Source organism: Pantherophis guttatus, chromosome 6 (assembly GCF_059756535.1).
Source record: "Pantherophis guttatus breed Tessera chromosome 6, ASM5975653v1, whole genome shotgun sequence".
NCBI classification, from domain to species: domain Eukaryota; kingdom Metazoa; phylum Chordata; class Lepidosauria; order Squamata; family Colubridae; genus Pantherophis; species Pantherophis guttatus.
The window spans coordinates 39,254,526-39,326,614 of record NC_142068.1 but is presented as its reverse complement, the minus strand read 5'-3'; the positions used below and the strand labels follow the sequence as shown (position 1 = coordinate 39,326,614).

At 38.0% G+C, this 72,089-nt stretch overlaps 1 protein-coding gene and 2 long non-coding RNA genes across 5 annotated transcripts; 1 reads left to right on the top strand and 2 right to left on the bottom strand.

The window, feature by feature from the left end:
- Window positions 1-12,738: 12,738 nt before the first annotated feature.
- LOC132709448 (uncharacterized) lies at window positions 12,739-25,879 on the bottom strand. The gene is made up of 2 exons (XR_009620465.2): window positions 25,792-25,879; window positions 12,739-16,992 (listed from the first exon to the last, which is right to left on the bottom strand). It is a non-coding gene; the product is annotated as an uncharacterized LOC132709448 (long non-coding RNA).
- On the top strand, window positions 25,659-44,376 carry AMOTL2 (angiomotin like 2). 3 transcript variants are annotated; one of them, XM_034439587.2, is made up of 10 exons: window positions 25,659-25,937; window positions 28,393-29,237; window positions 31,317-31,581; window positions 35,074-35,218; window positions 36,069-36,161; window positions 37,724-38,019; window positions 39,135-39,427; window positions 39,742-39,950; window positions 40,776-40,943; window positions 42,329-44,376. In XM_034439587.2, the coding sequence occupies exons 2-10, from the start codon at window positions 28,489-28,491 to the stop codon at window positions 42,385-42,387; spliced, it is 2,277 nt and encodes a 758-aa protein (XP_034295478.2). In that variant the 5' UTR covers window positions 25,659-25,937; window positions 28,393-28,488; the 3' UTR covers window positions 42,388-44,376. The 3 variants fall into 3 exon arrangements, with proteins under 3 accessions (XP_034295478.2, XP_034295479.2, XP_087728840.1); XM_034439588.3 differs by lacking the exon at window positions 25,659-25,937 and adding an exon at window positions 26,464-26,908; XM_087872714.1 differs by lacking the exon at window positions 25,659-25,937 and adding an exon at window positions 27,604-27,651.
- Window positions 44,377-46,278: 1,902 nt separating this feature from the next.
- On the bottom strand, window positions 46,279-48,680 carry LOC148113095 (uncharacterized). Its single transcript, XR_015728458.1, has 2 exons — window positions 48,611-48,680; window positions 46,279-47,528 (listed from the first exon to the last, which is right to left on the bottom strand). It is a non-coding gene; the product is annotated as an uncharacterized LOC148113095 (long non-coding RNA).
- Window positions 48,681-72,089: the final 23,409 nt, after the last annotated feature.

Below are 72,089 nucleotides of genomic sequence, written 5' to 3'. Positions count from 1 at the left end.
TTTCAATAACTCTTCACCCTTGGGGGCAATATTATTAAGAAGGCGATTCACATCTTTTTAACTGGTGGATCCCCGCTTCTTTAACCCTCCTAATCATGCTTGGACAACAAGCATCTTTCTCTGGGTGAATCTTTGAAGATGTATGATTTCCACTGATAGACGTTTTCTATAAGCCTCCTCCATTCCTCCACTTAGACAGTTGGAGAAACTCCAAATATCACTATGTTCTCTGAGAAGTGAGGTCATGGAAGATATGTTGGGCATTGCCTTCGTAACAGGATAAAATAGGATTAAATTAAGAACATGTCTGGAATGAAATAAGACTCTTCTGCAGGGTCACAGAAGGGAGGAGTACTCTGGAGAGTACTGCTGATATACATAGGCTGGATCCCTGAGCTCCAGGTATACACCTGGCCTGTATAGGTGTGCTTTCTTTGTCTATACCTCCTGCTTATAATCACTAAAACTTGAATAATGAGATGGATTACATAGAGCACCTCAGAAAATAAAATTCTATGACATGAACAATATTAATAGTAATGTATGTTCAAAATTTGCTCTGATTTCCAATTCCTTAATCCATCTGGCATATGATTTTAAGATGTGAAAGCCACATTTGAGCCTTAAGCGACAGGTAGGGCAAGACGGGGCAAAAACTAAATTTGGTTTACTATTGTTTATAGCTACATTTAACACAATTAAGTTTAAACTTAATACAATGATATCAAATATTTATCTTTCTCTTCCCATCGCATTAAATATTACATTTTGTTAACAACATTTGGAAGGCTTTGGGATAACACCCATTTCTCAGGTTGTACATCTCTGTTTTAATTCCTTACCATTCTTTTTCTTCATCTTTAATTTTTGGAGGGAGGAACCTCATTAATGTTCTTGTGAATCCCTATTTCGAACAGCAAAACTGGACATTGCTGCAGAACCACAAACTGTAGCATTGGAAAGAAACAGAAGTTCAGCTAAATTTCAATTTTCAAGTTCCAGTCATACTTTTATGCCTGACTTCCATGATGATGGAGCTATATTTGGAGTCATAAATAACACTACCTCATTGTATATGTGAAACTTAAAGTATCCCACAAAGTAATCATTCTGCTGTGGCTACATTCCTGCATCTGAAAAGAAAAAAAAAATATTATACTGTAATGTTACACCAAGAACAATTAAGAACTTGTCTCTGTTGGTCTCTGTCTCATCTTGCAGCTATGTAAGTAGTGCGGTTTTGCAGAAGTGGCATTTTTGGCGAGAAGAGAATGTTACTTATATTGCCAGCTTTACAATTGGAATGTGCAGTTGGCTCTGTGAAAAAATTCAGAGAGTTCATGTCTATCATTTGGCAAAGGGATTACAAAACATATCTGATACAGCACATGAAATAAGGGTAGAATAGCATTTTGAATGGAAAGTGTCTTTTAAATGAGATATAAATGTATTAATAAAACATACCCTTCTTATCTGGAGACATAAGAAAGATCTTAAATTGGAAGATTAATTTTACAACTGCATGTGTGCTGGAGAAAGAAAAGTATAGACTTCTTCAATTATGTTATTGGCTTCCCTATGGATGTACAAATAGACCTCTTTGGGGACTGGGGACCATACTTAACTCTTACACAAAATACCTCTCACAGAAGCAAGACTAAGATTTTTTTGAGATTTGGGTGAGTGGAAGTGTTATGAGGGTTTACATGATAATTTTCCATATTTCCAATCTGAAAATAGTAGAAAAGTAAGTTATTATTATAGCAATTTTAGGTTACTTTTATCAAGCTGTTGGAAAATTTAAATTACTTTTAAATTATTTAAAAGTAATTTAAAAAATTAAAGATAAAATTAGCCTTGTATATTTTGACTCCTGGCTTCATTCACTTCTAGGGTCTCTTTTTACACAATAGCAGGTTCAACTATTACGCTGATGGAGTTGTACATTCTTATCATAAACCGAAATCTACAGAGCACAACAGCTGGATTCAAATATGGTGCTAAGCCAAACCCAAACAAACCACAGGGATTGTAAAAATGCTTAAAGCACAGTGACTTGACTGTAACTAGGAGTTCTGATAAGTATGATCAAAGGTTATCAGAACTGTCTGTAGTAAACACATTCTGGGCCAGTCTACATGTTGCATTAAATGATAATGCCTCCATTGTCTCTACCCATGGTTCCCAAATCTATAATTTAGTTAGCCAAGTTTTATCTCATGGGCAAACAGAAATTTGGCTCTATCCACTTGGTAAAAAAACCCAAAAAGGCCATTAGCTGGTGTGTAGTAGTAGATAAATTATTTTGTTCTCTAATTTATCCAGATAAATGAAGCAGAACCTTCTATTTACATATCACAAAATGGCAGATAATTTATATCATATATTGATGCACAATCACAATCATACTGTAAATAAAGTTGGCTGCATTATTTATAAAGCACAACACATATACTAGAAAGAATCCAGTTTATTTAATGTGGAATGACTGTGGATATAAGTTTTAACAATTCAAATTCTGATTAGACATAACTTTGACATTCCAAGTCTAATCTTCCCAAAGGATTGCTTTAAAATAGGATAACTGAGTTCCCTAGAAAAAAAATATCAGAATTAAATAGTAACAGCAACTGCACCTTTTGAGTACTTTCAATCATCCAAGTAAAAATGCTGGCTAGATACTATTGGCCATGTGATAATCAGCCTTTAAAGAGGTCCAGATGAAGCAAGTTTTGCGGTATTAAAGCAATGAATGAAATGCATTTTTTCAGATGACAAGAAAATATATTAACCTGATCATAAAAGATTTGCCTTACTTTTGCTGGAGAGAAACTTTCAAATTCCATAAGTACAATATTTAAAAACAGAAGTACAAAAGTCAGAGGCGGGAAACCATAAAGCAGAAGACCAGCTTCCCTTAATTTTCCTATCCCAGACTGAATATTAGAATTGGACACTTAAATCACACAATCCTAACCTACATCTTCAATTACAGCTGTAGTCATGTTGAGACACATAACTTATTTCTCTTTCCCCCTTCTTGGGGCTCCATGCACACATCTAGAAATGTTGCCAGTATTGTCTGGCTTTTCTTTACTGCATTAGAATTATCAGACTTCTGACATGCTACCATTTGATGTGGTCTCTGATGAAATATGTTGAAGGTAGACCCAAGCACAAAGAAAAAAAAACTTGCCTATGTATTATATCCTACATCATAAACCTTCTGAAAAACATCTGCTTTTGTGGGTTCTGGCACAAGATCAAGATTCAGATGAAAAACTAAACTTATAATGGACTCCATAATGGACTCCATAGTTTCAACAACAATCACTTTCTTTATCTCATCTTTCTACTTTGTTTATTATCAAAGAATTTTTGAAAGCTTCTACGTGCTAAATTCATTGGTAATGCTATGTCAGGTTTTCTTTTTAAGTGTAACTCAGAGGCTGCAATTTAGTGCTCATGGATAAAAGCGCTTCGAACACACGAGACCTGTTCGTAGCGTTTTCCTTTCTTCTCGAGCCGGACCCGCAGCTGAAGACCTGATATGAAATCTGCTGGGACCCCAGATGGGTGTCTGTAGCTTCCCTACAAATATTATGACGGTAATTAATATAAATATATCCAAAATCTCCTACAACAGCACACAAAAATACTAAAATCTCGCCAGACAGTTGATATTTCTACACAATATATTATGAAATTGCTGTCCTTCATTGTATTTTTGCTTTTGATTCTGCATACGTTTTTCCTAAGACTTTTTAACTTCTATGTGAAACTCATGGGGAAAGTTTTCCAGGGATTTAGGCTGAAATGTCACCAATATGCAAATACTCCTCCTCTTTAGCTTTCCTTTCCATCTACTATGGAACCGGGTCTAGAGGACGTCACTGGGCAAATGAATTAAGACCAACCAGACAAGTCTGGTTGTGATGGGTGTCTCTGTTCAGCTATTGTGAGTAGTGCTCACTCAATTCTGAAGTGGTTGCATTCCCTTAAGCAGAAGTGAGAAATCTTTAGTGAGCTGGAGATGCACTTAACATGTTTGGAAGACTATAGCCTTGTTCTTTAAGCCAGGAATAGACAGCTAATAATCAGATATGGCTCCCAATCATCCATCATTTTTGAACTCCAAAATTCCTCCAATTACAGTAAATGTTGGTAGTATTCTGTATCAGCCTTTAGATTACACCAGGTCAAGACATACACATGACAGGGATTACAGGAATGTTCCTTACTATAGCAAGGTACCTAAAATAACAGAATCTTGAAAGACTATCCAGGTTTCTCTCTATCCCATTTTATATTAAACAAAATCAAGGCAGAGTTATTTTGAATGTCTTTCTTGTGCTTTCTTTTTTATCAAGACTGTATAATCTTTTTTTCAAGTCCTTCTTAACAGTTCCTTCATTCCTTCCCCTTTTAATGGCCCCTTAATAGCTTCTCCAAGGTCTGCTTTATATTCCTTTACATAGTATAATTGCCAAAAAGGAAGGACATTTTCATTGTTTTTTGGGACCAATAGAAAATCCTAGCCATTTCTATGTATGTGATGTGGTCCTTCATCATGTTAACCCTAAAATATCAGGTTCCCTCTTTGGGACTACTCTTGGATTCATCATTATCATTATAAGCACTGTACCTTTGAGTAAGTGTTGCGTCTCAGTGACTACCTGGGCAAGTCCCTGCAGTTTTCTTAGCAACATTTAAGGTGTGATTTAGCATTATCTTTTTCCTAGGGCTAAGAGAAAATTCAAGCCAAAGGTCACTCAGCTGTTTTTGCACTTAAAGTGGGATTAGAACTCAAATTCTCAAATTCTCTTCTTATAACCTCTAAGTTGTGACATTACACATATGTACAACTGCCTTTGAAAACATGTTGGAAATTTCAATCAGTGCATAACTAAGCGGAGAAACTATTCCTTGACTAATTGATAAAATCATACAGTACTGGTTCCTTATAATCAATTCAAAATATTGATTTAAAAAGAGTTTGGAAAACTTTAGTTAGCTTTTTTCGTAGCAACATATTAATCTATCATATTCAAATACCATTTTATAGATTTACCTTCTCAAAATAAGAACTAAATCAAGAGTGGGAGTCCTACCTAAATTTGGGGTGAATCTGCCTGCGTTCAATATATTTTTGCTGGTATTAATATTTTAAATTATTTTGCACTGGTTTTATCACTGTTTTATCTTTTAGTTTAATTCTATATTGCCCAGGAAATTGTAGCTAATTAACCAACTGAAAAGTTCAATAAACATATCACTATATTAAATTATTGAAATTAAAGCTTACAATCAAGACAGTATGGTTAACTACCAGAAAATATGTTCCATGGCAGAGTTTGGATCTTTCTGAGTGATAGTTTACATTCTGGAAGAGTCTGGGAGTAGAAATACAACACATTTAAAGGCATTATTTTGGTGGAAAATAATGAATAGAAATAGGCAATACAAGCATATAATCACATACTTTGGCTTAAATGGACCAGAATATAAATTTACACCAGATGCATTTTAAGTCTTACATTTTTTGTAATACTGTAATATGCCAAAGCTTGTAGGAAAAATTAAATCATGGAATGAATCTGCTATAAAAACTCCTTCTGAAAGCCCCTTATGATTTCATCAACTTCTGGTATCTTTTTTACAGGATAACATCACTGAATTGTTCCTAAAGCACAAATAATGTTTATTACAGTCTTAAAGTCAAACACCAATTCTACCTCTCCAACAAGCTGCAGTTTAAAAGTGTGGTTTATGCAAGAAGAAGAAGAGGAGGAGGAGGAGGAGGAGGAGGAGGAGGAGGGGGAGGAGGAGGAGGAGGAGGAAGAGAAGGAGGAGGAGGAAGAGAAGGAGGAGGAGGAAGAGGAGGAGGAGGAGGAAGAGGAGGAGGAGGAGAGAGAGGGGGGAGGGAGGGGGAGAGAGAGAGATGACTTGGCACATAATCAAATAAAATAAATACAATTATAGATATAGCTCCATTTTATTTTAGGGTGTGACTATGTGTAAGGGAAAGTTGACATTTAAGCAGAACCTTTTGAGAAAACATTTAAGATTAAGTTCACTTGCTGATTGCTCATTTCATCTTTGTCCCAAAGTCTAGCCAGACCAAAGCTGACAAGGAAAACTGACTTGAATGGCTAAGCTGTGTGTCACAAAAATAGGTCATGAGTTCCATATTTTGCAATCTGCTTTGGTTTCTGTTCTGACAAACTAATTCCTTAAATGGTTTGACATCTGACTAGTTTAAAATCTATAAAGCAACTATTATTCTCCCTTTTTTTTAAAAAAATCCCAAACTCAAGTATTATGTTAATTAAATTACACTCCAAGGAATTCTAATTCTCCCTGGATATTCTCCTGTATTTTCCAGCTAAGGAGATGATCACAAACTTTCTGATTCTTCTGTTCTAGATAGGAAAATAACTTGTAGTAACCCTGTGGCATAGAAGTCACGTTAAACCTCTAGTGAAATGATACTCTAAAAGTATCATAGCAGGTGACAGCATTAGAAGTTCAAGTTGAAATAGAAGATGATTGGACATTAAATAGAAAAAGAAGTTTCCTACTGATATGCATAGATACTAGGTCATATATTCCTACCTGTCCCATAGATATCTTGGACTTGCCTTTCAGCCCCATACAGGATGAACTTCCTCAGATTATTCAACGTGCTGAATACCAGACTGGTTTCACTTGAAAACCAAAAGGGGTTTTGAAGATTCCCTCTTCATCAAACCATGCCCATTACCAGGAAAAACAAACACATCTTGATTTATAGGTTTCAGCTATAGTAAGATAGGAATCTTCTCTCAAGGTTTATTAGATTGTGTCAGTGATCAGAGGGGAAGCTACAATCTTGTTAAAGTAATGTCTACTTTGCTGCTTTGTTCCTTCCTTCATTTCCCAAGGATTCTACCATAAAAGCAGATGAAGACTTTTGCATTAAAAAAAAATCCTTGTCTAGGAGAAAGTGAACAAGATTTTTTAATTTTTCTGTCCTATTTTATCTTACTCAATCCAGTCTGATCTCTTTTTAGTTACATCTCCATTCCATAAATAGACCTGAATTTCCAGGACTTCACTGTCCATGTTGATAACAATTTTGTTCGTTTGTTTTTTTGCCAAATATTTATTCCAATGTGGATTATCTGTAATCTTGCTACATTTTAGATAGAATAGATAGAATTCTTTATTGGCCAATTGTGGTTGGACACACAAGTCTTCGATGCATACGATCTCAGTGTACATAAACAATACATTCATTAAGAATCATAAGATACAACACTTAGTGATAGTCATAAGCAATCAAAATCATACTAGGAAACTAAATAAAACAATATAATCAAAAGGTTATAGTCATAAGTAGAAGGAGATAGGTAATAGGAAGGATGAGAAGAATAATAGCAATACAGTCTTAGTAAATAGTTTGAATGTTGTTGGAACTAGTTGTTTTAGCACAGTGATGGCATGCAGGGAGGAGGGGGAACTGTCCTTGTGTCTAGTTGTTCTTGTATGCAATGCTCTATAACATCGTTTTGAGGGTAGAAGTTGAAACAATTTATGTTGAGGATGTGAGGTCTGTAGATATTTTCACAGCCCTCTTTTTGACTCGTGCAGAATACAGGTCCTCAATGGAAGGCAGGTTGGTAGCCGTTGTTTTTTCTGCAGTTTTGGAACTTGTTTTGAAATATCCTTCTTCTAGACAATCAGCACACTTCGCAAGCCAAGTCAGCATACTTTTGTTTTGGTCTATCATAAGAGACACTGACCATCAGAATTCTTATTTTTTATTTCTTTTATTTTTGTAGATGCAGCTGCATCCTCTCTGCTCTTCACAGATGCCTCATCCAATTTCCTGTTCCCCATGATCTTTTTTAAGTCTCCTGAAAGCTTGGAGCTTATTTCTTGTGCAAGGGCCTAAAAGCTCTTTCCCAGTTCCAGTACTGCAAAATATCTTCTGAATTTTTACTTCTGATTATCTTTTGTTGGCTGGCCATCTTCATAATATCACAAAATATTAGTTATATACAGTCAGGTCCAGAAATATTGGGACATTGACACAATTCTAACATCTTTGGCTCTATACACCACCATAATGGAGTTGGAATGAAAGAAACACAATGTGCGTTAACTGCAGACTGTCAGCTTTAATTTGAGGGTATGTACATCCAACTCAGGTGAATGGTGTAGGACTTACAGCAGTTTGTATATGTGCCTCCCATTTGTTAAGGGACCAAAAGTAATGGGACAATTGGCTTCTCAGCTGTTCCATGGCCAGGTGTGTGATATTCCCTCATTACCCCAATTACAATGTGCAGATAAAAGGCCCAGAGTTCATTTCAAGTGTGCTATTTGCATTTGGAATCTGTTGCTGTCAACTCTCAAGATGAGATCCAAAGAGCTGTCACTATCAGTGAAGCAAGCCATCATTAGGCTGAAGAAACAAAGCAAACCCATCAGAGAGATAGCAAGAACATTAGGCATGGCCAAAACAACTGTTTGAAACAGTCTCAAAAGAAGGAATGCACCGGTGAGCTCAGCAACACCAAAAGACCTGGGAGACCATGGAAAACAAGTGTGGTGGATGACCGAAGAATTCTTTCCCTGGTGAAGAAAACACCCTTCACAACAGTTGGCCAGATCAAGAACACTCCAGGAGGTAGGTGTATGTGTGTCAAAGTCAACAATCAAGAGAAGAATTCACCAGAGTGAATACAGAGGGTTCACCACAAGATGTAAACCATTGGTGAGCTTCAAAAACAGGAAGGCCAGATTAGAGTTTGCCAAACAACATCTAACAAAGCCTTCACAGTTCTGGAACAAGATCCTATGGACAGATGAGACCAAGATCAACTTGTACCAGAGTGATGGGAAGAGAAGAGTATGGAGAAGGAAAGGAATTGCTCATGATCCTAAGCATACCACCTCATCAGTGAAGCATGGTGGTGGTAGTGTCATGGCGTGGGCATGTATGGCTGCCAATGGAACTGGTTCTCTTGTATTTATTGATGATGTGACTGCTGACAAAAGCAGCAGGATGAATTCTGAAGTGTTTTGGGCAATATTATCTGCTCACATTCAGCCAAATGCTGCAGAACTCATTGGACGGCACTTCATAGTGCAGATGGACAATGACCCAAAGCATACTGCAAAAGCAACCAAAGAGTTTTTGAAGGGACAGAAGTGGAATGTTATGCAATGGCCAAGCCAATCACCTGACCTGAATCCCATTGAGCATGCATTTCACTTGCTGAAGACAAAACTGAAGGGAAAATGCCCCAAGACCAAGCAGGAACTGAAGACAGTTGCAGTAGAGGCCTGGCAGAGCATCACCAGGGATGAAACCCAGCGTCTGGTGATGTCTATGCGTTCCAGACTTCAGGCTGTGATTGACTGCAAAGGATTTGCAACCAAGTATTGAGAAGGGAAAGTTTGATTTATGATTATTATTCTGTCCCATTACTTTTGGTCCCTTAACAAGTGGGAGGCACATATGCAAACTGCTGTAAGTCCTACACCGTTCACCTGAGTTGGATGTACATACCCTCAAATTAAAGCTGACAGTCTGCAGTTAACGCACATTGTGTTTGTTTCATTCCAACTCCATTGTGGTGGTGTATAGAGCCAAAGATGTTAGAATTGTGTCGATGTCCCAATATTTCTGGACCTGACTGTAAATATGACTGCACAGTTTTTGTATACAATTATGCATCAAATTGCAAAGTTTTTAGTTATATAATTATATATAGAATTGTAACTGTTTGCTGTTGTATGATATATTGTACCCTATATAGTTATTATATTTGTCCTGTTGTATTTTTTCTGTTGTATTTTTTCTCTTATTGTTTAAGCATTTGTCATGTATTCTGTTTATAATGTATCTTTGTGTTTGTTTATGTACATTTGATTCTTTTTCTATTATTTTAAAAGCAATAGAATTACTTTAAAAATCCAAAATATTACAGGTTGAAGTTGCAGATTCCTATTTATTTAACTTCCCTCCTTTCAGAAACCAATTTTTGCAATCCGTCTTCTGTCTTCCTTGCCTCTTCTTCCTGGATTCAACTGGCGAACTTATTGACTTAATTCGCTTAGTTAGGAATGGAGACAAAATTGCTTTAGACTATTGGGGTTGTTCATTTGGTAGTTTTTGTTTTTGAAGCAGGTTACTTTTCCTAAACTAACTACAGTTGATTGGAAGAAGATCAATAGCAACTTGGCTAAGACTTCAACATTGTCCCCCAAATAAATCCAATAAAAGAAATAGAAGTGTGAAGTTCCTCACTCCTTCTAAGTAGCAAATGGAAGATGGACAACAGAGGTGAAAAAACAGCAGGCAGTGTGGGAAATGCAATTTCAAACCTAGGTGGTTGTTTTCAAAACCAAAACATTTTTATTCAGAGGGAAAAGAAAAAAGTAGTTTGCATTAATGGTGACACATACTTATACAGACAGGCAGGCAGACAGAAATGCATACACTACACACACAAACACACAGCCAAGCTGTTAAATTTCTTCCCATTTGCTACCTTAGAAGCTAGTGTAGAAACTGCAGGGAGGGAAACAGAGATGAGCCATGTTATCTGCCTTTGGAAAAAAACAAAGCTAAAATAGTAACAGTACCAGTATAACAGAGTTGGAAGGGACCATGGAGGTCTTCTAGTACAACTCTCTGCTCAAGCAGGAGACCATACACCATTCTGGACAAGTAGCTGTCCAGTTTCTTCTTAAGAACCTCTGATGATGGAGCAACCACATCTGGAGACAGGCTGTTCCACTGTTTAATGGTTCCCACTGTCAAGAAATATCTTCTTAGTTCTAGGTCGGATCTCTTCTTGATAAGTTTCTTATCATTACTTCTTATTATATAATGTTTTCTTGATTGTATGGATGACTAAAATATCTGTATAGATTTATATTTGTAAGAAATATCTACATTAAATATATCTACAATGTAGATATCTAACCAATTTAGAAGTATTGGACAAAATACATTTTTTTTATTTTTATTTTTTAATATGAAGTGATTACATTTACAACTACTTTATTTTCCTATAAATCTGTAATTAAATGTGTTATTTTCTCTAGCTCTTATCAAACATATGATTTGTCCACAATTTCTCATACATGGAAATGTAGCAGTACACTATAACTGATTGCACAGAAGTGATTGCCTCAAAACCTAAATCATGCTAATGCACAATAGAAAGCTGTAGATTTTCCTTTACTTCTTCCTTCAACTCACATGAATGTGTTGAAACCTCCCCTTGTTATGTAGCCGTACTTGTTAATCATTAACATGCTTTCTATAAAACAAGCCAGCTTCAAACAATATGAAGACTGTTTGAAATAACTATAGTTAATGTTGACCAGAATTCTAAGTTCAGATAATTCAGCAAACTGTAGTGAATTAAAAGTAGCACTGAAAGCTTCTGAACTCCATCTTGCTATGAAATATGGAGTTGCTATCATGAGTCACCAAAAATTCCACCAAAAAATACAGCTTAAATATTTTAATGAAGCAAGTTTTACAAATGCTGAAGGGGATCAGCACAAAAAGTAGGGCTATCAGACACTTTCTCTTCAAATACTCAAACCTAATCATTGGCTTTCCCTCAGCTATTAATCAAGTACACTGTTGCAACAAAAGCCCAACAAATAACTGGGAGAGATATTTTCCTTCTGATTACTTTCCTTCTGAAAGTTTTTTTTTTTTTATAGCTCAAAAAGAAAAGAAATCAGGCTGGTTTGTTGATGATAAAACTTCTCAATGCTTCCCCCCCCCAACCCCCACTGCCCAAACAAATGTTTCTGCCCCTTGCTTTGGGATCCTTTAGTCTTTTCAGGAGAATTTGGTTTATTGTGGAGCTGCCAGAAAATCCCAAGATTGCTGCGGGTGTTTGCTCTATTTTTTTTTAAAAGGTACTGAATACCAGCTTTATAGAACGCATGTTTAATGTTCCATGCCTAATTAGCAATTTTGTCTGCACCTGCCCTGTCTCTCTCTTCCACTGCCACACATTGGACATCCTTCTGGCCATCTGCTGTCTCAAAGCCATGCAGACAGCAGCAGCTCTGCATCTGGGCAGGAGCTCTATGGATACATGTGTCTCTGGGAGAACAGTTAGAATACAAGAAGGGGTTTCTTTCAGCTTCTGCTGTCAGTGTCCTTGAAAACAGCGGGAAGGTTGAGTGCCAGCCACATTCTTCTATGCTGTGCCCAGGGGCTTTTAATGTCCTGAGAAGTAATCTGAGCTGTTTCTTGGCTGCTATTGTTAGGTGATAACTATTCACAACATACAGGAGCTTTTGTTAGTCCTGGGCCATTTTGCCAATCCCCTTCCTTCAAAAACAAGGAAGCAACTTTATAGAATTAAAAGCCTGATTCTCAGACTGTTATGGAGGCAAATCAGATTGAAACTGTTTGGGTTTTACTCCAACTAATATTTCATTGGTTTTAAAAAATAGCCTTCAACCAAAAATATAAATGAGATATTTATCTTTGTTTATATTTGGACAATAGTATTAATTCCAATACTGTACATTCCATTATATTTTTCTTCAGAAAATGCATTAAGAAGTATACTGAAGATTCAATTTCATCAGAGTCCCTACGAAGAGTGCAGTCAAGACTGGGTTTATTGCATGTGGATTGGACTAAACTAAATTTCCCTCTTTCACTCAATTGAAAGGGGAAAAAAACAATCTCCATGCTAGCTATTATTTTAGACCTGTATCTTTAATTATACTAATCAAAACAACAGACCAGATGGCCTTATATGAATCTACTGCTCCCATTTTATTGATATGACTAGGTCAATAAATCCAAAACTGCTTTATCTGATTAATGTGAATCATTGGAATCTGTAGCAATACATGAGAATGTGGAATGTATGACACACATGCAGTGACATCATCAAACCAACCCTGCCCTTCCTTACTTGCATCCAAATATCTGTTACAAGTACAAGCATTGTGGAATTTGCATGATGATATAATGATAAATAAGTCCCTGTTTACATATTATCATGGCTCATTGCAGTCACCATTAATTCATAACCCAGTATAGTGATTTAACTGATAATCTATTCGTGGGAATATAAAAGTATGGAAGTAGCAGATACATAGGTGAACTAGACATTCATTTGCAAATATGCTTTTATATAATAAAGACAATTCTAACGTAGTAATAAATTAAAATTATTGGCTTGTCCCCTATTACATGAAGGTTAAAACACTGTTTTACTCCCAATCTCTGTGACTTTTCATTGGAATTGATGCCTTTTCTGTGCTTAAGCATGGCAGGCACATATGACTCTGCAAACAATTTTGATTCGTGTTAACTAGTTTAAACTGATTCACTTCGTAAACATATTATATAATGATAGATAATCACCACTTCCTATAGCTATTCCCACAGGTGCTTTTTGGATCAATAAACACTGTCATGCATGATCAAATGCAGCATCAGATCCAACTGGGCAATTCTATTCAAGGAAAGTCACGTGTAATAGCTTCCCCTTTTCTTGGAGTTTGTCCATGAGTGAGCTGTGAAGATAGCATCAGTATTAGAACCTTTGATAAAACCGCATTGATTAGTACTGATTTTCACGATGTCATGTAGGCGTTGGTTGAGGATCTGCTCAAAGATTTTCATTGTGTATGATAAGAGGCAAATTCAAATTCAAATTGGTTGATAGAGAAATCTGGTGGGTCACCTTTCTTGAAAAGGGGAGCTGTGGGGCTTGTAGCTCAGTCAGCAGGCACGTATCCAAAGTCCACAATGGTGTGGAAGAAGTACATTAGCCAATTGGCTGCTTTGCTGCTAAATTCCTCCAGCTTCCAAATGTTTGCTGGTAGGTCATCAAGGCCTCGTGCTTTTAAATTCTTCATGCCATGGGTAGTTTTGGTAACCTCTTCCAGCAAGATGTGTGGAACTGGGCCAGCATTGGGCAAGCTATCAGGCAAGTATGCAAATTTGATATTAGTCATTGAATTGCTGCTGCCAGCATTCCAGAATTTTGTCTTTGTCCCGCAGTCGCCTGTCATCTTTATCTTTCACACATACATAGTGCTCGATGCCTTGTCTGTCCTTGACATGTTTTGCTTGCATTTCTTCATGTCCAGTTGTTTCTCTAAGTTGCAATAGTGTTCAGCTCTGACCTGAATAATTTTCTTTGCCATTCTTCTCACACTGAGGTAATTTTGCCAGTTTGGGCAAAATTGATCTTATGTGTATACCAGTTCTTATATGTCACCTTCTTTTCCTGTACTTTTTGCTGCCCTTTTTCAGTCCAAAGCCATGGTTTCTTGTCAGTGCGATGAAGGCCTGGTCTCATAGTGCCCAGGGTCATTCTCGAGGCAGTCTCCAAGAGCAGCAGTCCATGTGGCATCAATCAAGCTTTCAGTGATTGGAGGAGATGTAATATGGTTGATGAAAGCTGCCTTGTGGCTGCATAGTTTCCACCACTTAGTTTTGTCTGGACCCCTTGTCCTGCCACTACCATTTCTGTGTACGCTAATCTTCATATCAGCAACAAGTATCTTATGTTGTGAGGCTAGGCAATCAGGTAGTATGATCTTTATAATGATAGATAATAAAGTTATTATACTGTCCCTTGTTCACATATCAAGGTCTGTTATACTGCAAAATAAATCCATTTTAAAACACTAATAACTTACGAATGAAGGCAAATATACATATCTCCGAGAATGCTGCAGAATGTGCTAGACAGAAGTTCCCTAAGGATGGGGTCCAGCACAAGTCCAAAAGCTCAGAAGACTAAACTCTGATCTCGGTGACCAACCCAGATTGGATCCTGCACTAATAACTTATATTACCTATACATTTGGTAAAATAATTATCCAGATAAGCTTTGAAGATCATTTTCCACCAAACACATGTAAAATTTAAGGTTCCTTCCCATTTTTCTCACATGCAATCAAATTTAATTATGAAAAAGTCTGAGGCTATTTCACCAGCCATATGTCAGAAAATCAAGCATCAGCTTTTCAAGGCTCCAAGTGTTGTCCATCAGTAACGGTCTCGTCACACCAGTTTTACTCTATTGAAAGACAAGACACCGAAGACCGGAAGATATGTGGGTCTCTGTGTTAAGATTTTTCCTTTCCAGTGGTGCTGATGTAGGAGCAGGCCTCCTGAAGGGAAGGCATGGGGCTCTCTAACCCCTGCTGAGATAATGGGTTAGTGAGAAGGAATATACAGCAGGGATTCCTGGTGTTCAAGGAAAGGCAAAGGAGCTAGTCTTTGACCCGAGGTGAGCAAATTGCTGGCTTTTGTCCCTTTGCATTGTATTGGGAACAGAAGAGGAAATAGCTGCATTCCAGACATTACCATGTCAATGTAAACAGAGGAGAGAAAGGAGAGAAAAGGGGGGTTGGGGTATGTGTGACTTTATACAAAGGAATCCTTGTCTCCCTGCCCAAGAATCCCACCTCCAGCATTAAAAAGGGATTTCTTAATGAAGCTACAAAATTAAGCTGCATATACATAGAACCAGATTTTGCATTAATGTAAAAATTACAATGAATTTAAATTATACTTTCTAAAGGAAATTCATCATATTTTTAACAGCAAAAGCAGCACAGTGGCTGGTGGATCTTTCAGAAGCCAGCAGATCTGCTGTGGTGCAAATTTGTATCTCATTTATCAGAGAGCATAGCAACGTGGAATGTTTTAGGCTCGAAGTAGTAGTGGCTCAAAATTATTGAAACCCAGGGGGATTTAAACTGAGAATCTTTTCCCCCTTCTACTTAAAAGGTAAGGGTGCTCATTGCCGAGGAAGCCAGCGTTAACCCAAAGATATTTTCCATGGTCATGTGAACAGTATAGCTATATGCCAAAGGCACATAAAACGCTGTTACCTTCCCACCGAAGTGGTACTTATTAATCTACTCGCATTTGCATGCTTTTGAACTGCTAGGTGGGCAGGAGCTGGGATAGGAACGGAAGCTCACCCCATTGCGTGGTACTTGGGTCTTGAACCCTCGCCGTTAGCTAACAAACTCAACACCTCTAACTGCTGAACCATCATGCTATCTTTCTACTTAACCACATCATAAATATGTTCCAGCAAAATCTCTCTCCCCCCCCCTTCTCTCTCTCTCTCCTTCCTATGTCCTCATGACATTTCCTTCTTCGTGGCCCAGCATATATAAATGAAACAAAGCTAGGCAATAACTTGCTGTATATGAGTTAAAGTAATTTTTTTCCCTTTATTTCAACATAATTCAGGGCAACTACTTTAAGGTATCTAAAATCTGTTAGATTTGGTCATTCATTACTTTGGAGGGATGTCTATTTCTACTTATTTATTTACGTATATTTATGTATATTTTATTATTTTTTATAAATAACTCTAGGTGGTGAACATGTCTACTACTCTTTCCTCTTCCTGTTTTCCCCACAATAATTCTTTGAGGTGAATTGGGCTGAGAGAGAGCGACTGGCCCAAAGTCACCCTTAGGCTTTCATGCCTAAGCCAGATCTAGAACTCACAGTCTTCTGGTTTCTAGCCTGGTGCCTTAAAAATCATACCAGTGACTGCCATTGTAAATAGAGATGACAGAGATGATATAGTAATTTTAAGTGGAAGATAGTTGATTTCATACCAAGATGGATGGATATTGGTTGGATGGATGGCACTAAAACTCAGTAGCAGGCAAAAACTCTTTTAAGAAATTTGTTAGGCACGAAGTTTCATAAACTAAATTTCTCTTCATTAGATGCTTGAAGTAGGATTGTGAGAAAAGATACTCCTATGTTTGAATGAAATCAATTTTTGACAACAGCTGAGAAAACAATGTTTTAAGAAATCAAGTTGGTATACTGTAGCCACGAAACTAGCCATGGTAGCACCCTTAATCTGAAGATAGATGTTCTCATCAAAGCTGACCAATTGTGAATTTGAAGCTAGGTCATCACACAATGAGTAGTGATGGTCCTTGTAGTATAGCCTGAAATATAAAGGAAACAAATAGACTTAAGAGCAGATAATTTCATTAGTAAATTAAAAAGAAAAAAAAATGGAACCTGGGTATCTCACCCAGAAGAGAGTGATTCCTTATCTTTTGCACTGCAAGGGTGAGAACAAGAGGTACAATAATTTGAACACTGGTTTCACTAGAAACAGAGCTTGCATTTAACACATGGCAGTCACTGGAATTCTTTCATACTGGCTTCAAAGCTTTTCTATAATAAAACTTACTTAAAAGAGCATTTGTGTTCTTGAAATATTGGTTTGTCAGCCAAGGAAAGCCTGGCAGATTATCAACTAATTGTAGTTTCCTCAGAAAGTGCATAGCATTTCATATGCTTTGGCTGGTCCATGAAATAAGACCATAATTGTGAGATATAAATGCTTGAAAAAAGTAGGACAATTAATATACAGCACTCAATTAAGAATTTTGGCAAAGTGATACAAGGATGCATCCCAGGATTCTGCATGATATGTCTGCAGACTTAGTCCTACAAAACAACATGCAGTTATTATCTGAGGGAGATTAACAAGTGATGGCAAGATACAGAATTATTCTTCTTGATATCATTTGTGTGCATTGTTTTCAGCATTTGTAATAACACCATTGCAGATTCCTTTTTACGGAATGCACCATTCCATTATGTCTTTTCCAATTTTTGTCCTTGGTTCTTCAATTGGTTGATATTCTGTGCTCAATATACTTCTTTTTCCATTTCCTTCTGCATAGCATGTACAATGGCCCGGTGCACCTCTTACCCCTTGGCGGTGTCTCCATGCTGCACTCTCCTCCAGCCCTCCTGGTGCAACTTGCCTCCCCAATGGCAGCTCCTCCTCCTTTTCCTCCTGGCTGTTCCAGCATCCCAGCCAGAAGTGGCAGCAAAAAAACCATCACCGCCCCCTCACCCCTCGCGGCAGCAGGAGCAGCAGGCCACTCAGCCAGCAAATTCTACCCCATTGCCCCATGTGCCTCAGCTGGCCAGGCACTCCAGACCACAGACAGGCATCGGTGCTGCAGGCCAGAGGGCTGGGGCCATGCAAGAAGGCCGCTCAGGCAGGGAGGGAGGGAAACCCAGCCTTTACAAAACAATCAGCTGGTACATATACAATTAACATTGCCCCAAAGTGCACCCCCCTCCTCCCTCCTTTCTTCCTTCTTAGGTATGTGTATAACTTTTATAGCTATTGCTTATATTGTTTTTTTCCAAAAGAACCTGGAGAATCCTGGGAGTTAAAGTTCACACATCTTAAAGTTGCCATGGTTGAAACCTATCCTCTTTAGAAAGCCCTTCCTAGGCAGATTCACATGATAGACTTTCCAAGCTAAAGCTTTTTTATACAGTTCTTTTATATTATGATTACAGCAGGGGTGGGTTCTACTTACCTTTACTACCGGTTTGCAGTGGGGCCGCACGCAAGCGCAGAAGCTTCTGTGCATGCGCAGAAGCATTTTGATGATGTCGGGGTCGGTGGGCAGAGCCTCCGGTCAGTTTTACTACCGGTTCTATAGAACCGGTGTGAACCGGGGGCAACCCACCACTGGGTTACAGGTAATAATTTTTAATGTCTTTGAACCAAACTACTGAATGCATAAATAATTATACTGTATTTGGAATGTGACTTCTTGAAAATATCTAAACAAAATTAATCTTTGAGGTTTGATTTTATTTTGAGTTACTTCTGTGGCTTTAACAGTTATCATTACGCCAGTTCCTGTAATTCTCTTTTATGCTGTCACTATATTTGATTTTCATTGTATTGTATTTATATCACTTGAAACATTTTATATAGATGAATTTGTTTAGATATAGAATCTAATTATTTCAAAAAAAAAATTAAAAACCACTTATAGATACAAATATCCTTAGGATCTCTAAACTTCCCTCCATATATCAGATTAGAAGGGTGAAAGACACATTTTGCTTTTGCTTCCCAATTGTTCACTTCTATCCCTATTTAAATCTGCCAAGTATCATGCTTAGGCATTTTCCAGACATTATGCAAGATTAAAAACATGCAATTTTTCAATAATTAGAATGAGGATATTATTATGAGGATACTTTTAGAGTTGGATCCAGACTTTTTTATGCTTAGATCAGGCCTATTAAAATCAATGAATCCACATAAGGTACAACTAATCCAGGGGTGAAATGCTCCCAGTTCGGACTGGATTGCCTGATCCGGTACCGATGGAGGCTGGTGTTCGGAGAACCAGTAGCAAAAGTCCTGCGCCCCCCCCCCCCATGCCCAGCTGAGCTGCATGATTATCAGAGGCTTTTTTTTTTTTACTTTTAAAAGCATTTTTTCTACAACCTCTTCGGCCGAAAAAATGCTTTTAAACAGAGGGAAAAAGCCTCTGATCGCGCAGCTCAGCTGGGATCGTCAGAGGCTTTTAAAAGCATTTTTTTCTGCAACCTCTTTGGCCGAAGAGGTTGCAGAAAAAAATGCCTTTAAAAGCCTCTGACGATCCCAGCTGAGTTGTCTGATCGTCAGAGGCTTTTAAAAGCATTTTTTCTGCAATCTCTTCGGCTGAAGAGGTTGTAGAAAAAATGCTTTTAACAGTAAAAAAAAAAAAGTTGGCCACACCCACCCAGTCACATTACCCCCCACCAAGCCATGCCCACAGAACTGGTAGTAACAAATTTTACTTTTCACCACTGAACTAATCCAACCCATTGTTTGTTTCTTGTATCTCTAGGTTAATTAGTCCTTCTTTTTAATATTCCAAGCCTTGAATAAGCATATGAATTCATCTGCATAGTCATCTTTCTATGCCATAAATACACTTTCATTTTCCGTTGTTGCAGCTAGTCCTCATAATTTTTCTTATATTTGTTGACTGATTTACTTCATTGCACCCAATTCTTCATACCTACCATATTTTATATGTGCAAAAGTACAGGACTTTCTTTTTATGCAACAATGAAGCTATTATGAAAAACAATACATTTTTATAAATATCCTTTCATTTCTTCTTTGCTAATTGAAATATGGTTCTGTCAATATTGTGGCAATTTCTGAATCTACTTACGAAGCAGTTAATGAGGAGCATCATAGACTGCCTTTGCCTGCCTATAGCAATGGTTTCCAACTTTAGCAAATTTAAGATGTGTGGACTTCAACTTCCAGAATTCTCCAGCTAGCTAAAGTTGCCCAGGTTGAACATTGAACTGGGACATATTATGAGTTTCATGGTTTTGTTTCTTGGGATTTATTTAATATCCCAGAGATGGGAATTCTGGAAGTGACGTTCCCAATATGTCTGGGATATTCTGGAAGTTACCAGGTTGGGAAAAATTGCCTCAGGTACTTCCTGCTACTAAATGTAAAGGTTAATTAACACAATTATCCTCAACTCTACTCAAATAAAGCCTCAGCGCTTATATCCTTAGAAAAGTACGTCTTCAGCCAAATCCTCAGTCACCATTTCATTATACATCCTTTGGGTGCAGCAGGAAATAATTTGGAGATGTCATCCAAAGGCCCTGGAAAGACAGAAGGAATTCCCAGCCCTCCCTTTGGAATGTACCTGCAAGTCAAAGGATATGATGCTTTCTTTGTGAGTTCCAAACAGGCGTCACCTGTCAATTGGGGGCCGACAGAAGGAGGGGGGGAGGGAGACGCCATATTGTGAGGCATGCGGTGGGAAGAGCAGATGGCAAAGGCGGGCTCTTTCTTTTTTAATCAGGCTTGTTTGGCATTGAAGACAACAGATCCTCTCCCAGCTTTGATTAAAGGAGATTTATTTCCATAGGCAGCTGGCAGGCAGCAGGCTGATCCCCTGCCAATAACTGCCCCCTCTCAGCCACAAGCTGCTGACACTTGCTTCAGGCTTCCTTGCACAAATCCATAAGCACAATTTGCAACAATGCTCCTTTCTGTCCCTAAAGCCACATAACCAACCACAACTTCCAAAAAGGTATTCTCAGCCCCTCCCCCAAATTATAACTTAATAGGCATTCCCTCTCTCCTTCATTTGATCTCCATAACTTGAAAAACTGAGGCCTTGTTTTGAAAAAAATAATTCTCGGTGTGATTGTTTTTCAGACAAGGATAATCCTTTGCTCAACATTGATGTTTGTAGTATTGTTCAATGTGTTGTTTTGGGAATCATGTTTTCAATGTTGCAAGGTAATTGTCAATTATTTTGACAATTCCACGATATGGAACAGAATGGGAGAGTAAAAATATTTTATAAACTATAATTCATAAAATGAAATATGCTTGACTGATTGAAACTATATAGGTTGAAGGAAGGAAGAAAAAGAATTCTCAGGATTTACTGGGTTCACACATCAGGCTAAAGTATTGATCATAGTTTATTAAATAAGCCACAATTGGATAGGTTCTCACAATGAATTATAGATTCATCCCTGAATCTTTTGAGTCAAATGGAATTTTCAGAATATTAATACAGCATAATATGAACACTCTCAGAAAATAGATGCCAAATTGCAGAACATTGATTTATTATAAAGCAAATTAGAGAGGCAGCTCTCTACTACCTTAAGATGTTTTCTATCATCTCATTTTTTTTTAATATCAGTTTTCTGGGTAAATGGAGTCACTCCTAATCAAAATATTGGGTTGAAGACCTCCTAGCATATTTATTTTTAATACTAACTTGTATGATTCCACTATCTTTGTTAATTTTAATATATTTACTTCTTACTGTTCTGATTTTTTATAATATTGTCTTATTGTAAGCTTCCTAGAGTCGCAGGAAAGGGCAACAAATAAATTTAATAAGTAAATATGCAGGACCTAGAAACATCCTTGGGTAATAAACATTTTACATTTCCACCTTTAGTTATAAGGAGAACAATTTCTTTAAAAAAAAAACTTTGGAATAACATTTCAAATCAAGGGAAAAATCCATCTGCACATTGGTGTCTAATGGGCAGTAGGTTTATTTATTTATTTATAACATTTGCATAGCTGTCCATCTCACATGAAAGAGACTGGGCATTTAATTTAAAAAAAATAAATACATGAAATCACAATTAAAAAATACCCTCAAAAAAGGCACACAAAACAAGAGAGAATGCTATTAATTGCAGGAACAAAGCTATCACAAAATTTCCATTCCCTGGGACCTCCAAGCCTGACAACATAACCAGGTGTTGAGCGACTTGCAAAATATTGAGAGGGATGGAGCTAATCGAAGGAGGAGGTTACACAAGACAGATGTGACATGGCAAAAAAAGTCCCTCTCCTGGGATCCACCAAATGTAATTTCCCATCAGATGGAACCCTCAACATGCCTTCTCTGCCACTCTTGACAGGACAGGCAGATATTATCAGGGAGAGATGGTCCTTCTGATAAGCCAGCTCCAATGTTATGGAACCAGTCATACACTATAGTAGTGATGTGTTTAATTTTGGCTTAATATATTATTTAAATCCAGAAACTCTTTTTGCCATGGTGTAGCTGTAGCAGGTACCATGACACAGAGAAGCCGTAAGAGCTGCTAGCTTTCTTTCTGGAGGATTGGGAGGAGCATGAAGGAATTAGTATTCAGTCATGTTAACTTCCACTTAAGTACAACTGTCAGCCTTCTGTGTTTGGAACTAGAGCCAAAGGCAAAATACTGACAAATTTAAGAAAGCAAGTTGATAACTGCCTCCTTCTTTCATCGGACGCATCCCTAGTGCAAAACAGGTGTCCTCAAAATAATGGGGTACCTGTCTCTTAAAATGAATTTGTGTGACCTTCCCCCATGAATAAAACTAATGATTTCATTGGACAAAAAAAAATCTTGTGCTTTAAATCATTCGGAAGATGTTGTCAATTGAACTCTTGCAAAAATGTTGTATGCAGTGAATATCTACTGCATAGATATTCTATGGATTTTGATTAATTGCTGGTTATGATAGGAGATTATTATTTCTTTAAGGATATTTTATTTCCGTTTACTCTGGATATGTTTTGTTTATCTTGAATAACTAACTAAATAAACAAAACATATTTAATCTGTAGCAGTTGAAAACCCCACCAGTTCTCAAACTCAACAGTGGCAAATTCATGGAACTGAAGTTCCATGTGAGTTTTGACTGTCGTGTTACAAATGGAAGCTCCAGAAGAAGTCTGAAGTGCATTCTGCCCAAGCTCCCACTTTGACTAAACAGGCCTCACCAAGCCTGAGGAAGATTTTGACACCCTCTCTAAAATGCTTATGACCTCACTACAGGTCATGGCCAGGGCTGGATAAAGGCCAAGTGATGCCCTAAGCACAAACCAATAGTGGTGCCCCTTGACAGAAGCAAAATAAATGTGAACTCTGATTATTAAACTTTTAAATTTTAGTCATTCAATCTGCCAAAGCAAACATTTTTAACAATGCAAAGCAAACACAGCAGAAAAGGACAATTACGGAAAAAAAAACTCCACTAAAGTTGATTGTGGTGGTAAAAGAGTTAAGAACACAAGAACCAGGGGGAAAACTTTGTGGTGTCTCCTTCCCTTGGTGCCCTAAACTCCTGCTTATTTTGTTCACTAGTTAATACAGGGTTGCTCATGGCCCTTAGTTTGAGAAGCCCTGATGTATTCCCAAAGTTACAACTGCAGAAGGCAAAGCATTTGCAGGTACATGTCTCACTGGCATAAAAGCAATTGGATCAGACTGTTCCATGCCAGGATCCAAGATGTTCGGCACCTGTTGCATCATCCCAAAGAATGAGTACAGTTGACATGTACTGTTTTTTCTTGGTCCAGCTTTAAACCAACCAGGAGTAACTGGGCTTCACTGAATTGGCAGAAACAGAAGGAGCACTGGGGGAAGGGAGAAGAAAGTGACTTAACCAAGAGAAGGAGAGATGCAATGTTTGAATGGAAAATCATCAGCACAACAATAGATTAGGGAAATGTATCCTTTAGATTAATGGGCTATGTGTTTTTTCTTAGAACCCTACAGCCCATTAGTCAGAGTCAAACACAAAAGGTGAATCATAGCCCCTTAATGGCTCAGAAAAGTGAGATGCAACCTGCAGTTACAAAGTTCCATCAAAACAGATATTCAAACTAGTTATTCTTAATCACTTGAGCATTGGGGAATTTTGTTGATTATTTCAAATCACCTGAAGCTTTATTAGTAGATCCCAGAATATTTTCTGTCTACCTCTGTTGCAAATGAGAGACATGAAGATGTTAGAAGAAACCATGGTAGATGTGAAAAATGTTAAAGGGGGAAAAGAAGAGTCATGGTTGTGACTGTAAGCTCAGAATACATAACCTACCAGTTTTAACCTCTAACTGAAAATTGTTTTTTTTAAAAAAAATATTATAGGGCTATGGAATGGAGGCTTCTTGCTAACTAGACTATATCTAGCAATCCAGTAACTTATACTTAACAATGCAAAGTTTGTATGATTGGAACCATGTATATTTTCTTTTCCCATATTGTGAATTCTCTTTTTAACTATACAGAAATCATTTTAATAATGGCATCACATGTCTGTGCTGCATGTCAGTGGAGTTGCCAAATATTTTGCATGTCTTCACAATCAGAAGGTCCTGAATAGTCAAACTATTCCCATTTGATTCCTGAACTGTCAGTGAGCCTGAAGTTTTTTGGCTAACATTTTCATTACTAAGAATATGGCTTCCTTCTCCTTTGGGATTATGACCAATGCATTTGGGATTAAGACAAGGCTTGCCAAGCAATCTTCAAAATGCAACAAGCTATCTGGATTCATAGATGTGACAGTCTGGGCTAAACCTCCCAAATACCAACTCTAAAACCGCACTAGTGCACAGTGAGAAATTCAGGATTGTCAAACTGGCTGTGCAACTACTGTAGTGTTAGAGGTAGATGCTTTTACACCGTGGCCACACTAGCCGTTGGGTGGAGGAAGAGATTGTGTATTATTTCTCTTATTTTAATTTCTAGGAAATCACCTTTGTTTTACTGGAGAATTTTCCTGCTCATTCTGTTGAATGAGTCTTGGCCTTTTCCTGGAAAGGAAAAGGAACTGCACCCACAGTTTAGATGCGGAAAAGGGTGGCTGAGATTCGGGAAGCACTTGCCTGGAGCCCAATTCTGACCTGATCTTTTGCAGAAACATTAAGTATAAATTCCAAACAGACGCATTTCATTGCAGGACATGTAGGAAAGAAAATAGCTACGCCCTTCTTTAATATAACCTCATACAGCAGCTCTTATTTATGGGAAAGCTGATGATATGCGACCCTCCTTAGGATCCATTCCACAGGATCCACAGGATCCATTCTTGCCTCTCTTTTTTTTTTTTCATTTTAGCCAAATTAAGTCTTTCTGTGCCCTTCAAAGCAGCAGCTCTGCACAGCCGAGCCACTGCGGCCCAGCAAAACGCCTCTACAAATGGAAGCCGTATAAACCGAGGCAGCCTTTTAAATCGAGCTGCTGAATTGAGTCCGTGCCGGTCGCGTATTGTATATTTTATTGTGAGAGTTGGGGAGAAGCTGGAGCACGCCCTCTTCCGGCCTCCGGCTCCGAACACAACTGCAGGGCCGCAAACGGCAAAGCTCTTTAAAAGCCAACTGCGTACTTTGATCCCAGTGGGGAACCTGAAGACTCTTGCATTCCTGACATAGCATCAGCCTCTTGCGCAGCCCAGCCTCTTTTTCTCCTCGGCTCTGCTTGCAGCTGGAGGAGGCAGGCGCTGCGCGCAGTCGCCTTCCTTCCAGCAGGGGCGGACACAGGCAGGCGCTTCTGGGCAAGGAAGCTTAGGCTTCCATGCACGCACGTACACACACACACACACACACACATACACACACGCGCGCTCAGAGACGATTTACATTCCCTCAGTTGCCCGGGACAGCAGCACGGGCGGAGGCGCTGGCCGGGATCGAACGCACCTTTCCCTCTTCGGCGCTCCGCAGCCAGAAAAAAGAGACCCCCCCTCCCCCCAAATCGTGCGGGCCACTCCGGCTGCTATGGTTGGGTAAGTTTCACGCCGCTGGAGGTTTGGTCCGGAGGGAAAAGAGACGCCCGCGACATATGTCTGGCGGCTTGAACGGAGAGCTGGTTACGAGCAAGGACCCCTTTTTCCCTGCGGTGCTTCCTTCCAGATCGGACGCCCCTTTTAGGAATTTATGGCCGTTTTGCTCCTTCTGGCATTGGTGGCCGGAGCAGAACGGCGAGCCCAAAGCGCTGGTTATTACTTTTTTCTTCTTCTTTATCTTTCGGCCTTAAAAAATATATATAAATCTCTCTTGGGCATCTTTACCTGTGTAAGCCCCTTTGCCCTTCGCTTTCCCTGCAACTCTTTACTAAATGGCCCTCCGTTCCCTGGGCGCAGTTGTTACAAACGTTTCGAAATCTTGGTTGGTGGGGGAGCGTAGCAGTGTATAAGCTGCTGTTCTTTGCGACGGTGTGTGTGTGTCGGGGGTGGGGTGGGGGGGAAGCGGTTTGCTGGCAATGCAGGTGGCTGGGAGAGTTTATACCCCGCGAGCAGTAGCCTTGGCTTTGTCTTGCCTGCCGCTGCCCGATGCTTCTCGTTCTCACTTAGCAGGAATGTTAATTGCAATCCAAACCCCGATGATGTCAGCGCAGAACTATTTGGAAAACAAAGAGCGGGCAGGGAAACTCGAAAGACGGCGCAGATGGCAATCTGCTGAGTGCGCTGCGAGCGAGCAAGCGAGCGCTCTCTCTCCGTTGGGTTTGGACTGGGAGGGAGGAGAGGTAGAAGCCAAACCTTCGCCATTTCCTCCCGTCTTTGCTTTTAGCCATTTCTAGGGAAATTGGCAGAGGACTCGGTTATGGGTTAATACGAAGCTTTTGAGGAGGGAGCCGCGAAGCGTTGAGGGAAGCATATTTAGGATTGCAACCCAAGACCGAAGTTAACGCGTCTGTTCCTTGGATCAGCCTGTTTGCAGGGTGATGAGTCGGAACTTTCTTTTCTTTGCCCTGTTGGTGCGTAGGTTATGAAGATTCGCCGAGCATTTCGTTTTTCTCCCTGGCTTGCTGCAAATGTTTCTCAGGAATGTGTTGCTTTAAGAGAATTGGTGTCAAGATTCTTTTTTTTTTTTTTCTGGGAAGCTTTGCAGAAATATTTTTTTGTTGTTTCAGAACAGCCTACATTGAACCTCTTTTCTGAAGAGTAATGTTAAATAATCTGTAAAAGAGATGCAGTAGTGCTGATCAGACAGTCCATTTCTCTCAAAAATCATTTTTTAAAAAACAAGATGATAGTTCTGTAGCATCCTAGATAGTTTTTATAAAATGAAGAGTTCCACATAGCCTCGCTCCAATTCGTTGACTCCTATTTGTTTCCCCAGAATAGCACATTACTTACAAATAATTATGGTTACCTATTTTGCCTTTTGTATGGTCCCTAATTGTTTAGCACCAGCATTGCAGGGTATAAAATCTGGCTAAAGACTGTGCCTTTGGGCGGATGCAGAGTTCCTTTCTCTAATTCCACCCAAAGGCAGGACTCCAAATCAGAGATTAGGGTTAATTTTCAGATGTGGATCTCTTGTAGAAATCAACTTTGGCTGCTGTGCCACATCAACATTGTCTTATTTTTGATATCTTTTATTTAAAGGATATGAACATTTAATCAGATCATACATTTTTGTTTTGCTTTTCATCTTGGATTAGAATGAAAACATATGGGAAGAAGAGGATATTATCAGCAAGCTTCATTTTTTATAGTTAAGCATTGTTTCTGATTTAGTGCAACTGATTTATTGGGAAAAATATTGGATATGGTGGAAGGTTGAGGAAGTGGGACTTCAGTTCCTGATGGTATTTATTGGCCTAAATACCCAGAGCTTATTTCATATGATTGTTGCAAAAATGTTGCATGGAAAAACAACATTTAAAAAAAACATTTTCACATGCACTGTGAAATCTGATTAATTTTTGCTACACATTTCCACAGAATTAAAAAGATGTGCTTCTGAATCAAAAGTACAGGAAGCAGTCCTTATGTAGAGAATTTATGAGAATCCCTGGAAGTAGGCTCCATTTAAATATGCACTTTATTTTCCGTCAAAGCCTTTGGAATGGTTTATAGCAAATCTAAATGAATGAATTGAATAAAACCTAAGAAATAAAGACATGTTAATAGATACATTTTCTCATTATATTCTTATGCCCATAAACTAAAAAGCCTTTGGGAAACTTCTAAATTTGCTCTCCATCTCTAAAGCAATTATTCTATAGAATGCATCTCCCAGTCTGGCCTTTCCATATTTGTTGGGCTACAAATCCAATCAGCTATGTAGAGTGTTGGTCATATTGGCTGGGAGTGACAGGGATTATGGTCAAGGATGTCTGGAAGGCACTACATTGCAAAAGACTATTCAAAAAGATACAGAATTGGAATGCAGTGGTCTTGTTCAATGAGTTTATTACGTTGTGCAATCTCATGACTTTTTCTCTCTTTGCAGGGTCATTTGGATGGACAGTAGCTGTTAGATTCCAGAAACAAATTTTGCTGTTTTAGTGCATTCAGAAAGCACTAGGGAAGAACCCGTTAGCTGAGAATGAGGACAGCTGAGGATTCCTCTGGAACTGTCCTTCACCGCCTCATCCAAGAGCAGCTGAGGTATGGCAATCTCACTGAGAATCGTACACTCCTAGCCATACAGCAGCAGGCCTTACGAGGAGGAGGAAGCAGTGGGAGCCCCCAGTCCTCCCTTGAGAGTCTCACACAGGATGAGAGCCAAATGGTTCAGCAATCAACACGACAAGAACCCCAGGGTCAGGAGCACCATGCTGACCACCTCTACCTGGAGAATAACATGTACCGGTTCTACCAGCCTCAGCATAAAGGAGAAGAGCTTCCCACCTATGAGGAGGCCAAAGCTCAGTCTCAGTATTATGCCACACAACCAGGACAGCATGTTAGGGCCACCTTGTCTGGAGCACCTATAGAAGGTGGACAGCGCAGGACCTATGCTTCTGACATTAACAGCATACCGCAAGCCGAATCACTGAAAGAGCTGAAACATGGTCATATACGGTCACTCAGTGAGCAGCTCCTGCAGGTGTCCCTGGAGAGGAATGGCATTCAAGCACAGAACCACATGAGTTCCTCTCACAGCTACCCTCAACTTTCCAGGCACCACCAACTCTGTGTCTCTAGAGGAAAGTCCTCTGAGGCATCAGAGCCCCGTGGTCCTCCTCCAGAATATCCTTATATAATCCCTTCACAGGAGGCATCAGAAAGTTACCTTTCTGACCCCAGGCAGCACTACAGAGAAGGTCCAGGATTTCAACATCCTGAAATCAGGTAACTATTTGTGTTGGTTTTATATTACTTTGCTTATGTTGAAAGTTGGAATTTCACAGAATACTTTCAAAGGATTGTGTTCTGGTTAGTCATTCATTTTAATTCTTCCAGTGCTTAAACCTAGCCCTTTCCATCTTATCAAGAAAGCATCTTCCTTTTTTTTTTTTCCTAAGAAGATAAATTGGATGTGGATGGTTATTATCCTAAGTGGAGATGTATGGAGTTAAACTCTTGAATCCTGTTTCAATTTTAGCTCCTTCTCTTCCCTCAACTTTTACCTTTCCTTGTGGAAGAAGATTTGCCTTTGATTTGTGTTTGTTTCTTTTGGCTTTGTAAAGAGATTTTGTTAATTTTAGGGCAGGTTGGGCACACAACTTCCATGAACAATGTGAGAAAGAATTGGCATTCACTGTTGTCCAAAGATAAAGAAGCAAATAGTTCAGATAGCATGGAAAATTGTAAAGGAGTTATAGCAGACATTCTTCCAAGCTTTGTAAAGAGATACAAAGGCCATTTGATTCTGTTTTGGAAGGGGATAGTTCAAGATTCCATTTCATCATAGAGTTACTCTTAATAGTAGAGGAAGAATCAGAGTTGTACCTCTTGTGTAACTTTATATTTAGGAATGCAAGCTTATCTGAACATCCTATCTCTTTAGCATGTAACTATCTTCCTAAGTTTTATGAATTGTGCCAGCAACCAATGAGCTGAGAATGCTGAGGGCCAATCTTGGACCTGGCTTGCTTTTGGCCCATAAAGAACATTCCTTTTTTGCTTAGAATATCATAGTTTTATAGCGGGTTTTGAGTGGCATTTACAAGTACTTTCACAACTGCCTGCCACCATTGTGACTTGCCGAGAATGAAGGGGGAACTGAACCATAGTTTCTGGCTGGAGACAACCTCTAGTGAATACTGGCAGGAAGAGATAATGCTGGAGGCAGGAAATTGGCTTTTTCCTGGGGAACAAAAGAAGGTGGGGGGCAGTGGTATGCTAAAAGGAAGGTATATATATTCTTGTTTGCTCTAGGATCACTTCACAAGAATGTCTGAATAACTCTGTATCAAAGGAGCCTTATTCAGATGAGGCTAGATCTTCTCAGGAAGTACTTTCTGCTTTATGCACAAGAAGGGCATCCATGTTGAATTCTACGAATTTCAATCTGTTGCTTACCTGCATAGCAGTTTAATCCTAACAGTGGAAGGAGAGAGAACTCCAAAACAAACTAGTTTTTGTTTAGGCATTTGAACATTCCAGAATTAAATGGACCTTGGAGTTAGTCAGGTGGGATCATGGTAGCCATTAATTTTGATTAAATATTTATGAAAGTTTACTATAGAGTTGTAGAAATTAATAGAAAACTGAGTAAGGAAAGGGTTCACAGAACATACCAAGGCATATGCTTGGTATGGGTTTTGGCTTAATGCAATATAAAAACCTCATTGTGGCTTGTAAATGTGAGTTTATAGTTTAGCATAATATGTGACTAATCAGAGGTGGGTTTTTTTTAAAAAATGGAGTAAATTAAAGCATGCCATAGCAGTGTTGAACTCAAAACACTGAATTAAAGATCAAAGTGCAAATAATAAACTTGATAGCATCAGTTGTACCATGAAATCCATGCTTTATGAAACCAGGTTTGTGTTTTTTTCAAAATTAGGAGCTTTGTGCAAATAGTAACCAAAAATGTTGCACTGCAAATCTAATTAGTGGATAACTGGAATTTAAAGCAGTCTTGAATGGTTTACCCACTCTAGGCTACCATATCTGGACTGGAAGAATGTGGATGACACAAGAGGATAGCGAAGAGATACCCTAATTACCATCTAGTGATTGTCTGGACTTTTGCAGCAGAGATGGAAATCTTAATCCAATCTTCTATGTTCTAAAACTCTCGTAGTTTAGTTAGTGAAACAGTGTTCAGCTAATAAACATTAGAGGGATAGAATTTTTAAAGCCCAGGATATTTAAGTTGTTCATATGGCTAACCCAGATACTTGAGTTTTGCTACATACAGGGCTTGGGCCTTCCTTCTAGAAAGTATTTATCATTAATTTCTTAATCTTTTAATTTTTTTAGGATGATGCAAACTCCGATGTCCCAAGCTTTCATGCCACAGCAGGCTGCTCTCTGCCATAACCATCTAGGATCACTTACTTCAGCTGGGGTTGCAGCTTTGATGGCAACTCAGGCTGCTTCTACTAGTAACCACTTGTCCCAAATAGAAGCTGTGTTGATGGAGAATAAGAAGTTGTTAAGAGAGAATGAGACGTTTCAAAGAGAAAATGAGTTGTTGCGGAGGGAACTGGAGAGTTACAATGAAAAGGCCAACCGGATTCAAAAGGTAAAGACCAAGCATAGCTCCACTTTAGCCAAGCTATCTAATGAAAATATATGCAACTAATACACATTTTGTCATGGAAGATGAAATTACTGCAATCAAGGACAAAGTCATAATTAAACTTTCTAAAAGTTAAATCCTTATTCAGTGTAAGAAAAGGATATTTGTTGACTATCTCGTCTATCTTGGCAGCAAGAGTGGAGAATCTGGTTTTATGTTCTCCAACTGTAGGAAAACTTGGTTGATGGGCCAAAGCAGGTCTTTTCAGGTTAATAGGCATGCTTGGAATTTTGAGAGCATATTGCAGAATATTTCACAATAATTGTTATGTGATGCAGCAGCATGTTCATTACCATCAACATTTAATTTTGGGTTTTTGTATTCTGAGCATTGGCATAATTACAAAGTACTGGGTTTGGAAATAGCTATCCACCATTTTTGTCTTCTAAGAATATGAGGCCTTTGTTGCAGAATGCCTATTTGGAAATAAAGAAAGTGCTAGAAATGATACACTGCTTTATATTACATCAGCTTCCATTTTTAAATTTTGATTGGTCTTACTTTTCCACACCATTTAGATAGAATTGATCATTATAAGTTTGTATTATGCCACAGTTATAATTGTTGTACATTGCACATAAGTACAGAAAGCAGGCCTTTTGGAGTTTAGAAACCAGAAATGGCATATAGAGAACAGTATTTTACCAGGAGCAATAATGATCTTTCTAACCCCAGTATATCATTTATTTCAATGAAGGCTTGCAAGGTCAGTGGTGAAAGTTGATTCATGTGTCCCAAACCAAGTTATGAGTGATAGAATTATCCATTCCAGTAGTGAGGGCCATAAAATAAAAAGAAAAAAAAATGCAGATTTTTCTACGACTTGAAGTAATCAAATATGATAACTTTAATAATTATCTTTTTTTTTTTAAAGATGCATCTCATGTCCATTTTGAAGTAGCAATTCCCAAGTTTACACTAAGCTACGGTTTCCATAGTTTATTGAAGAAGCCACTGTAACTTTGTTCACATGTAACACTTAGCCATAAATCATGCTTTACAAACCCCAATAACTGAGTTCACTTATTCTGCTAAACAAAGCAAAATGAAGTTCTGGCGTGTAATTCACATAATCCTGAATTGACAGCGCGAAATTGTGGATCAACAAGACAGCCACTAAAACAGCCTCATCCCTACCTCCAAAGAATCACTGTTTCCTTACAATTAAAATAATAGTGCTGAGATCTTCCAAATTCTTGCCTCAAACTTTCATGCAGTCTCTTGTGAGATTGTTCTTCGTTGTACTTTCTCGCGTACAACTATCATGTAAGACCCTTTTGGGAGGCCTAGGGAGATTGAAAAGATTGCTTACCTCTTCTCTGTTCTATTTCTCTGTGATTGGTTTGGGCTTGGAGTTACCTGTGAATCTAGCTATTGTGTTTAGAACAATCGTGATGTTTCCTGGAAAAGCAGAGAGCTGATGAGAGTGCTTCATAGAGCTTTGCTTTCAGCAACATTTCCCTAGATGCTCCCCTTTTTGCCTTTGGTTTCCCAGAAACAGCTGACCTGAAAACCATCTCCTCCTTTAATACTTTTCAATTGCTCTCCCTCCCTTTTAAACAGCTGTGGAGCACACGCTAACAGGACCCAACTGATCTTAAGCTGAAGCAGTTGTTGAGTGGAGAGAGATAGAAAAGAGTCTATTCACCTCCTCTGCTAACAGTTGTGCTCTCCTGTTATCTGGCCCTGCCTCCTGGGCACTCTTGGTAGGCAAGACACAGGAGCTTTTGTGCAGAAACATACAAGGAGAGGCTGTGGCAGCCCAGCATCAGCCAAGGGCGAGAATACTCTTCTTGAAGCCATTGAGTTATTTGGGGATGGCCTGACACATGCCAGGGCTGCAGAGGGAATATGCCAGGCCTGCAAAGTAAAGTGGGAACAATGGAACATGAAACTGCATATCAGTTGGAACTAAGGAAGAATAGGGCAGAAGTGTGAAAGAAAAAAAGAAGAGGGAAAAAAACCCACAGCATGTCCTAAAGTATTTTAATAGAACAGTGTAGTATGATTTAGATCAGGGATCTCCAACCTTGGCGACTTGCAGACTTCAACTCTCAGAGTTTCTCAGCCAGCTTTGCTTTGCTTTGGTGGCTGAGGAACTCTGGGAGTTGAAGTCCACAAGTCTTAAAGTTGCCAAGGTTGAAGACCCCCGATTTAGGTCACAAATTGTAAATGTCTAATGTCATGATTTTACTGATTCTGTTTACTGCCTTCACAACTTTAGTAACATTTGGGCCCGGTTCATATTATCAACTTCCTTGTATAAGGGGAACAATGCAACCATCATTGCTTGTTTGTAGTTTTTGTAATGAATGTGGTTGCTGGTCATCAAACAGGTGTCAAACCCAATTCAAAACAGGCTCAGGAATATATTGGATAGGTAGCAAATGGTATAAAATGAAAAAAAAAAAAAAGCAATGATACATTGGACTTCGAGAAACCAAATAACATATTGGCTTTTATTTAAATTATCTTGAAGGAGGTGGCAGTGATGCTGACTTCACCTTTGTATGGTTGTTTTAATCTGCCTTAAAGCTTTTAAATTGCTTTAAATAGGTGTTTTCTCACTAAGTTTTCTGTGACAGTTTTACACATTTCTTCATAACTAGGTATTGTACAATGTACTGTATATATACACACAATACATTTAATAACACTACATTTGTAAAATACTATTTCAATAAACATCATTATAGTAACATTTTAGCATTGGCACACAGCCTATATTTTGGTCTAGTAATAGAAAATGTTGAAAATGATGACTGACCCCCAAATAAACTCTTTAAAACTATGTGAAAACAATGGCTTGAGAGAGTGATAACATCAAGAAACTTCTATTACAGTTATGTCTTGTGAGAGACTGGCTTTTTTAACTCATACATATTTGGTTCTTGAACTACATTCAATTTCATGTTTAGATTGTGACTTTTGAATATTAAGAAATGTTTGTTAATTTGTATTCCAGTCAAATTTGAAGTTCAGTTGTTAGGGAAATACTCATTACTATACAGGTAGTCCTCAACTTACGACCACAATTGAGCCCAAAATTTCCATTGCTAAGTGTAACACTTGTTAACTGAATTTTGCCCCATTTTACGACCTTTCTTGACACAGTTGTTAAGTGAATCACTGCACTTGTTAAGTTAGTAACCCAGTTGTTAAGTGAACCTTGCTTCCCCGTTGACTTTACTTGTCAGAAGGTCAGAAAAGGGGATCACATGACCCCAGGACATTCAACCATCATAAATACAAGTCAGTTGCCATGCATCTGAATTTTGATCACGTGATCTTGGGGATGCTGCAATGGTCAAGTATGAGAAATGATCATAAATCACTTTTTTTTCAATGCCTGTTGTAAATCAAGGGCTACCTGTAATTTGTGGATTTTAGTATGCAGATATGTTTAATCCAAATGTTCTGGTTTTTGATACTTAGTTGGAAAGCGAAATTCAACAAATTTCAGAAGATTATGAAAATCTAATGAAAGCATCATTAAAGCGAGAAGCTTTGGAGAAGACCATGAGAAACAAAAAGGATGGGGAAATGAGGAGGTTGCAGGACTTCAATCGGGATCTCAAAGGTAAGGCAATTTGGAAAGGTCAAATTCTAAATTTGGGTGATGCTGTGAGTCAGAAAGATGTTTGTTATGTTTGAAATTTCTGATCTCAGATTCTTTACCACCACTATATACCATTTAATGCAATCTGGCCTAGGTTGCATTCAGCTTCATACTGCTACAGCCATTGACTCAGTAGCCAATGAGACAGATTTGGGCATTTGCTGCTATAGGCGGCTTCTCTTCTTCTTTATTGGTAAGATTTTGATTATGAACTGGAGGCAAAGAGTTGACCATCTTTGCCCACTGGCACAATGGTTAATGGTAATCAGAATAAAAAGACAGGTTGTGACCAAGAGGTGAGGGGGCAAGTGTGTCAACTCACAAAGCATCTTTATGGCTTGTTGACAGTTTTTCAAAATCACTTTTGAACTGAATCATTTAGTTTGGAAGGTTCCAAAAAGTTATCTAGTTATTTTCCAGACTCTACATCTTATTACCGTGTTTCCCCGAAAGTAAGACCCTGTCTTATATTTTTTTTAACCCTGAAATAACCGCTTGGCCTTATTGCCATACGCTCAAAAGTCCGATTGGGCTTATTATCCGTGGATGTCTTATTTTGGAGGAAACGAGATATTAGGGGGGGGAAATAAGAAAACAGAATGTCACAGAATCTTAGTATGTCTGGATTCCAAGTCTCTAATAAGGCTTGAAATCCAGAGAAACGTTATTTAAACTTCTAAGAAATAAAACATTTATACCTAAAGCAATATTTGTGCCATTATTAGCAGCTGTGCCATTCCAGAAATCCATGAATATTTGAACATTGAAATATGTTCTAATCTTGATTTTTTTTTCTTTCAATTTGTTATAGAGCGATTAGAGTCAGCAAACAAACAATTGGCCAACCGAGCACAGGAAAATCAAGAAGGAAACCAAGGGACTATGGCAAAACTTGTTGCTCAAAGTAAGCCTCTTGAAAATCTTTTGCTATTTCAACTGTATTTCTACTCCCCGTGGGTCCTTCTGATAGTATCCCTCTGCATATCTCTGGTTTTTCATTTGTATACCAGTATTCAACAAGACCAGTGTCCTATTCCTTGTACCTTTGCCTCAAACAAGCTGGAAAGACGTTAAGTCTGTGGTCCCTTTAAGATTGAAGAGGAGGCGGATCCTCCTTTGGAAGCTTTTTGCCATTCCCCTGAGGAGGCTAAGTTATTCTTGGCACTTAAACTAGAGCCATTAATCACAGCAACCATCAGTGTGACCTGGATTCTTTGCATTCCAATGGCTGTTCTGGCTGTTCCAGCACACAAGCTATACTCCCTCCCCTTAAAGTCCTAGGTCCAAGATGTTTCTTGCTGCTGTTCTGGATTTTTGAAAAGAGGGATTGTTGTCAAAGGATGAGAATTGGCCTGGCGATGGGGGTGGAAGTTGGCAGGGAATGTACTTACACTCAACTTTTGCCCATCCAGTCCAAAAACCACCTCTCTCCTTCCAGAAAACTAATCCTTGCAAAAAGTACCTCTCCTCCTGGCTTTGTAAATACAGCAGTGGGAAACAGTAATCCTTTGCATAATTACTTAGAAAAACCCTGCTTTTCACTTAGGCAGCCATCCCCATTGGGTGAGAATTAGAATCTCCACTTTATTATTTAAAGGGTTATGACTCTTCTGTCTGCTTCATTAGAATGGTTCTAATGGTTCTCTTAATCAAGTTTCAGAAATCATGAAAGAGTGGTAGAGTGTCCTTATCATTTTAACTCCCACATATAATTATTTGTGCCACATTTTGGTCTCTTCAGGATAAGGAAAACTTACAAATAATGCCAGAGTCTTTCTGCAAACGGGGGGAAGCAGTTTGGTGCTCTCTGCAGTCATGAATGAAACTGCTAGAGATAGTCATGCTCCCCTAACCTTTGGTGTAGGTAGGATAAGAGGAAGGAAATGACATAGTTTACTAGATATGTAGGGCATACATTGAATCTCTCAAGAGTGGCAGAGAATCTGTGGCTTTCATATATTGCCATATTCCAATATCTATTATTGTTAGCCAGCATGACCAATGATTTAGGATGATGCAAATCGTAATCCAATATCATCTGGAACGGTACGGATTTCTTGTACCTCTTCTACAGCAGAATGGTTTGCAGCTTCCCATAAATTCTTCATCTTACCTTGTTGGGCCCCAGCCATGATCACATCATGGAAAACCGTGGCATGGAAGCATGAGCTAAGAAATAATAGGAACATTGTGTAAGATCAAAGTACTATGGCACAACTGTGTATATTTTTTCCTCTTGAGTATGGCAATTTCCTGGGTGTGAGCCCTAACATAACCCTTTCGCGGAATTATTTCAATAGTCAACAGATTATTGAAAATGAAAGCAACACCCATTTCTCTTCTAAAAATTTAGGATTTGGGCTTAGTGTGTTACAGTTAAAAATTATCTTTAAGGTTACACTGTCAGAAATGCGGAGTACATAGCTGTGGTTTATGCCAAACCTCCTCTTTTTTTTTTGTCTTCAGACTATGAATATCAGCAAGAAAGGGAAAAGTTACAGCGGGAAATTGCACGTCTACATGGCACTAATGAAGACCAACGTCGGCGGGCTGAACTGTTGGAACAGGCTCTGAGCAGTGCTCAGGCCCGCACTGCTAAAATGGAAGATGAGTTGCAGAAGAAGCGAGCATATGTGGAGAAAGTAGAACGGTTGCAACAGGCCCTGGGCCAGCTCCAGGCTGCGTGTGAAAAGCGTGAGCAACTAGAACTGCGTCTCCGGACCCGCTTAGAGCAGGAACTGAAGATTCTGCGGGCTCAGCAGGTAAGAGAAGGACCAAGAAATAATGGCAAAAAAGTATGAAGAATATTCTGCTTACTAAGTTTGGAAGCAGTTTTGAAAGTTTGGATCACCCACATACTGATGGATTTTTGTCTTATTTCATCTCCTTACTTACATCCAGCAATTTTACTGTCCATTAACATAGGAAGAATGTATCTCTAGAATACTTCATTTAGTGTTACCTCAAGCCCAATAATAGAAGAATGTTTGTGGAACAAATCTAAACATTATGAAGATATACTTCCTCTTCTGTCTTTTTGCACAACTAATCAAATAAGAATTTGTGGATACAAGTATATCACGGCTATTACAACACTGTACAACTGGAAGTTGAATAATTCGTTTGGCAATGGTTAGCAATCTGTTTATCAGTTGATCTTTTTTAATTAGCACTTATTGAGATTGTGTTAATCATAAAATGTTAAGATTTTGTAAAAGGAAGTCACACACACTATAAAGAATAAGTCCTATTTGAGCAGGAAATTCAAGGTAAACTGACTGGGTGCAAAAATCAAATTGCATTTTTTTTGTAAAAAATCAAGGCACCTTTCAGATATGCAACTTTTTACTAGATTCAGATGATCCAAATGTGAGCCAATTGGGAAAAGGTTGACTCCCTTCAAACTGTGATGGGAAATATAGGGTATATGTTGAATCTCCTGGAGAAAAACTCCCTGGAGCAAAGAATATGCTTAATTCTTGCATATTTCTTTTAATCTGGAATTCCCAAATTACTTCCATTCTAGCTCTATATCCCTATGCCAAGGTGGAGCAGAAAGCTATTTAGAATCAGGCAGATTTGTGGTTGATTCTAGTCAATTTTACTCGTGTAAAAAAAAAAAGCTTTGAATTAGGCAGAAGTAATTTGCTGTGTAGAAACGCCATTAGATTCTTGTAGGCCAAATAAATAGCTGAATCCAGACTTCCAAATTCTCTAAGCCTGATTTTTACTGGTAGGCTATACTGGAGTACAAGGGAGATGCCAGAAACATCTGCCTTGTCTTGCATTGAGCCTATTATGTTAAATGGACTGCTTTTGCAGAAGCACCAAACACAATATTAAATGAATCTCTCTTTTGCTTTGTTTTGCTTTCCAGAGGCAGATGGGAGCCCCAGGTGGAGGATCCTCTGAGTTGAATGCCCACATACTGTCTGAACAGCTGAGAGAAAGGGAAGAGAAAATCCTGGCCCTGGAGGCTGATATGACCAAATGGGAGCAAAAATACCTGGAGGAGTGTACCATGCGACAGTTTGCTATGGATGCTGCTGCCACAGCTGCTGCACAGCGGGACACTACCATTATCAACCACTCCCCACGCAATTCTCCCAACAGCAGCTTTGACGAAGACCTTTTGCTTGCAAACCACAAGCATCAGGAGATGGAAAACAGGTTTGTCTTGTTAGAGAAAATTCTGATAGGGTTACTTCTCTATTGGCTTAGCCCCAGCAGAAAGAAAGACGATTATCCTTTTTAACCCTGCACTGTTGTTGTTTTTTTAAAAAATGGCTTCCTTACCAGACAACATTCATAGCATGCCAAAGAGAACAGATTAACAGCAGCTTCTTTTCTGCAAAATGTAACAAGAGGGTACATGTTTTGGGATGCTTAGAAGGAAGGCTTTGTTCCACTGCTAGACTTTAACATTCTGCAAATTTTAATGTGTGCTGGTGGTTTCCTTCCTTATTGTTCGTTTTCTTTCCCAGGTTAAAAGAACTTCATGCCCAAATCCTTGAAAAGGATGCTGTCATCAAGGTCCTGCAACAGCGCTCTCGGAAGGATCCCAACAAGGCTCATCAGGGCTCCCTACGACCTGCAAAATCAGTGCCATCAGTGTTCGCAGCATCTGGCATGCAATATTGGCCAGGAAACTCTGTCAGTGAAAGTGATTACCAGAGCAACCCAGATAACAAGGGTAGGATTCTATAGTTACATGTACTTAGATTGCACATTCAATGCTTCTTGTCCTTTGGTTCCATTTAGGCCTTTTAGACAACGTGGTGGTTTTATATTGACAGTATTCACATTTTTTTCCCCATTCCCATATCCTTATCCTTTTACCAAGTGAATTTGACTCACTTCAGATTTTCCAAATCTGTGGTTGACAAGTTCAGGGAAATGAAGCTGTGTGAGATAACAAAAATGTAATATGCTATCAGACCAACAGAGTTAGTGCAAACTGTGATTTTCAGATCCACTATAAAACAGTATAGTGAAGACAAACTGGTTTTAGGAAAGTTCCTTGTAAATGTCATATTCCTAGCCATCCAGATTGTGATATGGAAGATCAGGAATGCAAGTTAATTCTCTGAGACCATTGGCTACTAATTAGAATCATGAATTAGTTCTCTACAATTCTTTGCCTTCTCTTGGTCATTAAGAAGCCCAATGTGGAATTTCCATCCACGTAGCCTATAGTGAGAGACTGAATATATATGATATTAGCAGGACATCTTTTAATTATTTCCTTGCAGATGTTCGTATTATGAATAAATAGTAGAAAATATAAAAGAATGCAATTTTCCTTTTGATAATTAAATGCTATCTTTAAATATTACGGATTACTTGATTGCTGAGTTCATACATTATACGTAACCTTAAATGGTTTGTATGATGGTTTATGACAAGATTATCAGTTATTCTGTTCAGAAAATAGGCAAACCATAGTTAGCAATATGTGAACCTTTAACAATATTAATTTCAGTATACTGATCTAAATTATTATTTTTTGGTTCTTCAGCACTCAAGGCCTCAGCAGAAGCAACTGTTCCATCAAGTTGTATTCCCTTCCACACCAAACATGGCAGCAAAGATGGAAGTACACAGACTGAAGGTCTTCCCACGAACACGCCATGTGACGAGCCCAAGTTCCGTATTGAAAAAAACAGTGGTGCAGCAAGTTCCCTAGGTAAGGACCAGTTGATGAGTGAACCCACAGAGCCTGACCTTCTCTTTTAGACTTCCTAGTAGCTATATTCATAGTATATCCAGTGACCTGCCTTCTCTGCCAGGGATGCCTGTCAGGGTTCGCATAACTAAGAGGTGAACACAGTGCTGCTGCAGCAGGCCAAATACCAGAACTGAGATTCTTCCCATAATGACTAATCATGAGTTTCATGCAATGCAGTATAGGCTTATCCTGGAGGACTACGTGGGGTTGATGCAGGAAGAGCAAGAGACAGACATTAAACATCCATAATTTGTATGAATGTTTAAATTCTCTGTATTCGCTGTCATATTTTCTTCAACAGTAAATTCCAAAAGTCTCTATTTACCCACTGTTTAAAACAGGTGGGAAGTAATATTATTCAGGTAGATCTGGTTCTCTCCCCCCCTCCTTCCCCCCCTCCCCCGGAAACCCAGTGTAGCCTCCATGGCCCGCAAAAGGCCTGATGGGTCATTTGAAGGCATCTAGGAAAGAGGCTGAAAATCTTGAATAGTTTTGGGTTTATTAGGAGAATAAGAACTATGGTGCAAAAAAGGTATATTAAGCTTTGCAGGTTTTAAACACTCATTTTGAAATTTGTTTTTGCTAATAAAAAAAAAAATCAAGTAACATTGCCATGAATTCACAATTAACCAATGGTGTGGTTAATTTCAAAATGGAGCTGAGAGGCAAAATGAGAGAACTCCAGGTTGGCTCAAGGCAAGTGGTACAATCAAAGCAATTGCTGATAGTGATTGCCAGAGCCTGAAACTTAGCTTAAACCAAAACCATGGCCCTAAGGGGAGTTTCTTATATGCATAGAGTTATATTCAGAATTTATACCAAGAACTAGATTTGATCAGCCTTCTCCAATCTATGACTGTAATAAATAACATAGTCTTGGGAATTGGTTAATGTTCTGCATATTTTATCAGCGATCAAGGGCTACAGGAGTTTTTAATCAGGTGTTGATGTCTCTCCCATATGTCTGCTTTATACACTATGTTAGGCAGAACACTAACATTTTTTTGCTAGATAAAAACATTTATCTAGCTGCCCATATTTCAACCAATTCAGGTTTTGATTAATGTGATGTCTGAAATCCAACATTGATTTGCAGGTCATTTATGGTTAAGCAACATAGCTTAATGCAGTTTATAAGTTCAGCCATTGGGATTGCTTGGCTACAAAATCTACTTTTCAAATCTTGTCTGCAACGCTGATATAAGTTTAGTTTATAGCATCACAATGAAAAGTTTTCTTATGACAAACACAGGGTTACAAGTGGTTTGTCTGGCACCTAAGCCAAATGTAGCTTTGTATTTCCTCCAAACATCTGTAGTAACATAGCCTGTTTTTCTTTGCAGAGATGTTGCCAGCTGCTAAAATTCTTGACCTGTCAGACATGGTGGAGATTCTCATCTGAGGAGCAGGAGCTCCTCTATGGACCAGACCTAGGTGATCTTTTTTGCCTTAGTGGATTTCTGCCTTCTCGGGAGATAGTAGCGGACCAAGCGCACAAAGCCTGAGGAGCCCTTCACCAGTTAGGATGCTCTGTGGAAAGCAGCACTAAAGACTTTACAAGAAGAGCTGGAAGAGATCAGCAACCAGATAGTTGATTTGAGGATGAGTATCTCCAACTGGGAGATACCTGAATTTGGATAGTGCCTCCTAGGAAAATTGTTCTGCAGTACACTGAACAACAACTGGGACAACTAGGAGTTGAGGTTAATGCTTACATCAAGGCAGCTGTTCCACTTTTTCCTCTGCTGCTGGTTTTCCCCAAGAGATGGGAATACAAACTGGGAAGTCAAGTGGGATTTTTATGCTGCCTGGATAAGGCCGTAGAGGTGGTGGCATATTGAAGTTTGGCACTGGAAGAAGTGATATACGTAATACACAGGGCTTCTGGCAGATGGCCGGACCTGAAGCGTAAACTATCATAAGCAAAAGTGTCTGGTGCTGGTGTGGCTACAATCAATTTGCCATACTCTTTCCTCCCCACCCCCACCCCCAAAACTCTGTCCACTGTTCAGTTCAGAAGCAGAGGAACTGCTGCAAATGCTGGGAAGTCCAAGTGATCATCTGGAAAATAGCACATGACCTATCATAGATCTTGAGGGAAAGAGTGATCACAAAAATGATGCCGCTATTTTGTAAATATCTTCTATAAGCCACAGTCCCTCTTTTGGGGCTCTTTCTGTTCTGTTCTAATATTTGCAGTGGATCTGCTTCATATCACAGAACTATTTCCCCCTTTGTTTTGTTGTCATATTTCTTCAATGTTTGCTTCCCCCCCCCTTTTTCTTCCATTTCATATCCTGTTTGTCGATAGTTAAATATCCGCCTTCCAGCCTTTCAGATTCCCTTTCCTTTGAAGCTATTTCCCATGATGCTTTAGACTGGAATTTCCCTACTCTTTGTTTGAGCGGCAGCCAGGAACCAGTTGTTTCTGTTTCTATATGCCACGGCCAAATTACCCTCATCTAAGCTGGCTACATCTCTCTGTGGTGTAGATCAGCACAGCTGTATGGGGGATGAAGGGCTTTGATGGAGAATCCCATCTGGGCCTAAAGCAAGATTACAACCGGATCTTTTATTAATAAGAATGGATGTTATTCTATTTGTAAAAAATGGAAAAGTGAATGAAAACTGCATTGAGAGACGGGGCAAAGTATGAGTGTAGAAGTTTGGGTTAAATTGGGTGTTTTGAAGTGGCTGACAGTGGTAATTTTATAATTCATTAAAGGGCATTTGTGGGAATGATGTGTGTTTGAACATAGGTGTGCACAACAACATTGTGTCCCAAATTTGTGTTTTTCAAAAGAATCTGGAGAAAATATCTGTTAAAGACATATCCTTTACTTTGGAACCACTCCAGAATCGGCTTTCAGCTTTCTTTGCTCTCTCCTGCCTACTGACAGCTGGCTTCTGACAGTAGCCAACTCTGAGATGAGTGCATTACTTACTCCAAATCTTTGGTTTGATTTCACCATCACACATTTTCATCCCCACCTCTGCTTCCTAGTTAAACATATGCATTTGCTGGACAACTGCGTTGAAAAAAAGTTTTTAAAAAAATCCCTCCATAAATGTGTAAAAAAAAAAAAAACCGGTGTGTGGCTATTGTGTGTTGTTTACAAAGTGAAAAACAGCAAACAAAAAGTTATGAGAGAGAAGCACAGCTTAATATATTTCATATTAATATTTGGTATTCCTTTTAAAATATTTTTGTGCTGTGAACTTTTTTTTCCTGCCAGACAGTGAGGGTTTTTTGTTGTGTTTTTGGTGCATTTTAAGTTATCTTAAGTATTTAAATGTAAACCTGACTGTTTCTTATGCCGCCCTATACCGAGATTGCTGTAGCATTCCACTTGGTATAACAATATTTTAATAAAAATATTGTTTAATAAAACTGAAGTTATGTTTTTTACTATGTGATGCATGTTTGTGACTGGAGAATGCAAGGATGCTAAACCACCCAAAAGCAATTGGAGTGGGTCTACCTTGAAACTACCCATGCTGAGACACTTGTACATACAGGTTTAATAAATCGTTGTAATTATTGCTTCCAAAGTGCAACCCTTTCCCATCTGATATTTGTTCTTGATGCTGCTGCCTACTGGCAAGCTAATACGGGTGCTTTCACTTAACCATTGGACACACAACTACCATTCGAGGTTGCAGTGTACTGAAAGTTTACGATCCATCTTCATAAGTAGTACAAGTAAGTTACGGCTGCTGCATACAAACGTCTTCCATGGTCAAAATGATTTCATTTCAGGCACCTGACAACTGGCCCACTGATTGCAGTGTCCCTGGTCACATGACCACAATTTGCAACTGGCTTTTTTTTTTCCCACCACAAACCTCCCATTGGATATCCTGGATCTGACCACATGGTTTGCTTAACCACCATGATTGTAACCAGCAACCATTGTAAAAACAGTCATAAAATCAGATTATGTCACATGTAGCCCATTTAGTGACCTCAATAATTTACAAACAAAGTTCTGGGCTCAATTGTTTTAAGTCAAGGACTACCTGTAACTATGTTCCAGTACATTTATACCCACCTTGTGTAGCACAGTTACTTTATAGTCTTCAAAGCCTCATCCACAGCTTCCATTAGAAACTACATGTTCCGTAGGAGAAGGGTTATTTGCCCATTTACTCAGGAAGTAAGAACAGCTATCCCCTGTAGAGTTTCTGTTTGAGAAACAAACTACAGAGGATAGCTGTTCTTACTTCCTGAATAATCTTAGTTAAATGAGATTAAGATAAGAGACTATTTCTTATAGCACATTGGCAAACCTTTAAAAATGAAGATGGGTGATTTTTATGCAACCTCCAGTTGAGTTAGGGGTTTGGCATTCTGTACATCTCATCCTTGGCATTAATAGACGATGCAAGTTGCACATCTGCACACTTTTGTATTTAAAATTCCTACTGTGTCATTGGAAAACAAACCAGATACTAGAGAGTCCTAGTAGTGGCATTAGCTGGAATTCTGCCGACTCAGCATAACTATTTCACACTCTAGAACAGGTCTTCAAACTTGGCCGCTTTAAGACCTTCAAAGTTGTAAAGCTGGCTGGAGAATTCTGGGAGTTGAAGTCCACAAGTCTTAAAGCAGCCAAGTTTGAAGACCTCTGCTCTAGAACTTCAGTCAGCCCAATGTCACTATTGCCATCTCAGACATCTAAAAGCTATGTGAAAAATTTAAAATGAGAGTTCTGGATTACTTCTTGTTGATGCTGCTTACACATCTTATGGGAATCTTGCCATGGTAGGGATGGGAGCCAAACATACATTTTGTCAAAGGTCCCTTTACTCCAAGTCTTAATGTAATCAGGAGTCCTGAGCAATCTTGAGTTCATTTTAGGAAATGTAATGAGAACAATTAACTACATGCCAGAAATATAAAATACAGAAAAATCTGAGACAGAAAAAAAATCACCTTTTCATTTTAAAGATCAGTGAAACACTACGATCATTCCGGTTATACAATTTTAGTTTAGTGGAAGTTATATATACCTGTCATTCATTAGCACAGATTGTCCTGCCAAAAATTGTCCCTTTTGAATCTTCAATATTTCTGCCTAAATATGACTTAACATGCGATACGTATTTTATATCATTTTCCTCAACAAGTGAACATGTATGTTTTTACTCATTTATTTAATAAGATTCTATTATATGGTTTCAAACTTTGCCTGGATCATGTTTTAGATCATATTTATACAGAAATATTGACAATTCAAATTGGTTCACAAACCTTTAAGAACCACTGTAAATGAGCAGCTAGACAAGATAACCAGTATAGTACAAGTTTTAATTGGGTGACAGAAAAAATTAAAAGGGTGGGGTAGGGGTAGAGAATATTGGGGATGCAGCACCCCAAATTTTTTGTCTTCCAGATGTGTTGAACATCACTTGTCATCATTATCAGCCTACATTGGGAACAGATTGATATCCAAAATGTGCATTTCCTTCATAACCCTTACTCATCCTATTCCATTTGATGTGTGATGATGTATATAGCCTTGCTTTGTTCCAGGAAAGGCTTTTAATAGGGCATCTTAAAGAATGTGTGTTTGAAACAACACCCATTCATTTATTTTTTTTAGGTTAAAAAGAAAAGGTAAATTATAAAGGTATGCACATTAATGGATTACTGCAAACAAAACAAAATGCAGTTTTAATTTTCTCCAGCAGAGTGAAAAACAATAGAACTCCTTTATATAGTGCATTAATGAAAGGATTAATTTGCTATAGTATCTTGCGATAAAGGCCACTGTAATTTGGAGAAAGTATAGAAAAGCTCACTGATGACAACTTTATTAACAGCTATAATGGATGACATCAAATCACAACTTTTTGCTTTTTCATAATAGTATGAACAAGCCATTTGTATAAAGATCTATCAATCTACTCTGTAAAACCCAAAATCAAAGTTTCATTCTTTTTCATTTCAAGTTCATAAGCGGTCTCCATGTGGAAACAAAAGTACTTATATTCTTTTCTTTAATCAAAGTAGTCAATTTTGCCATTTCAGCCAACTCCATCAACTTCTGCAACCATTCGTCCATAGTAGGAATTGAAGTATCCTTCCATTGTTGTGCATACAAAAATTTTCTGATGTTAAAGCCCTATTTTACTGCAACAGAAAGAGTCGGAAGTCAATGCTTCTTTTTTTTTTTCTTCTTATCCTTTCTCATATCTCTCCCTCTCCCTCTTCTTCCCCACTGTTTTCCTAATTACTTTTGTATTTTGTATCTTAAAATATTTTCTAACTCAATAAAAAATGTTAAACCATAAAAAATTGTGTTGGTTGCAAAAGAAAAACAAAAACAAACAAAAAAACAGCTGTAATGGATGAAATATTGCAGGGGACCATATCCAGCAGAAAAATGGGTTCTGGAATCAAAATTAAGCAAAAGGGTGAGCTGCTTGGATTGTCTTGAAATATTTAAGGGTAATTGGAACCTGGGGTTGAGAATGTTTTTCATCTGATCCAACAGGATGACTCTTCCTCTTCCTCTTGCTCCTTTTTCTTCTAATGTCCTAAATGAGAAAATAAGGATGGCTGAGGTTATTAATACTCCACTACTAGGGAAAGTATTAGAGAAAGAGCTGTCACAACTTTTATTAAAGCAGATGAAAATTGTGCCAAAAGGATAGGGATTTCTATTGACAGAAAATATAGATTTGATTTGGAACTCATTGTAAAAAAAAGTCTGAATGAATAAAAGAATTCTGCCCTTGAACGTTATATGTGGGGAACATACAACCTTTAAATTCTTTTAATTGTTTCACTTTTATTCATTTGTACAAAAAATACATAAAATAATGTAATCATGTCCCAAAGCGGGATATATAATATGTTATTATTAGTATTTGAAAATTGGATGAAGATGGTATAACAGTTGTTTATGATTATAATACAATTGATAAAATTAAAATTATTTTAAGCTACGATTTCAAATTTCTGGCAGAAAAAATATATATTATAGTTCCTCCACTCATTCCAAATTCTGAAAAATCTTGGGAGGAAAGAAACACTTGTTAACATACTATATGGTATTAGTCAGCATGAGAGTTTACATACTGTATGAGTGATACCTTTCCGTAATACGCTTTTACATACCTTCCTTTTTAAACATTCACAATGTTATATTGTGTCTGTGCATGTTTCAGGAATGAGGTGGGGTGGGAAGATATATGAAGGGAAAAAGTATGCTTTTTTTTTTTTTGGTTATAGATACAAGGAGGAAAGGCTGATGGAATCATATTGGTTAAAAAAAAATTAAAGTCCCTGTTAAATGAGGTCACTCCTTAAAAAACATATCTTTTCATGTACTGTATCTTACCGACATTCCCTGAGTTCATCACTGATAGAAATGTAAAACCTATCTGATTTATTTACACAACCATACATAGATCACTTAAAGAGGGTCACCTATTAGGCTCAAATGTGCATTGTTGATTCACATGAGAAAACTTTTTAAAAAGTTTATTCTCTTTTATATTTCAAAGTATGATTAAGGCTTTCATACCTTGACAACTTCTGGAAATTGTACTTATGAGTATTAGTCTGAAGAATAAAGAATAAATTACTGGAAGAAAAAAGAATACATAACACTAACCTATCGGTTATTGTCACAAAAGCCACTCTTCCATTCTTTTAAGACAATTGCATCTTGTGGTTTTAATCTGGAACCAAACAAATTACGCTTAGTTTTTAAAAACCTTGAGCTAGGCACCTTCTATTGCTGCTTAGAAGAGTTATAATCCAAGATATAAAGGATGTCAAACTGGAGAGAAAACTATAGCTGAATTAACCACAGTTCTTATTTCAGATGTCATCATAAACTATTGCTTCACTTTCCTCCATACTATAATAGAGGAGAGAAAGGAACAGCAGATTTGTGATTGGGAACTATCATATAATTATCATGGAGAACAATTTTTTCAGAGCTGAGACTTGATCTTGGTGGCATGCTAATGGGGTTGCACCAAAAATAATGAGTGGACCCCAGACAAACTTAGATTCAAATTCATTTACATTGGAACAGAATTAAAATAATCAATATACATCATCATATTATTATCCTCTAATCCTGTATTTAATTTTTTTACCCTTCTTTCCATTAAGTTACAATTCAGTAACAACTTTTGGAGGTATCTAGAGCTATATTTCAGGGATGAAATGAAACAGAGCTTCTGATTTAGTGCTCTTCCAAAACTAAACAAATTATTAAGATGAAACAGTTCAATTTTTTACATTAGTTTGATGTAATGATTAAGACACCAGGCTGGAAACTGGGAGACTGCCAGTTCTGGTTCTACCTTAGGGCCAATCACTTTCACTCAGCTCTAGGAAGCTGTCAATAGTAGTCTCCAGGAGTCAATAATGACTCAAAGCCAAAAAAAAGGTCCAATTTTAAAAAATAGAAAAGAAAAATAAATAACAATATGCTTCTGATTAGAGGGCATTTAATGTATCATTTAATACAATACAGACAGTGGTGGGTTTCAATTTTTTTTTACTACCGGTTCTGTGGGTGTAGCTTGGTGGGTGTGGCATGGCTTGGTGGGCGTGGCTTGGTGGGCATGGCAGGGGAAGGATACAGTAAAATCTTCATTCCCGCCCCACTCCAGGGGAAGAATACTGCAAACTCCCCATTTCCTCTCAATAAGCTGGGACTTGGGAGGCAGAGAATATATGGGGTCGGGGCCAGTCAGAATTTTTACTACCGGTTCTCCGAACTATTCAAAATTTCCGCTACCGGTTCTCCAGAACTGGTCAGAACCTGCTGAAACCCACCTCTGAATACAGACCAGAATAAAAGATCATTGTAATGCAAGAATGACTAAAGAGTGCTCAAAGTTGAAATAGTCAAAAATGTTGAAAGGCATTAGCATCTCTGAGCTAGAGTGGTCTTTGCCTGAATGTTTTTACAGCGGTGAGCTAGCCAGTGAATCATCCTGTTTCCCTGCAGAGACTCTAATAAGATAGAGAAATTCACAACCTAATAACATTCACACATGTTAAGTGCACTTCCATTAAGTCTACAAATTTAGGATCATGCAAGAGCATCTGGACAGCTTCAGATTGGGAAAAACTGTTAGATATTCAAATGGTATCACAGCCTGCCTGTCCCTTACCCTAAATTCGACTTTCCCAGTATTATTTTTCAACAGTCAATTCCTATAGCTGTTGTGCTTACTCAGACCTGTGTGTTGCTTTGGGATTTTGCTTCCTTGGGGCTTTTTTTTTTTAAAGTTACATGCATTTGGAGACTTCATGTTTCACATAAACATTTTCTCTTTATTTCTCAGTATCCATTCCCTTACCTGACTCTGGGAAGCATTGGATTGTTTCTCTTGTTCCCTGTATGGGTGGACCTTTGCCTTGCTGGTTAAGGATTAAATATAAAGAGGTCTAGTATGTACTGACAAATACACACAAATATGGCACTGTCATAAAAAGAACAAAAGGAGCACAAGGCTGGAATGCTGTAAAATGTATGGGAACTGTCTGTGATTGTGCTAGGAAAAAAAAGATGGAATAAATTAGATAGCCATTGGAAAAAATGTATGTGGCTGATAAGAGTCAACATCAATTTGAGCAGCATACCATTAAAAAGACAGATTAGAGTTACACTACTGCAATGAATATTCCTCCCACCTTCTAATCATCTTATTAGGTAAGAGTCTTAATGACTCTATGGACAATCCTAGCATACCACCAGCTTATCTGTGCATTTTCTAAGTATTGAGTCCTAGGATTATATCATCAATGTATTGATTCACTGCAAGCTTTTATGAACTATCTTATATGATGTAGCTTTACGATTTCTGAGACAGAGTTAACAAGTGTGCAAAGAACATCTATGGTCTGATTGCTGTATTGGTTCTGCTGTGTCTTTTTCAGTTTTCTTCAACGCAAGGCTACTCCCCCAATTTTCAACTCGTCAGATATCACTCAGCCAGATGGGAATTTTTGAATACATCTGGAGTTTAGTTATCACACTGTGATGGCGAACCTATGACACGCGTGCCAGAGGTGGCACACAGACCCCTCTCTGTGAGCATGCACACCGTCGTGAGCTGCTCTTCTGGTTTCCAGCCAAGCTTGTCTTCATGGGCACCAGAGCGCTGGAAAACAGCCAAAAAACCAGTCAAAAAACAAGCCATATTCGGGTCTTTTTTGTGCCGTTTTCATGCTGTTTTTTAAGGCCGTTTTTGAGCTGTTTTTCGGGATGTTTCCAGTGCTCTGACGTGTGCCTAGACCACCTGGCTGGTGCACATGAGCATGCCAGAAACCTGAAGACCAGTTGGCTGGTGCACCAGCCAGCTGCACGCACATGCATGAGCGTTCCGGTTTGGGCACTCGGTGCCGAAAAGGTTGTCCATCACTGGCCTAACACATCTGGAGATACTAAGTTAAGAAGATAAACTTTACAGGTAATAGAGGAGAACCACTTTCTTTTCCACATTTGTTGGACTTCACTTCATGCTCAACTAGTCATTATTTTTGATATCATAGATAAAATAATAATGTAACAGGTTCAACTAATCCTATTTTTCATAGGTTCTATGTCATAGGTTCCATCTTGTAGTTTTACACAATAATTTATTCATTGTTAATAACATCTGCAATGCTAAATGTTTTTTCTAAAAAAAACAAAAACTGCTGAGGAGCAAGTAAACCTTTGAAGCAATCAGCATATCTAAATAGTAGGTTAGAAAACCATTAATGCCACATTTGCTGAAATATGATTTCATTATCTTCTTTTATTATGCCAGATTGCCTTGGAACATGAAATACTGAACAGACTAAATTGATTTTTTTAAAAAAAATTTGCACTTCTCCATAGTATGCATAACCATGGTTGATTGACTATATCACATATTAGTCCACAAAAAGACACAGTTTAGCTTGTAACTGAGCACAATATATGAGTCAAAATTACCAGAACATGAAACAATAGCAACCAATGTTTGAAAATGTAATTTCATATACATTTATATTTGATATGCTTTGCATTCCATTTTCTTTTCTGTTCTGATTAATACTTAATCATAATAATACTTAATCATTTTAATGAATAAACAAACCAACAAATCGAAAACTAAAAACACAGAATTAAAAAAAGAAAATCGAGAAATTTAAGACTATAGATGAGGATGAGGATGATATCCATTCAGACATGTCTGACTCTTGGTGATACTATAGGCCGGGTTTCTCCACATCTTCCAATCTTGCACTATTTCTTTGAGTTTTTCTATGCTGTGACTAGTGTCTGCTTTAAGAGTATACATCGATGTCTTCATATATCTTTATATTCATGCTCACAGAAGCATGTAGTCAAAACAATATTCTATAATTTTAAATAATACAGATCAAAGGTTTACTTAGATTTCTGTGTTTTAGAATAACAAACCTAGCAAGAAATACAATAAAATACAAATCCACAAGCTGCCTTTAATTCTGGTGTAAACAATCATGCCATGCTGGTTACTCTCTATACCTCCTAAAATATAATTAGGGAAAAAATATAATGTAAAGAGAAATGTTTAAAAAACATTGTGTATGTATGCTAACATAGCAGCAGCTTTCACAAACACTATGACAATCCTGATAAGGGATGTATGGCAACAGGCACATAGGAACCACTGTCTGAATTCTGCCAGGCTTTGATCACCCTTTGACTGATTGCTACATCCACTTTGGCCAATCAGGGCGCAGGTTGCTTTTTTGAGTTGTGTCCAGAAGGCCTAGGTTCTACCTGGATGCTTTAGAGCAAATATAGTGAATCTAACAGGGGAAGGATTTGTGTGCACATGGCAACTCTAAAGGAGGGTGAGGCAGATTCCACCAAGCTGGCAGAGATGGGATCACTGGTGCCCTGAGCAAAGCATACATACTTCACAGTCACATTCCATTGCTGGGAAGGGTATGCTTCCAAAATGTCCTGTCAAGGTCCATTAACATTTTCTGCTTTGCCACAGCAGCTTGTTTCCTGCAGCCACTGACCTTGGTGGTTAATCTGTAACTATTAACAACGTGTTTTGCCCCAGTGTGTGATTAACCTGAAGAATTTGAGTAAGAAGCCAACACAACAAGGTTATTACAGAGAGGAAAGCAATGCTTAAATAACCCTTCTGTGCTTTTCTCCTCTGACATAAACAGAGATCTGAACCATAGCCTTATTTGTAGTAATAAAAATAGTGGATAAACTATTTTAGGACATGAGCAAAGTAGAGTTGATATATTTTTCTTTTTCCCAAGTGAACACAGGTTGATCCTCCAAAATCCCAAGAATAATCAGATTCCTCCAAGCAAATGAGCACCATAAATAATTACAAGCAAAACATTTACTGATGGAGGAGGTCAGATTATTCAGCCTTTTCTAACCTGGTACATTCTAGGTATGTAGATCACAGATCACAGATACCACCATGCTCAGTCTGTAGACTTCAGTGTGATGTGATCTGTAATTCAGCATGCTGAGAAGCTACTTGTTTGATTTCCACAAGTCATAAAGTGCATAACTGAGGGTTTCTTTTAATGGAATTTTTGTTTACTCACCCAAAATTGACAAATGGATTCAATATTCACATTCAGACCAACTCCCACAAGACACTTTCAAATCAGTCCATGAGGATCTCTTAGGACTGTGCCTCCCATATTCCTTCAAACTGCAATTTCCACCCTCCCATTCTACTGGAAATAAACTAAGCTATTTCTTTGAAAATTTCTAGGGAACGGAGTGTTCTTAAACAGAAGCAAGGTGCTCATTCATCATCTCTAAACAGAAGACCCAGACTAATTTTCCAGCATTTCTTCTATTATATCTTAATACTGTACCCATTCAGAAAAGAAAACAATAATGAAAACCTTATTTCCCTGACCCATCCTCTCCTATAAGTGCACATACAAATTTATGTTCTCATAGGGTAGGTTCACACACAGATATTAAGATCATGATTAACAAAGCACTGTGGCTATGTCCCTATAACATGTAAAGCCAAACTATATCAATACCCATATGATTTGTTTTGATTAAATTTTGTCTGATCCCTGCCACTGCAGTTTGTAAATTACAATTTATAGCCTAGGATGCTATATAAACCTAAAGAACTGTGTTATACTTCATAAAATTATGGAGTTGGAAATGGACATTTAATCCAATTTCTATTCAGTGCAAGAATCCAAATTAACGTATCCGTAGCAGATAGTTGCCCAGGCTCTGTTTGAACATATCAACATAATATAACAAAAGGAAGCCCATCACCATCTTTGATGCCTCATTTTACTGTTGAGCCACTCCTAAACTTAGAAAGTTTTTGTTAACAGTCAATTGGAATCTGTAACTAAGACTTTATTTATTTTATTTTTATTTATTTATTTATTTTATCAAGCATGTAATGGGTAACAGATATAAGTATAAACATAATTATGAATACATGAAATGGGTACATATAAAAGGGAACATTAGGACAGGGACGGTAGGCACGCTGGTGCGCTTATGCACACCCCTTAGAGACCTCTTAGGAATGAGGTGAGGTTGGCAGTAGACAGTCTAAGGTTAAAGTTTTGGGGCTTAGGGGAAAAAACCACAGAGTCAGGTAGTGCATTCCAGGCATTAATGACTCTGTTACTGAAGTCATATTTTCTGCAATCAAGTTTAGCACGGTTTACCATAAGTTTGTATCTATTGTGTGCTCGTGTATTGTTGTGGTTGAAACTGAAGTAGTCATTGACAGGTAGGACATTGTAGCAGATAATTGTATATGCTACACTTAGGTGTGACCGAAGACGTTGTCTAATCCCAAAATTTGAAGTCTGGTGGCATAAGGTATTCTGTTGCGAGCAGAGGAGTGGAGGACTCATCAGATTGTATTAATGTCTGATGTGCAGTGCAGGTTCCAGATAGATGAGCTGTATTCAAGTATTGGTCTAGCAAAAGTTTTGTACGCCCTAGTTTGCAGTTCAATATTACTGGAGAAGAAGCTATACAAGATTAGGTTAACAACTTTTAATGCTTTTCTGGCAATGTTGTTACAGTGAACTGTATAATAATAAATGTATATATAAATGATACACATAGAGAATGTAACAACATTCTCTACGTTTCCATGTGGGATGATAGCTAAGGATACCTGACTTCTTTTTGTATAACTCCCCTTTAAATACTTACAGAAAGTGTTATCATATTCGCTTTTCAGTCACCTTTTATCAAGGTTAGATATGCCCAAGACTTCCCTCCAAGACTTAAGTTTCCCTTTTTTGATCTTCTTCTATCTTTCTGTGATCCTATTTTACTCTCTTTGATTCTTTCTTATTCTCTTTGAATCTGTGACTCCTAGAACTAGACTTATCAGTTAAAATGGGATTTGACCAGTATAGAATATGGAGGAACTTTTCCCATGGTTGAAAACAATACTTCTGTTGGTATAGACAGCAGTATGGCAGTATTTTTAGCAGTCACATTACATGGCTGACAAATATTCACTCTGTGACTAACTAGAATTCCAACATCTTTTTCAGGCAATATTATCAAGCCAATTTTTTCAAGAATTGTGAAGTAAAAAGAACATATATCTGTTAAATTTTGATTAGTTATGTCTACTTATATATATCCTATCAATATCATTTTGAATTTTGCTTCTGGAATATTGGCTATTACATTTATTTCCTTCAAATCTAATATTTCTTCTACTCCTTCAACTAATGAATAAATTGAAAATATTGGTGAGGACCATTCCCCAACTGCCTACAGCAGCACCACAGCGAATGCCTTACTCCTGCTTGATAAAGACTGTTGATAAGGACTCTTTGAATTGATGTTCAAGTCAGCTATGGATCCATTTAATGGACATTAGGAATCTGCAGCAGATGTGAAAGCAAATGAGATAGAGAAAGCACATAGACTTCATTTCTGGAATCCTTCCAACCTCTTAATAGCAGTTCCATTCTGGGGCACGAGAGTAGAAAAGAGACAAATTTAAGAATGAAACATTCAGCAGCAGTTCAAGCTCCTGGCCAACTTCCCCTCCCCAAAGCATTTAGGATTTTTTCCCTCCACAATCACATGCCAGGATACTGCCCTTTTTATATTTGATCTTTCTTTGTTCTTCTCCTCCCCCCATCAAATTTGGTCTTGTTCTGTTCTGTTTACCGAGCTATCCTGCTTGCAGGCAATCCAAGTCCCAACCCCGTTAGAGAATTTATTTCAAACATTCCACTGAGTTGGACATATGAAAAGTCCTCTGGAACTCATGAGTGTCTTTATGTAGCACTTGTTGGCACTAGACCTGTTAAAGCAGGTATATCATTTTCAGGTAAATATCCAACATAATCCTGGTATATTTAGTGGAAGAAGTTGCTGACTGATGTTACACACATAACTGTAGGCACTTTGAAATAGTTTCCTCACTTTAAACCCAAAATATAACTCTGAGAAATATGCCACCCAGCCCATAAATTTATAGTTTGCTAATCAGAATGCCATATTTTGTTGAATATTTTATTGAAGTCCAGATTTTTAGACTTGCATTCTACCATGACATTGTTGTTTTGTCATAGAAGCTTACATGATAGAAGCTTACAACATAATAAAAACACAGTACCAGCAAATAAAAATAAAGTACTGTATATTAAACATGTCAAACTAATTAACAAATTAAATCCAGTCCTCAAAGACCTTCCTAAAGACTACAGTTTCTACTACCTTCTGGAAGGCTACCATCAAGCAGGACACCTTAGTTACTAAAGGGATGTTGTTCCAGACTAGAGGAGTCATGCTGGAAAAACAATGTTTTCTAGTACCTGTTCCTTCACTTCACGAGCATGGCATATATTATGCCTCAGTAGTCCCATAATTTCTTGTGGAAATTGTCCATTCAAAAATGAAATAAAATCAATCTTAGAGGAATTATTCTCAACAAACCTATGGCTGACTTGTATTAATTATTCCATTATTTTCAAAGTGATCAATACTTTATCACTTTATAATCTTCTCTAGAATCTTTCCAAATACCAATGTCCAGCTGGTTTATCTATAGATTTCTGAATTATTCCTTTTTTTGTGGATTTTACTTCCTTCAGTTCAGCTGTTCTGTAGATTATAAAGGCTGAGCCAGACCATGAGCAAATTCCTGGATCTGCATATCTGAATTAATTCTAGATCAGCGTTTCTCAATCTCAGCAGTTTTAAGATGTGTGGACCTCAACTCCCCAAAACACTGCAATAGATATTCCATGACAATATTTCTGTATCCTTCCTCAACTAGCAAATCATGCCAATTGTAAGCTTTATTGCAGAGAAACACCTATTTGAAACACAGGAGGAAAAATGAAATGATGGCTTTAAATTCACCCTGAAGAAAGTACCTTGGAGGCTAATGACTTGCTTAACTCATTAGCACCTTGGCTATACATTATGGAACCTAGTGGGAACTTATGTCCAAGGGAAAAAGTTAATTTTGAGCACATGCAGAATACTGCTTTCACAAAAAAGTGTGATTGAATAAGTCAATTGTATCTTCCTCTACTCTCCAATCCCATCTGAAATGGTGTGTGTGTGTGTGTGTGTGTGTGTGTGTGTGCATGCTTTGAGTCAGTGTTGATTCCTGGTGACTGTCTGGATTAGTCCCTGCAGTTTTCTTGGCAAAATTTCAGTTTGCCACTGCTTGCTTCCTAGGGCTGACAGTAACTGATTAGCCCAAGGTCACCCCATTAGCTTCATGCCCCAAGAGGGACTAGACTCACAACCTCCTGGTTTCTAGCCTCATACCTTAACCACTACATTAAGCTGGGTTTCTCCTTCTCAATAAATAAGATTAATCTGATTGATCAAGAGTGAACCATGAACATCTTTGAGCCATACCCGTTTCTTATATGAAACTAGTAAACCTGTATGTTAACTATTGCTACAGAAATGCAGTGGGCACAGAATTTCTCCAATATAAAAGTACAAAGTATAAAAGAGCCTTGGTGGCGCAGCAGACTAAAGCACAGTTAAGTAACACCAGCTTCCTGCAATTACTGCAAGTTCAAATCTCACCAGACTCAAGGTTGACTCAGCCTTCCATCCTTTCGAGGTAGGTAAAATGAGGACCCGGATTGTGGGGCAATAAGCTGACTTTGTATAAAAAAGAACACCGCTTTGGGGGAGGGGCAAAACCCCTACTAAGCAGGTATATACAAAAGTATGAAGGCTATTGCTTAATGCATTGTAAGCCGCCCTGAGTCTCCAGAAAAGGGCGGCATATAAATCAAACCAATAAAAAATACAACAATAAAGAAAATATGATTGTATTTCTGAAACAGTTACAGATCTCCCAGGACGAAGGAACCAGGATTAGGCAAAGACAAAGGTGTAAAAAGTTATTTTATTATTTATTTGCTGGCTTGTTAAATTTATTTGTCACCTATCTCATTGTAAGGCTATTCTCAGCGGTTTACAACAATAAAACAGGAGGAGGGGAATGATAAATAAGTAAAAACAACAATAACAGAGGAATAAAACAATAAAATAAATAACAAAAACATGGGGAAGGGCACATCCTCTTGTCCAAAGAATTTGTTTCTTACTACAATTTTCTGGAAAGCTTATATCCTTGAAATGGCTGCTATTAATAAATGTGAGCGGTTAGGGGTTTTTTTCTAGCATTCATTCATAGTGAAAATACTAAACAATGCTGCTAAGTGAGTTTCAGCTGCCCAATCCACATAGAAATAGATAATAAATCTTTACCTGAAGCACTTTTTGGCCCATCCAAAAAATAGGTCAATAGCCAGAAGCTAAAGTTGTTTTAGGAATGAAATACTTAATTTTCTCAGCTTGGAAACAACAGTTGAGACAATAAAAGGGAATGAAGATTTGATGGCCACTTTTTTTATAATTTCTTCCAACTCTTTCCAAGAAAAGAATGTATTGGGGCAAAACCACAAGCAAACACTGGAGCATCTGCATTTTAAATGTAGCGCAAACAACTTAACTTGAGCTGGGAAGCAAATTTGCGTACAGAAATATGACTCCACCTGTGACTAAGCCAGTTAAAAATCTGGCAGTCAATTTCTGTAATAATTGAGATACCCTGTTTTTCATGCAAGTCAGTACAGTTCTAGGCGTATTGACTCAAATATGTCTTGTTGGCTCAATTTGCATTCATGACTCACAGAACTACAAACCATAGACACACAAACTATATGGCAAATTTTTGGTTCAGTGGGACATGCAGTCCCTGAAAACTCAGTAAAAGCTATAAACCATTATTAACTATGAATAAGCACGCTATGCAAATGCAGCCACTTTACTCAATGTGGAATGCTTTCAGATATACGCCTATAGGATGGCAACAATAATTAAGATTTGAGTGAGTGGCATATTTAATAAATCGTCTCCACTAAATCAAATTCAGCTTCTGGTGACTTCATGGAAATGTCCCTGTCTTACCTATTAGGCAGTATCAAAGTGATTTGCCATTGCCCTATCTATTATACATTTCAACTTCTCAGTCTGTAGCCTTATACTCCCCCCTCCCCCAAATATTAATTATGGTAATAATTATTTATATAAAAGCTCTATTTTGGTTCTTCTTACTAGTATAGTTACTAAAAAACAAAGGGTACTCTTTAGTTTTAAAGACAAGACAAGGCAAGTACCCTTTGGTTTTTAGTAACTAAAGGTATACTAGTAAGAAGAACCAAAGTAGAGCTTTTAAAATAAATAAATATTTTGTATATATTTCTATAATTAACATATATGAAAGACTAGTTTTACTTAATTTGTAAAGCTGCAATGTGTTTTGAGGAATCTTTTTTTTTCTCTTTTCAATACAGCTAAATGTGCATGAATGTAGAATGTATCACTTACGAGATATGATTACATAGAAATAACTTAGCTGTTATATACACATCTCAATGGAGATTCAAGCAGGTATAAATAAGGCTGGTTTTGCTTTAGCTAATTCCAATATGTAAACCAGCCACTGACATTTATAAACCATTAAACCTAGCTTTTGTTGTTAGTTGCGAAGTTGTGTCCGACCCATCACGACCCCCATGGACAATGTTCCTCCAGGCCTTCCTATTCTCTACCTAAACCTAGCTAGTTACATCTTATTCAACAAAACATTGTCAAACGGACCCTGTCTTCATGCAAGTCATTCATCTGTTGCTGTGTGTTTGTTTTATATTCTCTTGAATTGAATTCTAAATTCTAAATTCTAAAGTCACATGATAGTATATTTCTATATACAGGGAGAGCTATAGAAGATGTCGGCACTCCAAACTACATTCGTTCCAGTGCTGACATAAGGAGGAGAAGAGGGGGCAGCTGGCAAGAAGACGCTTGACTTTTCACCTACTTATTTTCCCTGAAGATAATATCCCCTAGGAGATGAGATGGGAGGGGGGACATTCCTGGGAGCTGAAGTAGTAGATATGGGGAGAGTGATTTGGAAGATGGCCAATGAGACGCAGAGAATTGGGGAACGGAAAGGGAAGGTTTGGAGTCAGGAAGTCAGTGTTGGCTACGATATAATCGGGGACAGATTGTTGTGCTTAATAAATGAAAGATTTCATCAAAGACTATTTGTTTGGAAATGCAATTTATTTTGAGACGACACTGAAACCTGACAGAAATATTCAAAATTTTAACAGCACACTTTGAAATCATTTCCTGTTCTCCCATATGTTTCCTTTGTCCTCATGTCTTGAGATGATAACCAAGGAAAGCTTTAGTAGACTACTACTGGATATTGTGAAATCTAGAGATGTTGGGTTTTTTTTTTTAAAAAAAACCATTAGTTTTTGGGTTTTTTTTTAAAAAAAAATCAAGATTTCCTAGCAATGTGCAGTGAAATATATATCTGTGCCCTTTTCAGTTCCAGTTCCTAATACATCTGAAAATCCAGTCTTTGTTAAGAACATCTCAGCAGTAGTTGTTTCCAAGCTGAGTGTGTAATGTTGCTGCTGTGAAACAAAGCTTTAGAAGTACAAAGCAGAGAGGTATGGCAAAAAAAAATTGCACTCACAAGGAAAGGATGATTATAGATAAAATTGTGCTAAAGCAACTGCCTGGTACCAAGAGGACAACAACTAAGATATAACTGGTTGCATAGTTATGATTCTTTGTTATGCAATGTATCTGTCCAACTTGCAGGAATATTTATTATCAGTCATATATTTAGTAAGACAATTGAAAAATCTTATTCAGTCAAGAATGATTATAACTTAAAAGAAGATAGAAGAAAAAATGTGTTTCTCTCTCTGAATTTTTTACACAGATCAGTGCAAGAACTCTAAAAGGCAGGTCACAGAGTTATTTCCTCCTTTCCATCTAATGTGATTTTCACTGCCACATGACAAATAGAAATTCAGGGGATAAATTCCTGTTTAGATGAATTCTATAAATTACTGCCTAGAGCAATAATAGAATGACAGTACAGCTTCATCAATCGAATTTCTGCCTATTCAACAATTGCTTTCTAGGATCCCTGCTAGTTAACGAGGAGGGCATCTTCAGGTCACTCTTTGTCCATGATTGCTAAAACAGAAAGAATTATGGTTTCTTTTCATGTCATGAAAATTGTAGTGCAAGACCTGAACCAGATATCATATTAAACAAATTAAACAAATTCATTCTCAATTCTTAGATCAGCACATAATTAGGAAGTGGTCCCAACATTTTGTGAATGTCAGCTTCGCCTCAGAAGTGTTAAGGGTGGCCCTTGGCTGACTAAAGTTGTCCACTTCAGTTCATGATTCCAGTTTATAATTCAAAGATTATTACAATAGTTTGCTGCCACTGGATTTTTATCCCTTTTCCAAAACAAATGCCTCAAAGGAATGACCACAGACGAGGAAGAAAAAATGGTAAGAACACCACTTCAGAAGTCTGCTTGACTAAATCCTCCACTCTGTACTCTGTGGCTATTATCACAATTGCCTAATGATAAAACTCTCTTAGAAAAGGAGAAAGACTGAGGTCAGCAACTCTAAAAACTTGTTCCAGCTGGACTCTTTCTTCCCAAGTCTTTATTGTCAATTGCACTGTTTTGGGGTTATTGTTTTTTTTTTTAAAGCATTTTTTTCTGCTTGGTTTTTAATCATTATGTTGATTGTAAATCACCTTAGGTAAAAGGCAGAATATAAATATCAGTGGTGATTGTTCTTTATCTCATTCTTATCAGTGCTGAGATTGCTTGTTTGTTTGATTAGTTTGCCTAAGGTTGTTTGATAAATTGACATCCAAGCAGAGGTTTGATCTCAAGATGTGCTGGCTCACAATTCATATTCTTTGAGCTGGCGTAACTGAGATATTTGTCTCTTCCAGCTCTATGATTCACTTCTTTGTGAGAATACTCAGGAGAAAAATAAAAGTGGGTCAATTTCTCTGCAAACAAATCTTCCTCCTACCCAGCTATGCCTTTTCTCCCTGGCCTTCAGTTCCCCATCAATAAGGTATGTGCAATGACATGTTCCTACTAGGAGTGGCTGTAAATATGCTCTTGAGTCAAGGAGTGTCAAAGATATTGGCCAAAAATAGAAAGCAGTCACTGTGTACATGCTTGTGGATGCACTTATAGTAACTAGACATGTATTTAAAACTATATGCTGCTGTCATCCTTCAGAAAGCTCAGAAATCTGCCCCCCCCCTTTTCCAAGAATGAGGCAGATGTGCCCTGTGATCCAGGGACACACTCTGAAAAGAGTCTGCACAAACCCATGTTAAAAATAATGACCCAGACAGTCAGAAATGTATCAGCTATGGAAGACAATCTCCCATTGCAGAAATTTGATTACACAACCTCAGAAAGGACAAGGAATTGCAGTTATCCCTAAGAGACAGTGGCTAGCCTTATTCTAAGAGACAATTAGATTTAGTTCTGGCTTAGTATGTTGTATGGCCCATCTATTGTCATTTGTAAACTATGACTAACAGTAGAAGAATGGACAATGGAGCCCCAATGCTCTATTTTCCTGGAAGCTATTCTAACCATGCTAAAAACTCACAGCAGAATTAATCCCTATTTGGAAGTGAGAGTCTGATAGAAATTAACTGATAAGCAAATTCTATAAGTGTTTTTTTTTTAAAAAAACAACCTTATACTCTCCATAAAGAGAGTGTAGAGTTGTTCCAAAAGTATTAAGCATGACCCTTGGTCATTGAAAACTTGGCCATTTCTGATTTATGGCTTTGTGCGTGGCATGCTGTGCAAATGAGGTCAATGATGCTGATAGAATAGTAATTTGGAAGATCATATACTTACTTTTAATAAGTTTCAATATTTGTTTTAAATTCCTTACCATTTCATCACTACAGCACATAGGTTTGCTCATTAGTAATTGATATGTATTGCATTCGTTAATATGTATTCTAGTATTAAGTTGGTATATTATTACTATTATTATCCAAATACTCAGTGTCTACAATTGGGAAGGAAGGAAGGAAGGAAGGAAGGAGTTTCTCAGGGACTTGCGGCAGAGGTCAAGTTGCACCTCCATTTAATTCTACAGACTAAATGTAAATGTTAGTGGGACCAGTTGCTGTTATCTTTAACACTATTGGCACTTACGCATTTCTACTCTACATTTGCCAGATCAGTGGTGGGTTGCTACCAGTTTGCCCTGGATCAGAAGAACCAGTAGCAGCAGCGGTGGCAGGAGGCTCCACCCACCCACCCAGATGCTTCTGCTCGTGCGCAGAAGCATTGTGTGCACCCACGAGCGAACCGATAGCAACAGGTTTTGAAACCCGCCCCTGTGCCAGATGTATTTGCTGAATTAAAATGACATCCAATGGGTAATAGAAATGGCAAGGGAATTCCAAAAAGACATTATTTTTGTTTTATTCATTAATCAAAGGCTTTTAATTGTATTGATTACAATAAATCGTGAAATACCTTTAAAAAAAGAATTGATAAATGTTCGAGGCCACTTCATTGGTCTATTGAAGTTTGTATGATTATCAGAAAACAAAAATTAGATCAGAATATGGAGCAACTAAGCAGTTCAAAACTGAGAAAGGAATGCACCAAGATTGTTTATTGTCAACTTATTTAATTTATATGCAGAATATAACATGAGAAATGTTATATTAGAAGAAACAGAAATTGGAATTATATGCTATGAGAAATATCAACAATCTTATATATGCACATGACACATCATCTTTGATGAACTGGAAATGAGGAAGATTTTAAAGAATCTCTTGTTGAAAGTGAAAATGTAATCTGCTAGTGCAATTAAAACAACCATAAAATTATATTAGCAGACATTACCAGCTCAATTAAAATAGGCAGTGAAGTTTAGGAAGAACTTTATCTTCCTAAACTTAAAAATTGACAGGGATACTGATAGTATACTGTAGCTATGAAATAAAGAGACATCTATCATTTGGGAGAGGCAAAGATAAATCTAGGCAAAAATGTTAAAGGGCAGAGACATCACACTGACAACAAAAGTATGTATTTTCAACGCTATGGTCTTCCCAGGTGTAACAAGTAGCTGTGAAAAGTGGACTATCAAAAAGGCTACACAAAGAAATATGGTAGCCTTTGAATTGTGGCATTGAAAAAAAGTTGTTGAAAATATCTTGAACCTCTATAAGAAAACATTTGATACTAAAGCTAATTAAATGGTTCCGATTATTCATTAGCACCATCAGTAATGAAGCTAGATAGTCTGAATACATAATGTGAGGACAAGAAACATTGATGAAGGCCCTGGTATAGTGGTAAAAAATATATATCAAAGATTAATTGAAAAAGAGTTCAACAAAAGACAGGGTGGCTTGACACTCTGAAGATAAGGCAGTCCAAGTCAAATTAATCCTATTGGGTCATGTAGAGCTGAAAGAATAACTCTATTTCAGAGTTTATAGGAAATGACAGTCCTTATTCACAGCCTGAGATATGATATAATAGTATTTAAAGTTCCATGATTTTACTATCTTCATCCTTCACTCCCTTAGAAATATTTTCATACTGCTTCATTGCCTCACTGTTGCTGACTCAGTATTCTCCATGAGCTAACAAATGGTCCCTTAAGTTGACCAATTGAGGAGCACTAAAACTTGCAACTAGCCAAACCTTTCTTGTCTGTCATTGTTATATTATCGCACTTATTGGGCAGTAAGAGAAAAAAAATATCTATTGTGACCCGCTCCTTTGCTCAGTTTGAAAGAAACAATGAACTCATGAACTCTATATAATCATGGGCCCTGACTATAGAGGAAAGGGAAAGTTGATAGGGCAGGGTAAAGTGAGCTTTTTTTTTCAATAGGATAAACCTGTCTGCTCTCACTGTTGCAGCATTAATGTTGCATAATTATCTGCAATAAGTTATTTGGCACAGGTGCACAAGAACTGCTGAGGAATTCTAATGACTTGAGAACACAAGAAATAGTACTTATTTCAGAACATCAAAAATCAGATCATGGAGCGGACTTGAAAGGAAATGGATGCCCAGTTGTCCCTTAAAAGCAGATAGATCCAAAGGCAGGGTGGCAGAGACTAATCCTCATACTGTTGCTGTGATATGATGGCACAAGTAAATAAACTGAATTGGACAATTGGGGACATGTTTTTTAGTATGAGTATTTATGAATCTGTTTCATGTTTTCTGCAAAACACCCAGGGTAATTGTGAGTTGGGCTTAGTGTTGGAGCAAATAAAAAGTTCTAGACAACATATACGTTCTAGGCAAACAAAAAGTTTCTAGTAAGAAAGTACATAAGGATTCCTACTGAATTACTAAAAAAAAATCCAAAGAAGAGGGACTTTAACAGAGGTTCTTTTTTGGAAAACTGTGTGATGTTTAAGGTTTAAGGTTTGAGAAGTTCCTATAGCACGGATCATACAATCTAAAAACAGAAAGAAAGAGAGAGAGAAAGAAAGAAAGAAAGAAAGAAAGAAAGATAGGAAGGAAGGAAGGAAGGAAGGAAGGAAGGAAGGAAAGACAGGCAGAAAGAAAGAAAGAAAGAAAGAAAGAAAGAGAAAGAAAGAAAGAAAGAAAGAAAGAAAGAAAGAAAGAAAGAAAGAAAGAAAGAAAGGTCAGTATGTATGACTTAGTCCCCATGAGCAATTCAGAACCGGGCTGTGGAAACCAGCCATTCATGTAGAACCATCTCCCCCCCCCCGCCACAGCCAGACCACAAAGCAGGAAACGTTGGGGAACTCTGACTTAGAAGAAGAAGAGGATGGGGCAAGAATGACCATGCCATTGGTCCAACTGTACACACTGTGGCTTATTTTCAGTAGATACACTGCACCAGCAGCACTAACTAAGTAAGACATACTGGCTTATAGAGATCAAGAGATATTTTACATAGTGGCATCTGAAAAGAGAAGATAGAGCCATTTGATTTGAATGGAATACATTGATCGCTAGCACCTTCTATTCACCTTTCTTCTTTGCCAGCTGCTGGAAAGCAACTGGAAAAGAACCCTCCCAGAAAGAAGCCTTTTTGAGAGCCACTTTGTGGCTGGGCAGGTGGCCATAGGCCGCCAAAAAGTACCGGAGGTCACGGAGAAAGCTGCTGCCGTCACTGCCATGTTCTTCACACATGCGCATCCCATTGGACTTGCAAGGCAATGGGATGCGCATGCATGAAGAACATGGTGACAATGAACATGGTGGATGAGGCAAGCAAGCGGCGACCGGGGGACCAGTTTGGAGGCGTGGCCAGCCAGCCATCGCTACCAATTCGGCAACCTTGGCCAAAATTCCGCCAATGGTTCGCGTGAACAGTGCGAACCAGCTGAATACCACCTCTGGATCAGACGCATACACACAATAACCAGTTACAGCCTTTCCATATCAGAGCCTTTAAAACTAGTAAACCCAAGTATAGTGAAAATACAATGTTCTATATAGCTTTTGACTAAAATTTATCTTCATGAATTTGGCAATTTTAAGACCCATTTGAGTGTGGAGGAAACTAGCAAGAAAAAACTGTTAGTGAAGGCAGCAATTAAATTACAAAAAGTTCTCATTATAGTATTTTTTGGTACAAGGTAAAATCCAGCCTGCTTTTTCAGGATTTTAGTAAGATATTTTTGTTCTCCCTTGTGCTTAGGTTAGCAGTCTGTTATACTGATTTTTGCTTTGCCTCTGAAACTTTGTAAAAAAAAAATGATATAAACTTCTCCCTCGTTTTGAATAAATCCATTTATGTATATGCTTCTGACTCATACAAAATAAAATTGCACTTGGTGCAATCTCACATGAACTAACTTGCTTTTTAGGAATCACTCTTTTACTTGTCCCATGTGGTAGACATGAAGTATTATCTTTTTCGTCTTTCACTGCTCCATTTTTCTGTGAGCAAAAATAGAAGAGTCTGCAGTGCTTCCTTCAGTCTAGGCCAGAGAGTTTAATTTAGATTTATTGAACCAGTCTAGCATATGATTAAAAACAAGATGATTCACAAGATGATTTCCTGCTGTCTAAGAGACAAAAGATCTTTGGAGAAGCATTTTTCTTTCATGGATTAATGTAACTGTGCTCCTACTGGAATCTTATCATAGTGTCATCTGATTGATTCCAAAATAAATTATTTTCCAGTTATACTATACTGGCTGGGAATGGCAGAAGTGCTAATTCAACACTTCTGGAAAGCACTTGCTTTGAGTAGATTAATTTGGCCATTTGTATGAACTCATTAAGCCCCAAAGCTTGATTGATTGATTGACTAAATTCTTTGCATAACTGAGGCCCCAGCTAATGGCTCTAAATCCAATGGAGCAGCATAGAGTGTAGCTGCATTGCTAAATAATGAAGCTGCAAAGAATAACCACTTAATTTTATAAGAGAGGAATCATTATTTATATAAATAATATATAAAATATTATAGTTCTAGATGATGTAGAGGCATTATCCCTCTCTTTTGCTAATCAGTCAACTCTGAGAAAGAAGAATCATTGTGAAATGTGAATTTCACTGCTACAGACAGTACAGTCTTCTCACTATGTACTTTGTAACCACTACATAACAAGAAGAATTTCCAGGGGTATAACAGACAGAGTCCCTAAATTCTGTATTGAAGGACATAATGTATTATGAAAGAATCTAAGATCTAACTTTAAATGTACATTTATACCTGGAAGTATGGTGGCAGAATGTCCACAATGTTTTCAAAATAGAAAACTGTAGTTGAAGACTTTGGTTGATGATGTTGAAAATCTACAAAGCAACCTCATGCAAAGAGCCATTCTATACATGCTCGTTCTGTAATTCATCTTAGCATGTTCACATGACATACTAAGCAGTAGTGGGTTTCACTTACCTTCGCTACCAGTTTGGAACTGTGACTGCACATGCGTGCGTGTTTCTTTCACTCACATGTGGTACTTCTACACATGTGCAGAACCTTCTGTGCATGCGCAGAACGTCTGTGGTGATGTCTGGGTGGGTGGGTGGGTGGAGCCTCCCACTACCGAGGCGAACCGGTAGAAACCTACCACTGATACTAAGTCATCTGAGATACTATTTATGAGTAAACCGTCCAGAGTGTACCATATCACATGGCAAGTAGCTGCCAGCCAGTGTTTGGTCTCCAGTTTGTATGTGTCCATACACACATATATGAATGGTTATTGTCCTTATTTGGATACTGACAATAGAGATGGGAGTACCGGAATAACTAGAATGTTCCATTTTATGCCTGCTACAGCCTTCTATTTCTCTGTACAAAGAAAGAAGGAAGAGAGAGTTAACCAGTATTTAGGGCTGAAGTTTAAATGAGCAGATCAGATGCAAAATATGATTATAAACTACTCTTATTACAGTTTAATCCATGCTGTAGGTTCAGATGAAATGCTAGGCCTAACTATATTATAACCTAGCTCTCATGTGGCCCAGGTTATCAATAGAATTTACAGTTCAGTAGACATGAATACTCACGTAATATTAACACTTTGGTGCTACAAAGAAGGATACACCAGGGGTGAAATGCTCCCGGATCAGACCAGATCACCCGGTCCAGTAGCGATCTTGGCCATTGGTTTGGCGATCCGGTAGCGATGGCAGAGCGAAGCTCCACCCACCCACCCGGTTGTCATTACTTCCTGGTTTTAACCAGGAAGTAATGTGTTTTTTTACCTCCTGCGCATGCACTTCCGTACCACTAAGGAAGGTAAGTAGATTTCACCCCTGGGATACACCTATAATAGTTTCCAAGCAACTGAACTTTTTCTGAAATCATTTGTGATCGCTTCCAACTTGTGTGAAAACTCACCAGTGGAAACCACAATTCTCAGAATTTGAGGTGACTACGCTTGCCAATTGCTCTGTGTCCCTTTCAATTCTCTGATTCTGTTTTCACTGCTGCAAAAGAGAGGGCTGGCAGGTAAAGCAGAAGCAGAAATGTAATGACCTTCAAATCCCTGTTGGAGCAAGAGTCTTGTTGCTTTCATTATCGCTTATATAAGCTTTGGAATGTTCAGCCTGTTTTATACAGATTGATTATTTGAACTCCCAAAGAATGGGGAGACAGCGGTATGAACAGAATGCAGAAAAAGGTTTGCATAACAACTCATTAATTTTCTCCATACATCAGGGAGCGTGGGCTAATGGGAAAGCTACATTTACAGGGGTGAGGAATTATTTCCTCTCTTGATGTTTTTCTCTTCTCTCCCCCCCCACCCCCCTTTTACACAAGTTTCCCATAAGGATTCTGACATGTGTTTTTCACTATTCTTTGTTTAGCTATTTGTGAAATGCAAAAAACCAGTTCTCTCAACTTCTGTGTTAATTCTGACTTCAAATGTCATAGAAAGCCATCCAGCATCCATGATACAATCATGTGGTGTTCCAACAACAACAGAAAAAACTTTCATAATGATTTGACAGCTCAATCACGCAAAGGAGGGCAGGAAAAAAAAAGATTCTCTCTGCCTGCCTGCTGTTGCTCATTGAGCATCATTGGTGGGTGAGGCACTGCAGATGCAGATAGCTATGCTCCATGACCAGCTGTGCATCACTTCCCACAGTTAACCAGCTGCCCCTTGGGAATGGCAAGAACTAAACCTTGTCATTATTGCTGAATTGATATTCAGCTGCCAATCAAGCTGACTTTACTACATAAAATGGACAGATATCTTGTCCTTGCCAGTTAACTGGTCTGCCTGTTCTTGTGACTTTTCTTCTCAGGTTTTTTGTTCCCCTAACTAATATTGGAATTTTAGAGAGATGGGTAAAGGAAAGCTGACTTCTGTTCATATTCTAATACTCAATATTAAGGGTTCTGGCTGGCTATGATATTTGAGACTTCCCAGAAACCAAATTCCATTCAATTGTCAGAACATGATGAAATAAATCCAAAAGAATATCAATATTTATGCTAGTTCTCTACGTTGTAATACAATAAAAAAAAATTACAAGTATAAATAAAAATATTTTTTCTGTTGGGAGACACCCAGAATATTCTAAGACATCCTGTTATTATTTTGATTTAAAAAGGTAGTTCTTATGAAATGAGAAATACAATCCGCACATATCCAGATTTTGAATCATTTCTCTTGAAAAGAAAAACACCCATTTTTAAGGCAGATTGACACATTAAGCTAAGCTATAGGTGATTAAACAAGGTATGCTAAAAAAGGTACAATGATTATTGTACATACTGGGCTAAGCCATAACTTCTTCAACCATAGTCCTTTGAATTAACCACAATTGGTTGGGTTTATATAATAATTAAGCTCTAAACCAGTGGCTGAGTTTGCATAGTAAGGAAATAAGATCTGTTGCAAAACACCAGGCTGTCATGAAATGGTGGTAAAGAGATACAAATATCTCGACCATGTTGCTACCATGTTGGTTTTGTATGATTCTTAAATACAGGTAGTCCTCAACTTAAAACAATTCATTTAGTGACCATTCAAAGTTACAACGGTGCTGAAAAAAGGGACTTGTGACCATTTTTCACACTTACAACATTGAAGAATCCCTGTAGTCAAAATTCAGATGCTTGGTAACTTGTTCATATTTATGACTGTTGCAGCATCCCAAGGTCATGTGGTCACCTTTCATGACTTTCTGATAAGCAAAGGCAATGGAGAAGCCAGATTCACTTAACAACCATGTTACTAAATTAACAACTGCAGTTGTTCACTTAACGATTGTAGCAAGAAAGGTTGTAAAATGGGACAAAACTCACTTAACAAACGCTTCACTTAGCAACATAAATTTTGGGCTCAATTGTGGTCGTAAGTTGAGGACTACTTGTAGTCAAATTGTGTTCCCAACTAGGGACCCCAAATATCTGGAAAACTTAATAGAGCATTAACAATAAAGGTAAGGCAGGGTGAAGTTAAAAGTGCATTCAAGAAATTTGTTGGAAACAACATCAATTCCTTTCTCATGTTCATAAATTGACCATCTTAGACATTAGAAGAGGGATGTAGTAGCTCAGTGGCTAAGACACTGAGTTTGACGATCGAAAGGTCGGCAGTTCAGGAGTTCAAATCCCTAGTGCCGCGTAACAGGGTGAGCTCCCGTACTTGTCCCAGCTTCTGCCAACCTAGCAGTTCGAAAGCACATAAAAAATGCAAGTAGAAAAATAGTGACCACCTTTGGTGGGAAGGTAACAGCGTTCCATGCGCCTTTGGTGTTTAGTCATGCCGGCCACATGACCACAGAGACGTCTTCGGACAGCGCTGGCTCTTCGGCTTTGAAATGGAGATGAGCACCACCCCCTAGAATTGGGAACAACTAGCACATATGTAAAGGTAAAGGTACCTTTAACTTTAGACATTAGATTTTTTAAAAGTGCAATTTGAAATATGTACAAGTATAAGACAAATGATTCCTAAAACAGCTGGGTATGGTATCCTGATGTCTCATCAGGAGATTGTAAAGGAGAAACAGCATCTGAGCCAAGGTAGGCATGAGGTGAAAGAGGCCACCAGGTCAGTGATGACAAATGAAGGCAAGACAAATCCCCAAACCAGTGCTGTCATAATTATCTCATACAAGGGTTTCTTTCTTCTAGAGTTTAATAATACTTGCCCAACTTGTCATCATGCCCTTTCAGTCTTATGGGCTGAATCAGAATGAAGGTGTAAGTGACCTACACTGAAAATATGTGATGCTTTATATGT

Coding starts and splice junctions, on each gene's coding strand:
- AMOTL2 (XM_034439587.2), top strand. CDS start 28,489: ATGAGGACAGCTGAGGATTCCTCTGGAACTGTCCTTCACCGCCTCATC. Junction 39,951..40,775: donor GAGCAACCCAGATAACAAGG/GTAGGATTCTAT, acceptor TTGGTTCTTCAG/CACTCAAGGCCTCAGCAGAA. Junction 40,944..42,328: donor TGGTGCAGCAAGTTCCCTAG/GTAAGGACCAGT, acceptor TTTTCTTTGCAG/AGATGTTGCCAGCTGCTAAA.